We start from the raw sequence: 60,948 nt of genomic DNA, 5'->3' as shown, positions 1-60,948 counted from the left end.
TGTTTTTCGGGGGCTTTGACAAACAGTTTGAGAAGTCGAATGACCCAGAGTACATGCGACACGGGCCTAGTTTGATTTCTTACACACCCGTGGGTGAGAAACCCATGTGAGAAAACTGGTATCAAACATATATGTCAGATCGATTTCTAATCTCCGTGGTGATGACCTAGGGTCCTGATTAAAATTCATTGAAAAGTTCCTCGTGCTTTAATCAAACAGAAACCTCGTGCCAAACACCTTAACACCTTCCTGTTATTTTCCGACTGCAACATAAACAGGTATTTATACAATAAAACACAATTAGAATCAATATAACACGAATCTAATAATAATAATAATGTGTCCATTTATATAGCGCCAAACTCCACACTAGGTATGCTCATAGCGCTAACAATCAAGGCACAGCACATTATTACCCTGGATAACCCAAGCTGCCTGTTAGGCGCTAGAAGGTTATTTTCTAATTCCTGTTATTAAAACTTTTGACTCTAGTCATGAATTCAAATCGCTCGACCAATCAGCGATAACTGTGCAAACAATTATGTAAATATCGCCGTTATAGAGATAAAGACCGAGATTCTATTCGAATATTCAAAATGTACAACAATGATACTTTTACTGGAAAGATGCGATAAGTGTCATGCATCATCATACAAAAATATCCGACAAGAGAACTTAAGTGCTTGTCCATTGTGAGATCGATTTGCCTCGTGGTTTCTTTGATGAATTGACAAAGATGACATTTTTCACTGACAAACATTGTGATAATTTCGATAAAGATCCACTTCCAGCTCCGAGCTACCATGTGATTCCAATGTTATCTGATTCACTCATGACAATCACAACCAAAACACACTCACGGAAACAACGTACAACAGGGAACGTCAGCGAGGGTTCATGAGTGCAAATGGCGACACACGTCCTTTCGATTCAATCCAACACGTACAGGAACGGTTGATCTACACATAAGTTATTGCTTAAGAAATTGCTCCGACGCGGAATAATGCAAATTTCATGTCCCCTTAACATACAGGATGTAATCAACTCACAGTTCATAGTGGCAACACCGTAACATCAGTAACATTCCTAGTGGCAGTTTCTGGCTCGGGAAAACAGGAAGGCTGTGGCGAAGAAGAAGAGTAGATCCCCCATTGACAGTGAACGTAAGCTCAGCAAAGTCACATTCAAGCACACGGGTTACTCCTAATTACACACACTCAATAATTTTGGATCCGGTGGATGGGAGAACATTGAACATAAACTGGTACACTAGTACGGATCCCAATGTGCAGAGATATCCAAAACAATCTTCCGATGACGACAACCACCAAACGATAATGATGGCGTCACACGCTCAAATATGTTATGTTTTGCAAGAATTAAAATCATCCACACGTACATGGTGACGGTTTGTATTATCATGATCGCCTCCATGACGCGAAAAATGGGAAGAAACATTTTTTGTGTGGAGGGTGACCTTGGGGATGAGTAGTGATTAGGAAGCCAGTTGACGTCGTACATTCATAAACGTTGTTTTTTTGTATTATTGCGCAGCTACGATGAGAAAATATGAAAATTTAATCTATTCGACCATAAAATTGGTGCGATTTTATGGTGTGTAAGAAACAGATTACTGTACTCGTGTCTGTCAGATACCATTAATCTTACAACTCGTTGTTTCAAAATGTAACTTTCGCTCGTTAAGTACGTTTAGAAACAACTCGTTGTAAGATAAATGATATCTGACAGACACACTCGTTTAGTAATCTCTTTAGACACACCAGAAATTCCTTGAAATGTGTCACGTGCGTCGCTTGACACGTGACCTTCACCGAGCAAATATCAATTACTGATAGCGTGTGTCGCATGTCACGTTACTACTACGAGTTGACCTGGTGACGAACTGCTCCATGCACGGAAATATCATCTGGTGAATGTAAGTTCGCTTTTATAGTATGTTATTATGTTTCTAAAATGACAGTCTTACAGGTGATGGGCAGCTGGATGGGAACGGTACGCGAAGGTTTGAGCTTCATTTGTCGTTGTATCTAGTAAATATTAACCTGAGCCCCGAAAGTGAGCCAATAATCAGTATACCCCGACGCGCAGCCGAGGGCTCAGGTTAATATTTTACACATACGCCGAGGAATACGGCCAAGTAAATCGTTGAAACAAGGATTTCGCATTTTATATTTTAAAATTATATCGGTGTCTCTAAAGTTTAATACTTCTAAAATATATTCCGATTTTTCGTTTTCAAGAACACCACCCCACCCCACCCCCAAGCACAAATCTCCCTGCGCTTGCGTTTGGGCGACTGATTTTAGCTATTAGCGGAGACATGAAATAATATCAAATACATTTGAATGCCAGGACGTTGGTCTTATTAGATGGACAAAACCCATTCCATTGAGATTTGTAGAGACACGCTAAAGCTGATAACACAAAAATGTAAAACAGGACTAGACGAAGGAACATTGAACATTAAAACCACTTAATCGAAAACATGTGTAATGAATTGCACGAACGCAACTGAAACCGCGGGCTTTCACGGGCTTCTTTTGCAAGCCACTTTTTTGCAAACCAGACTCTGGAAGTTACAGGGGCGGATGCAGCTTTTTTGACAAAGGGTATGCACACTGTTGAGAAAAGGAGGGCTGCACACTTCTGTTTTCACCCGAGTTTCAATGGTCATTTAACAAACTTTCAGCTCAAAAGGGGTGGGGGTGGGGGGTGGGGTTGTGGTGGGGGTATATTTAGAAACACTGACGTCAGCTTAATATTTCAAAATGAATGTTCAGACAGCATTGTTCAGACAGTGCCCTAAAACGCAATTTCATTCCAAAATCTTGATATAATTGTTCTTGTTCTGATTAATAATCAGCATGTGTTGATAACAGGAGCCTGACAAGGGGGTGATAGTAAAACCTGTTGGTGAATATATGATTTGTTTTGTTATTTTTTTTTTCTACAGGCAATAATTCTACAACAGGATTGCAACGAATCTTTTTGAATAGAAAAACACTGCACCAACAATGTCCACCAGGATACTTTTTCCAACGATAAGAAGATGTCACTGGTTGAACAAGGGATTTGCAGCTGTCCCAGTGAGATACTATGGAGATATTCCACATAATATATCCCCCGTATGGAAAGACAGGTGACGGAAATCATGGATCAACACTCGAAAACAAAATGTTGGATACATCGAACCGGTACGAGAACAGATTCTCAGATTGGCCAAAACCATTCCCTTCACAGACAAGGACTCGGTCTTCAACATTACCGACTATGGTGCAGCTGATGGTTCTACTGCCATGGCCATTTTCGGTGAGTTGTTGGCAACTCTGAAAGATCATCATGGCCCCAAGACCCAGTTCCAGCCGATCTATGAAGACTTGAAGTGAATGATTTCAATTCCCTCTTCAAACGTATGTCAGGAATCATCCCTGATCCGCCGTCCTACCTCCTGAAATGGACAATGTCTATGTTCTTGCGTCAGGTACAAACTTCTACAAGCAGTGTGAACCTTCAAACTCTATCCATTTCATGATGTCAATGGCATCTGTCCATTGGCTGTCGAAGGCTCCTATCTTCAAAGACCCAATTTACAAAGATGCCAAGAGTAGTACTGAGGAGACGACTGCACTAAACAAGCTAGCCGAGTTGGACTGGAAGACCTTTTTACTGAGAAGAAGTAGGGAACTGAAACGGGGAGGCTTACTTGTCGTAGGTACCGTTGCTGAGTTTGAGGACAGAAACACTGGCGAAAATAGATACACTCTGTATTCCCTTGTGGGTCTACTGAATGGGGTATGGAAAGAATACAGTGAATCTGGTAAAATCTCCAAAGATGAGTTCGTCAATACAAATATATCCACGTGTTGTCGCACCATGAAGGAGATGAGAAAACCATTCGATGACAAAACGTCACCAGTTTCCAGGTCAGGATTAACCCTCTTGTCAGCTGAAGCTGTTGTGAACCCTGATGTATTTTACAACAATTGGAGAGAGAAGAAAGAGAATGAAGGAATTGATGATAGGGAGGAGTTTGCCAGGTTGTACGTTTCCGCTCACAGGAACTGGAGCAACAGCACCTTCATGAATGGTCTCTTAGACTCCCGATCACTGGAGGAGGAGGAGCAGATAGTTGATGGGCTGTACGACGAACGTATTTCAAAGATGAACCCCGAAATATTCAAGGACGATGTGAAGTTTATATATCTCGTAATCAGAAAGGAATAGTCATCTCAGAAGAAATGACGTGGAGGAAATCTTAACGGGCAGACATACCTTTCTGATAGCAATGAAACATCAACTAATTTGGTGTGACAATAGACTAAGGGAACTTCATGAAATAGACCCCTGAATATCAGTGTTGACATTTTTTTTCACTGAAAGGATAAACATGTCCTGCCTTATCGGTAGCACCCGCGATTCCCACAGTTGGCTTATAAAGTAAGCATTTACAGCGGACGCCGCCCTGGAGTAATGGTGCCATGTGACGGCAGCTCATAAGAAAATCAGACAGTGAAGTGTTCAATTGACCGGATCGAGTATCCAGTTATTAATTTTTAACTGACACATTTCTTTAGAGGTGCAGAGATTCTGCTGTGTAAGGTAAAGAACAAGTCTTGTATTCATTTCATTTGAACTTTAACACACCTATACATGTACCAATAACTTTGACATCTGATCAAGTGCAGTACTTTTCTTCTTGTCGATGTTTACCACCGCACTCAGCAATATACCAGCTATATGGCGGCGGCCTGTAAGTTATCGAGTCCGTACATGTACAAGACAATCAAGTGATCAACTTTATGATCCTTAATCAATGTGTTATGACATGTCTCAACCAAGTAAATGAACCTGACCTCACGACAAGCATGGGTTGATGAAGATCAATTCTAACCTGGATCTTCACGGGTCACAGAAGAATAGTACTTAACCTCATTCTGGCAATGTTTTATGCAGGTAATTGTAGGTAATTTTGCATTTTGCATCTGACCAATTTGATAATATTTGTTGGTGCTGTCGTTGTTTAACTATGTACTCCGCAATATTCCAGCCATATAGCGGTGGACTGTAAATAAATGAGTGTGGGCCAGACAATTCAGTGATCAACATTATGAGCATCAATCAACATAATTGGGATACGATGGCACGCAACCAAACAAAGAGCGTGACAACCCAATCCTGTTGACGCCTCTCACGACAAGCATCGGCAGCTGAAGACCAATTCTATTCCGGATCTTCACGGGTCACAGATGTAAAGCCAGGAGGAGGGGGGAGATGCATTGTCTCTTCCTGCCTTGTCAGGTGTGATGATGGAACTATCCACATGGGAAAAATATCGCAGCACCTGTGTTTTCCAACCCACACAGAGCCTTTTAAATCTGGAATCATAATTATATGATTTATATGATTTCTGTTCTCATAGCTCTCGACCGCCTCCATGGTGTTGTGGTTAGAGCGTCCGCCCGGAGTGCGGAAGGTCGCGGGTTCGATCCCCGACCGCGTCATACCAAAAGACGTTAAAATATGGTACTTGTTGGTCCCTGCCTGACGCTCGGCATTAATGGGTAAAACAAGGACTGGTCGGCTCGGAGTCAGTATAATGTGTCTGAGTGGGGTATTCATGCTTCACTGCAGCATGTTATCTCCGTGGGCTAGCACTATAAAACCAGCTTAAGCCGCACATACACACACACACGCATGCACGTCGTCATATGAGCGAAATATTCTCAAATACGACGTTAAAACCCAATTTCACCTCACCTCACCTCTCACAGCTCGCTAACCTTGATAATCAATTAATAGAGCGTTAACTCACCTGACCCATACTCTCATTGCTAAGAACGTTATCAATTGATAATCCAACCGTCTCCGGAGGTATGGGAGTGCTATTATTGACATAGGCAGTGGTAGTGGAGGTATGACAGTGCTATTATTGTAATAGGCAGTGGTAGTGGAGGTATGACAGTGCCATTATTGTCATAGGCAGTGGTAGTGGAGGTATGACAGTGCTATTATTGTCATAGGCAGTGGTAGTGGAGGTATGACAGTGCTATTATTGTCATAGGCAGTGGTAGTGGAGGTATGGTAGTGGAGGCATGGTAGTGGAGGTATGCTGTTATTGTCATAGGCAGCGGTAGTGGAGGTATGACAGTGCCATTATTGACATAGGACAGTGGTAGTGGAGGTATGACAGTGGTAGTGGAGGTATGACAGTGCTATTATTGTCATAGGCATGCGGTAGTCATAGGCAGTGGTAGTGGAGGTACAGCGGTACTGGAGGTATGGGAGTGCTGACAGTTATTATTGTCATAGGCAGTGGTAGTGGAGGGAGGTATGACAGTGCTGTTATTGTAATAGGCAGTGGTAGTGGAGGTATGACAGTGCTGTTATTGTCATAGGCAGTGGTAGTGGAGGAATGGGAGTGTTATCATTGTGAGGGTATTATTATTATCACAAGGAGTGGTGGTTGGAGGTATGGTAGCGAGTCTGTTATTGTCATTATGAGACTGGACCTGTTTGATGAACTATTGCAACCCTGATGAATTAACGTGGGTTGGCTTGTCTCTGGTACTGAAAAGTACCATGTGAGTATCGTGCTCTCTCCCTTAGTATGAAACTTAACGTACAAAATGGAATAACAATGCAATATAATTTACGATTTAAAGATAATATATTTAATGTTTTAGCAGATAAAGACCATGAGACCTGTGGTGTATTTTCTGGTGTTGGTGGGCGTGCTGACACCTGCCTCAGTCGGAGTGCCCTTCGCAAATGACGCTGACGACAGGCAAGGACGTACGTACTTACGCCTGTTTCACAATACATGCATTGCACTCACTCACTCACTCAAAATTCACTCAAGCTCTCCCACCAGCCCACTAACTCACTCACTCAAATCTCACTCACCACTCACTCACTTACTCACTCACCCACTCACTCAGTCACTCACTTACTCATCCCCTCCCTCCCTCACTCACTCACCCACCCACCGACCCACTCACTCACTCACCCACTCACTCACTCGCTCCCACACTCCCTCACTCACTCACCCACTCACTAGTACATGTTACATACAGAGAAGGAAGGACCCATGAAGAGAATTAGTTTTGAGTAACCCATGCTTGACGTAAGAGGCGACTAATGGTGTCGGGTGGTCAGGTTCGTTGACTTGGTGGACACATGTCATCATGTTGCAATTGCGTTGATCGATGCTCATTCTGTTGATCACTGGATTGTCTCGTCCAGACTCGATTATTTAGAGACCTCTGCCACATAGCTGAAAGATTGCTAAAGATTGCTAAACAGCAAACCAAACCAAATATCAGATCAAAACGTCATGCAATCGATTTCAGATTCATTGTAATATGTATCATATTTGTGTTTTCAGACGCAGAGCACTCCAGACAGAAACGAGCTGTTTTAACTGCTATTAAGGAAGTTGTCTGCGGCGCCTACACGGCTGTTAAGGAATGTACCGGAGATGGTTGGTGTTTGTGACTTTTTGGATATTGTCTGCAGTGCCATCTCACATTCAAGTACCGCTGTGTCGCTGTTGTGTGGCACAAACGTGGACAAATATGAAAGTACCGTTATGGATGATTATCGACACAGCAGTCACTGAACTCAGAGAGATGCTGAAAGATTTATCATGAAACTTAATAATAATAATAGGCCATTTATATAGCGCCTTTCCACGTCGCAGGGATATGCTCAAAGCGCTTCCTGAGCTCAAGTTAAAACTATATACAGTTGGCAGGTACGTATTATTGGAAGTCACTTGTAGCGAAGAAATAGATGAGTCTTTAGTCGTGTTTTGAATGTACTTAGGGAAGGAGATGATTTTAACTCGATAGGGAAAGAGGACTTGGAGAGGACATTGAACATCTGCCCAAATCATTCTGGGAGAAATTGGCCAATTTCTTCAAAAATATCTGGAGAAGAATCTGAGGGTGGTTTTCTGGGTAGTTTTCATGATAAATACCCGATTTTGATGTAACCTTGAATTTTGTTAGTTTGCATCTCGATGTAGAACACTGTTGTTATGTTTGAGTGATTGAGTGAGATTGGTTTTACGCCGCTTTTAGCAATCACGGTGGGAGACTACCAGTAATGGGCTTTACATATTGTGCCAATGTGGGGAATCGAATACGGGTCTTCATCGTGACGAGTGAACGCTTTAACCACTTGAATGCCCTACTGACCCTGTTGCGCTTGTGTTGATGGAGCTATTTTGGTGTAGTTTTATTTTCAAATTAAAGTGGTATGTTAGAATGATATTCTTACGATTGAAAAATCAAAGGGAACGTCCAGATTTGTAAACTATATATTTTAATAACTTTTGAAAATAATTCGTATCATTCTTCCTACATCTCGTGGTGGCAGATACCTGTGTGTTGGTGGTTTTATGTACCATGTGAATAAGAGAAAGAGAGATTGGATATCTTGGAAGTGCACAGAAAAGAACTGTAACTCCACTGCGTCAACCGTCAATGACATAGTGACGAAGGTGAAAGGCGTCCATAGTCATCCCAATGTCGAAGTAGACATGAAGGTAAGCATTTTCTCAATGCCGAATATCAATTTGTTACAAAGAAAAATATAAATGTAAAATAAATATATCTGTTCCGAAACATGTTTTGCATAATTTACATTTGATATTTGTTCACAGGTGAAGGAAACCCTTGATAACTTGAAAGTGAAAGCAGCATCCACTCTCGCCCCGATGCCTTCCTTTTATGAAGAAGAAATAGGCAGTTTAAGAAAAGGTTCCTGGACTGATGACACCAAAGCCCTAGTTTCATGAATGCCAACATTTGATAGTAGCAGGAACCTCCTCTACCGTGCCAGAAGAGCCGTCCTGCCTCGACTTCCCAGCAGACGAGACGACCATGTCATCCCAGAAGATTTCCAGAAGACCGAATCTGGTGAGGATTTCCTCCTGGTAGACGATGGAACTGCCAAGCGCATCCTCGGCTTTACCACATCCGACAACCTTCATCATCTAAGTGCGGCTGAGACGATCTTTTGCGATGGAACATTCTACGTGACACCTGGCATTTTTCACCAACTGTACACGATCCATGCCATGATTGATGGACACATGTTTCCCCTGGTGTTTTTCTTTTACCAGATAAGAGAGAGGAAACATACACGAGAATGTTTAGACTTTTGTGCGATGCCTGCGCGACGAGGGGCTATTTGATGGAACCGCAAAAGATTCCGGTAATCCTATCCTATAATAGATTTGTGAAAAATTCTAACAATTTCTACATAGCAGTTGAGTGTTGTAAAGTGCTTATTTATAAAATGAGGGTGACCTCCATAGACCACAGTGGAACCACCATGATTCTGATGGCCCGCGCACCAACAACCATTCAGAAGATTGGTGGGGAAGGCGCACCCCAATATCTTTGAAATGATTAAGTTTCTTGCAAAGGAGCAGCACACTGGAAGTCCGCCTGTTGCAGTTCGGCGGTGGACAAAACGTCCCTTCAAGAAAAAGAAGAACAGGGATTTGGAACGTCGCCTGGACGTCCTAAAACATGATCTTAGGAATGGCCTCATCAACACCAGAGATTTTGCAGATGCTGCATCTCACCTGCTTCATGTGGGATGATTTCGAATCAGAAATGAAATGGACGAAATATAATACTTTTCTCCTGTTGTCTGTGCTTTCAACTGCATAATCCGGATTATCACCTTGTGTAAACACTGGATTATCTCTGTCTTTTTTAAACCCCTGTTGATTGGTATAATGTCAAATGGACAGGACGTCGGCCTTTTTCCTTACCTGAACCATGACATGTCACCCAAAGGTCGACGTCCTTTACAGACCGCCGCCATACAGCTGGAACATTGCTGAGCGTTGCGTCAACCAACCATTATGTCTCGAGATATGTTAACACAGTGCGCCATCTCAAATTTAATTGCGTGACATTTGGCACACTGTTTGCGGCTTAGATTATCAGTGTCCTTGGTATGTAAACCCGACTCTTTTTGGGACACATAACGAAAGTTTGTCAGTGGTGAATGTCTCCTTTCCATCAATTTCGATTCGGGAAAACCCATATTAACGGATGTCAGTGTTCTCACCAATATGTCACAGACTTCGCTGTACACGCAGATGTTCATACACTGATTAAAGGAGAAATTAGACGCACAAGATGGAGTTTCTTTTCGGGAAATCGACAAACAGTTTGACACGTTTAATGCTGGAGTGTACATTCGACACGGGCATATTGTCACAGATAAAGGTGTAACTCGTTGACATGAAAATTGTATATGGCATTCTAAAATCTTTTTATACGTTTAATCCACTTCCTTATGATTTATTTTTTAAGATATTTGATACAAAAATTAGTCCGATTCTTTTAAATGGAGCTGAAATATGAGGAGTTGATAACTTCAAAGAAGTCGAAGTTGTACATATGTTTTGTTGTAAACGGTTTTTAAATGTCAAACAGTCGACTTCGAACCATGTAGTTAGGGGAGACTGTGGCCGTTATCCAATGTATATATGTATATATAAAAAGTTGTTAAATATTGGTGTAAAATATGTAAAATACACGCTTTCAGATTTGTAAAGAAATGTTATAACATGTTAGTTTTAGACTCTGTAAATGGTAAAACAAACTAGGCATCAACAAATAAGAATATTCTTTACTCTCTTGGATTTGTGGGAAGAGCAGCAAAATTTATGTAATGTCGATAAATTCATATCAGAATTTGTTTTTAGATTAAGAGCAAGTTATGAACAAGAATGGCACACATAGCTTTACAATAGTCCTAAATTTTCACTTTATTCTTGTTTTAAAATCTCATTTAATGTTGAATTTTACATAAAAGATTTATCAATTTCAAAATTCAGATCGGCCTTGCTAAATTCAGATGTTCTTCACACTGCCTGCAAATTGAAACCGGTCGATATATTAATCAACCCAGATCAAATAGATTATGTTTTGTATGTAAAGATAACTTTATTGAAAATGAATTTAATTTTATTTTGGTATGTAATTGTTATCAAAATCTGAGATGTTTGTATTTACCACATAACTTTTATTCGAATCCCACTATTCATAAGTTTAATATGCTCATGTCAACTGGCAATCTATATATTGTAAAAAAACTAGCTATTTATAAACACAATGCAATGAAACTTAGAGATTCACTTCTATGCCAATGATATCATATTTCCTTTTGTATACTTTGTAAATTAACTTATTGTCTTCTGAACTATATTTGCACATATGTACTGCTCTGAAATCCTGAAGTGTAGCCTGGGCCTATGGCCTCCACTACAAAGAAAATAAAGATTGATTGGACATGTGTGTAACGTGACTCAAACTGCGCAGGTATCCATTACTAATAGCATCTGCTGCATATGGCGTAACTTGAGTAGACTTGAGCTGGTGACGAACTGCTACATGCACGGAAATATCGTCTGGTGAATGTAAGTACGCTTTTAATCTATATTATTGATTATGTTTCTAAAACAACAACAATTGCAGCTGGTGTGAATTTGCATGGGAACAGTATGTGAAGGTTTGAGCTTTATTTGCAGTTGTATATGAATGCATACCTGAGACATTCAGTAATTCTTTCTTTTCGCATAGTTACACTGGAATGTTTCATACCAATACCGCGTGTTTTTAATCGTAGAATATGTGTTATTTTAAAGTATGGCTAATTTGGACTATAAACGTAAATGGCCGAAGGGATGGTGTAAACCCAGCAAGGGTCCATGCAGGTTGCAAAGGTATTGTATGTCTCGATGGTCCCTAGTATGGTGATCTACCTTAAGTTGTTGGCGATCTATAGCAACTTTTGGTATTCTATTGTCTTTCATATGTAATCTATTTTAGATGTTCATACCAGTTTTACAATTATATCTGTGATATTCTAGTTATCTTTACTGTCCTTCGCCGACATGTTTTATAATGATTATTATGACATTATAACTTTAATAGTCACAATATGGCTGGAATATTGCCGATGTGTCTTAAAATCTTAACTCGCTCACTCACTCACTCCATAGTTACATTGCCGACAGTGAGTTCAGTTATTGAACATCAAAAACAGATGTTTCCACAATATTTGGTCTAACTGGGGAGCTACGTTTATGAACACACGCACAGTCTATCCATACAATTTTGTTTAGATGAACGCATAGTTCATCAATTCAGAATTTCACTGTTGAGAATAACCACTACTGACAAAGAAAGGCCATATGTACAGCTGTTTATCTGCCTTCTAACAAACAAAGAGCTCCGCGTGTGTTTACACACGGACATATGAACACTGTTGCCACCAGACACTCACCATGTAGTCACAATTGTGTAAGTGTAAACTCGTTACAAAATTGATAACAATGTTATTGTTTTCCAAGTCCAGGAGATATATAAAACAGGTAGAATACAACTCCAAACTGTTTCGTTGAGCTAGAATTGAGGCAGTGTTGAGTCTGAACCATCATGTCAATCACATACTGTGCGGTACCACTGCTGACTGACACCAAACTGTTTGGCTCGTACTGAAATCTTAAGTGCTGATTAAGATAATGAAATTGTGTGACGGAAGCTTTAATGGCATACAGCCATCTCTGTATATTAATATACACAATGGTATTCTGATCACGTGATTGTCATTTTATGCCTTAGCAGCTTGTTCTGATGGTAAATTTGATTGAATTTCAGCTAGGGGTTTAGATGGGTCTTGGATTAACAAAGTTAATTGCGTCATGTGCTGTTAAAATGTTAAATATTGTTTACACAGGTATAACTACTTTGCATTGGTCAGCATACTATTATGGTAAGGATCAGGCGTACACGTGCATGCTCTGCTTAACATCGTTAAAATATGCAAAGAGACAGTATATGGCGCTTTCCAATGGGCAATCGAGCGCGAAAAGTGTGTATGGGTATTGGATTACGTTTCCTCCAGTTGAAATCTTTCTGACACTCGTTTAGAGGTGAGGTGAGGTGAAATTGGGTTTAACGTCGTGCTTGAGAATATTTCGCTCATATGACGACGTGCATGCGAGTGTATGGGTATGTGCGGCTCCTTGTACTAGCCCAGACTGAAGAAGGTTTTATAGTGATAGCTCACTGAGACATCATGCCGCAGTGCATGACATATTATACTGACTCCGAGCCGACCAGTCCTTGTTGTACCCATTAATGCTGAGCGCCAGGCAGGGACCATCAAGTACCATATTTAATGTCTTTTGGTATGACGCGGTCGGGGATCGAACCCGCGACCTTCTGCTCTCTGGGCTGATGCTCTAACCACTACACCACGGAGGCACTTGACTCGGGAACACCAGGTGACTTCACACGAACCTGCTGAGATTGGCAGTTGCCCAACACACGCCAAGGTGCATGGTACATGTACATGTTTCTTGTGTGCACACAGCAGAAACATGAGTTGTGTCCCTTGCGTAAGGGAGTTAGCACTGTAATGAAGTGACATAGAGTGCTCCTTGTTCAGGTGTTATCAGATTGCAATACATATTTGCTTGAGTCGACATAAAGTGTAAACAGTTGACCAAATCTTAGCCGTGCGTTGCAAATGCCTGTATTGTTCAAACTGTTTGTCAATCATAGAAATTCAACTTTGACTGTGATGCTGTTAATCAGTTTAATATTTAAAATGAATGTTTTCATCAATCAGTGCCCCTAAACGCAATTTTGAGGCCCATTTCTAGTGTCCCCCGCCGTGATGTTGCTGGAATAATGCTAAAAGCGGCGTAAATCAAATTCAGTCAAGCAGTCAGTCTTGTTGTTTTTAATCATAATATTCTCATCGACCGCCTCCATGGTGTAGTGGTTAGAGCGTCCGCCCGGAGAGCGGAACGTCGCGGGTTCGATCGCGTCATACCAAAAGACGTTAAAATATGGTACTTGATAGTCCCTGCCTGGCGCTCGGCATTAATGAGTTCAACAAGGACTGGTCCGCTCGGAGTCAGTATAATGTGTCTGAGTGGGGTATTCATGCTTCACTGCGGCATGGTATCTCCGTTGGGCTAGCACTATAAAACCAGCTTCAGTCTGGGCTAGTACAAGGAGCCGCACATACCCATACACACGCATGCACGTCGCCATATGAGCGAAATATTCTCAAGCACGACGGTAAACCTCACCTCACATTAATATACTCATCAATAATCAGAATGGTATAAATGTGTTGATACGTGGAGCTAGAGAGGTGGTGATAGTAAAACCAGTGAGTGAATATATGATTTGTCTTTTCTTCAGGCCACCATTCCACAACAGGATTGCATGCGACCTCTATAATTAGAAAACAAAAACTGCATCAACTGCATGTCCACCAGGATACTCTATTCAGAAATCAGAAGACATCTACGCATTCACAAGGGATTGACAGCTGTACCAGTGAGATACTATGAAGATATTCCTAAAGCATATCGCCCATATGGGAAAACAGGTGACGGAAATTATGGATCAACACTCGGAAAACAAAATGTTCTAAATGTCGAACCAGTGCGAGAAACGATTCTCAGATTAACCAAAACCATTCCCTTCACTGACAAGGACTCGGTCTTCAACATTGCCGACTACGGTGCAGCTGATGGTTCTACTTCCATGGCTTTGTTCCGTGAGTTGTTGGTAACTCTGAAAGATCATCATGGTCCCAACACCCAGTTCCAGGTTATTTATGAAGACTTGGAAATAAATGATTTCAATTCCCTTCAAACGTATGTCAGGAATCATCCCCGATCCGCCGTCCTACCTCCTGAAATGGACAATGTCTATGTTCTTGCTTCAGGGACAAACTTCTACAAGCAGTGTGTACCTACAAACTCAATGCATTTCATGATGTCAATGACGTCTGTCCATTGGTTGTCAAGGACTTCAACCACCTTCAAGGACTCGATTTTCAAAGATGCCAAGAGTAGTACTGAGGAGACGGCTGCACTACACAAGCAAGCGGAGTTGGACTGGAAGACCTTTTTACTGAGAAGAAGTAGAGAACTGAAACGAGGAGGCTTACTTGTCGTAGGTACCTGCGCTGAGTTCGAAGGCAAAAACACTGGAGAAAATAGATACACTCAGTATTCCATGGTTGGACAACTGAATGATGTATGGAAGAAATACAGTGAATCTGGTAAAATCTCCAAAGATGAGTTCGTCAATACAAACATATCCGCTTGTTATCGCACCATGAAGGAGTTGAGAAAACCATTCGATGACAAAACGTCACCAGTTTCCAGGTCTGGATTAACCCTCTTGTCAGCTGAAGCTGTTGTGAACCCTGACGTATTTTACAACAATTGGAGAGAGAAGAAGGACAAAGAAGGAATTGATGAAAGGGAGGAGTTTGCCAGGATGTACGTGTCTGCTCACAGGAACTGGAGCAACAGTACTTTCATGAATGGTCTCTCAGATTCCCGATCACTGGAGGAGAGGGGCAGATAGTTGATGGAGTGTACGACGATGTGAAGAAACGTTTTTCAAGGATGAACCCCGAAATATTCAAGGACGATGGCAAGTTTATATATATCGTGGTCAGGAAGGAATAGTCATCTCAGAAGAAAGGAAAATAGGGAAGACATGGAGTCATCTTAACAGGCAGACATGAATAACTGATAACAATGAAACATCAACTAATTTGGTGTGACTATTGGCTAAGAGAACTGTATGAAATAGGCCATTCCTACAGTTTGCTTAAAACTTAAGCGTTTACATGCCGACGCCGCACAACAGTAATGATTTCATGTGATGGCAGTTTCTGAGCAAACCAGACAGTCAAGTGATCGATTGATCAGGTTATCCAGTAATTAATTTTAATTGTTACTTTTGTCTGCAAGTGTATAGATTCCGCTGTAAAGAAAAACAACATTTTATTCATTGATTTACTCAATGATAACACACAGCCATCAATAACTTTGGCATCTGAGCAATTGTATTATTTGTGTTGTTGACGTCGTTTCTAAACGCCGCACTCAGCAATATTCTAGCTTCATAGCAGCGGTTTGTAAATAATTGAGTCTGGATCGGACAATCCAGTGGTCAACATCTTGAGCATAACTACCTAATCCCGTCAGTAGCATCTCACGTCAAGCAGGTGTTGCTGAAGACCAATTCTAATCCAGATCTACATGGGTCACAGGGGAAAAGCTTGTACGCCCTACCCAATTAGTCACCTCTCACGACTAGCATGGTCGACCACGAGACAACACTTAGGGTAGACACATCCCTTCTCAGAATCATAAGACGAAGTAATGAAAGAAGAGCAGCCTTGGAACCATCCTTAAGATCTTAAATACAATTGACATCAGATAGCCAAAAAACCCACCATTAATTGCTGTTTAAGTAAAAATTAACAGTATACATTGCTTATGAAATATATATTCTACGATACATGTGCTTATAACTCTAACCAATTATCACTTGTAAACAATGTATCACAAACATCATTGGGACTAATATGAAGTAAATTTACAAAGACAAATGTACTTATGTTATTATTTCAATATATTTTACGAATAATAATCTGTATAAAATGAATGAAGGAGCTACTAGTGTATACGGGCAGTACTGACAGCACCATCCCATTTGCACAGTAAGGCTGAGGCTGTCAATCTCACTGAGAGGCATACATCTAGCTACGACATCCCATAATGAAGCCACGTATTGTCCATATCTTTATGTAATGCTAGTATGATTGCTTCATTACCAACGAAGCATCATCGAACAAAAATTAGTTAGCGTCATTTTTCAGATTTTCCTATCCAGGTCGTTAGTGTAGATATGAATAACATGATGCAACTTGCTACTTTAAAGTGATGACTAATATATCATGAACATAAACTTCCCGGAGTCTTCAAAAAATATATTCAGTCATGGCTTTTCAGTTAGTGAAGTGGGTTTTCTAAGAATTAAACACGTTTTCAGGCCCTGACAACTACTACGATATGTTCCATTGTCAAGTATTTCAAAGACTAAAGCAGTAGTTCCAAAATCGTTTATGTTCGATTATGAGAAAATGTGATCGATTGCTTGGTCGTTTGGTCACTGCGACCAATCTTCGATTATTTCAATTAATCGGAACACCACTAAATGCTAGTCGACTGTACGAGTGGTATGCCAACTGGCTGAAATCTGCTTCCATCATTGTGGAATTTGCTGATTAGCATAGATTTAAACGGAAATATTGTTCTATTATATGTCATGATATTTCTCCCGTCACCTATTTCTATGAAATACTCATGTATTCTGCTACTATGCATTCTATTTTCCAAAGTAAAATACATACGCATATTTACACCAGCTACAGTACATTCGTATTAGTCTAGTATGAACTTATCACATACTTCTAATTAAAACTGGTAATACCGTAATGAAAGATCTATGTATCTCAGCACGTCACAGGTTACTATGAAATACTCATTAATCATTATACAAATGATCACTATATGTTGTTTTTAATGAATCGGGTGTAAAATGACGTATTGTAGGTATTTTGGTAACTAATGAAATAGTAGAGGAGTAGTATACACAATGGGGCTACGGGACCAGGTCCCCAAAAGGGCTCAATTTTTACTTTGGATGCAATGCTGAATATCAAGTTAAGTGTATCAAACTGTTTTAAAAATATTTGTCGAGTTCACTGAAAAAGTGATAATATGTATGTCAAATTTATATCCTGGTAATAGAGAACTTATTGAGATATTTATTCTTTACATAAGGCCAACATTTTTAAGAGTAAAACCTGTCTACGATGAACAGTAAAAACTCTAGAGTATCACAGATATGAATATAAAACTAGCATGTAAAACCAAAACATGCAAGAAGACAATACAATATAAACTCAGGCTATAGACCACCGACAACTAAAGGGCGATCGCCATACTAGGGTTCATGGGGACGTACAGTACATTTGCTTCCTGCATGGACCCAAGCTGGATTTACACCATCCTTCAGCCGTTAGCAGCGAAGATTGATCTAGCCAAAGAGTGAAAAAGACACTTATTCTACGATTAAATATAGTGGAGAATTTGAATTTACTTTGAATGTTTGTGGACTTAGGTACCCTCTCAGGAGGGCAATACTTTTACAGTACTTTAAACCTATTTGAGGATACAGCCACTAACAATCTGAGTTACTAATTAACACTTCCAATCATAAAATATTTACCTATTTACAAATCATTTAACAAATCTAATTGTTTTAAAAATGCAATAATTAAATGAGAACTGATGTGGTATGACTTGGTCGATGTAGCAAACCACTGTGATGCCGCCTCCTCTCCCTGGGCCAAGGTTCTGGAACATCACAGGACCCACTCTCTAGTTCAGGCCTATACCACCACATACCATGGTGCTTGCACCTCCCCGTGAGTCTCTTTCCATAACACATTGGTCTGAGTAATGCTGGCCACGTCGTCGCCATATTCTTGTTCTGCCATCTGCAGTTGATACGCACTACCGACTGTCATCTGTGAACAGAACAGTTCTCCATTGCCTGTATCGCCAGCTTTAGTGTTGTAGGGCAAACTGTAGACGTTCACGCCGATGACGAGGGATGAGGATAGGTCCACGGTAAGATCTACGTCAATGGAGGTTCCCGCTGTTAAGACGTCGGCGTACTGTATCAGTACTGATTGGTCTTCCGTGTGTTCCCACTGTCTCCGTGCTGTTTCGGATGCCTGCATGAAGGGATTATGTACATGCTGTCGCACAACATGGCGGTCTTGTCGTTTGGTCAACCTTGGTCTGTCAGTACGGGGGCGATCATTTGTGGTGTTGGTGGCCCGGAAACGTTGCTGCAGCCTGTAGATGGTCCGCACGTTGACCTGGAAGTGATTGGTAACGGCTTGTGCAGAGTGGCCAGCTTTAAGTCTTCCTAGCGCCTGGTTCCCTGAGCTGTCGTGTGAAGGGGCATCCTGCTTACGTTGTAATGTGAATGTTTCAACCAGGTTTGGGGGTACATTTTATAGGGCTGGTCCTTGTGAACAGCACGTGCAGCATGAGTTCCATGAAAAACATGGAGAACACTGTACCATCTCCGAGATCAGGTTGCGTTTTGAAACCATGTCCTGGGTTCCATTCTGAGTTTGGGAAGGAATGTCTTTGCTCAGGTAAAGTTGGAGATGTTTAAAACATTAAATGAGTTTACAGTTATCCGTTTCTGCGAAGGAAAATTCCAAACTTTGCTGCTTAGTATATCACGTATCATTTTGTTATTGTATTGGTGATTGTCTTTCGTTTAGTTGTGTTTATATTGTCTCTTCTCTTGTTTTGCTATATATCCTTTTTCGTGATGCAAATGCAAATTTTGTATTGCTAATTATCAGTTGAAGGCCCAGTCTTTCCAGAGCAGGTTCTATGAACGACAGCTGCATCGTATAAGTTTGTCGACAGCATGTAAAAAGATTAATGGTACATCGTATTCATATATGTTGACAGTTCTTATATAAGATGGACAGTCCATCATAATATGTTGACAGCATCAACAGAAGATGACAGTAGGGGTATACGATAAACGGATACATGAGCATTAACAAGCTATGTTTAGGAATACTCGGAAGTTATATAAAGAAATATGTTTATTAAACCAGCAATAAATGACAGGAATATAAATATATTAGCACAAACATTCAGAGGAAAAGGTAAGCCACTCCTAGCAACGCCTGATGAACAGTTTTGACTGAAAGTAATCAACACACGTTGTCAGGTGGATGCTTTAATCAACCTGTATTGTTACAGACATCTTGCCAGTGTTACTTGGCAGGGAGACAGACCAGTTAGCATAACGTTTCAGAGCGACTTTCCAGATGTGGATGAGGTACAGTATCTAACACATGTATCTACAATTCTATATTCGCATATGTACTGTGGGGCCACAGGCCTAGCATACAAAGCAGAAGCTGGAAACAACGTAATGTACTGTCTAGTGAACACTGCATGATAAACATTGAAAAGTTTCATAGGACATTAAAATAAGATGAACATATTAAGGATACGAATTCTTGGAATGTTTGCTTAAACTAAAAAAGCCTTTTTCAGATATTTTCTTTTTAAATCATTATATTTACAGCAGACAAACAAGTGCTAAGCATATTCAACTGCATTTAAAATACATTGTGCACATGGTTTCCTTTCACAGTGTGATGGTTTCCTAATTCCATCAATAATCTATGTGTACTGTAATGAAGTTGTAATACAGCTACTTTATATGTTCAACGATATACTTCAAAAGGGTATGTCTCTGCACACATGTGAAATTTAAAGTTTATAGTAATTACACTTAACAAGAGAGTCTAAGATAGAAAGGATTCTTTTTGCAAATACATGTCGTTTTGAGTTGGATGGTCAGGAACACAGTGATGCCATGCATATCTGCACATTACTTTGATAAACATTTGTCATTGTAGACTCAATTCTGCGCGCCATGGCTTTCATATAATAACATAATATATAACAACATATAACAAATTGCAATAATTTCTTGGCAAGTTATTACATGTCATCTTTAATATTTCCTTCGGATATTTAAGAATTATTGCATAACGAAAAAATATATAGGGACTCTCCCACATTAACCGTAAATTATGACATTTCAGTGAGTGACTGAGTGAGTTAAGATTTATCGTCACATCGGCAATATTTCAGCCATATCGTGACGAGATAACGTTTTGCAGCAATAAAAAAAATATTAAATATATTTCAAGGTTATAAAATCTGTTTCGTGACAACACAATATAAAAATACGGGCTATAGATAGCCAACAACCGACGGTAGATCACCATACTAGCTATATAGGGACCATGGGGACTTACAGTACCTTTGCTACCCGCATGGACTCGAGACGGATTGATATTATGCCTTCAGCAGCTGCTGATTGTATGACAATTGAGCAAAAATGCTACCTTTTAAAAGGTTAGCAAGTTTAAATGTACTCTGAGTCCCTCTAGACTTACGGGCGTATAACATTTGAAGTATATGGTGAGGTGAGGTGAAACTGGGTTAACGTCGTGCTTGAGAATATTTCGCTCATATGACGACGTGCATGCGTGTGTATGTGTATGTGCGGCTGCTTGTACTAGCCCAGACTAAAGCTGGTTTTATAGTGCTAGCCCACTGAGATACCATGCCGCAGTGAAGCATGAATACCCGACTCAGACACATTATACTGACTCCTAGCGGACCAGTCATTGTTGTACCCATTAATGCCGAGCGCCAGGCAGGGACCAACAAGTACCATATTTTAACGTCTTTTGGTTTGACGTGGGCGGACGCTCTAACCACTACACCACGGAGGCGGTCTTGAAGTATATGGTTTGATATCACTGTTGTTTACAAGCAGATATACATTACAACTTAAACAGCTTTCACTTCATACAGAAACAAGTTGCTAAGTCATGTAATAGACGAGGACAGATTTTAGTATCAAATATTTTGAAAAAAATGCGTTGTGTGAAAGATACGTTATGTGTAAAATTGTGTAAAATTCCAACAAATATTTTAACTTCCTTTGCTGAGTTACTAGTATGTTTATTCAGTGATGATGTCTTTGTAAATGCAAAATTCAATGCATCTGTAAGACGTAACAGTATCCAATATCATTCCTTCAAAAAGCTATTTTTCTTTTCTTGATGGCTTACTTTCCTTGCTAAACACAAACACTCTGGGGTTTCTAACTTAGTTTCCAATTTGCATAATATAATTCTAAACAATAAATCAAATATTGCAAACATTTTATGCTAGTCGACTACATAGAAATACCGTCAGCAAATAGTGAGTTAGATATGATAAAAACGTTTCAGGGTGAAGCTGAACACCACCATCACAGCTGTTTAATTTGTTAAGCTTATTCATGAATGAAAAATAAACAGAATACAATGGAGCGTGGAACACACCCTTGGCGAACACTAGTATGATAAGTACATGCATCAGTATAGTTACAATTCATCTTAACGCATGATTGCATCCTTTCATAAATACTGAACATCAGTTTCCTCATTTCGTTGGCAACACAATGTGAACCAAATAAAAGCCACAGAATCTGAAAAGGAACTGCAAATAACTTTCCTCCTTCCGATTTATAATATAATAATACTATGTATCACAAACATGTCATCATTTGCCGAACGTATAAACCCAACTTGCCTCTGCAGTTTTATCTCGAGACTCATACCAGTACACTAAATGCCCGTTGATGATTGAAATTTGCTAAATATACTAGAAACTTTAATGCCTGTGTGATTGTTTACATCATTTGTAGATCCCTTTTAATGAAGTGGATTAACAAATTCCCAGGCACCAGTTTTGGGAAGAATCTGAAATCGTAACGTAAACTACTTTCATAAATGACACGGTGATAACGAACTAAAGGATAATAACGAACTATTTTATTGGCCCCGGTCAAATTTTAGTCAAATGCGTGTAACAAACTATAGTAGTATACTGTAAATAGGTATTACTGGTATAGTAGGTTTTTTAAAGAAAACATTTTACAAATTCTATAACAGACCAGTCCATATCAGGACGTTAATTCTTTCTCAACTTTATAATAACAGACTTCATCTCGGTTATTGGAAGATCTACAATGTCAGTGACTAAATCATCATCACTATCAAATTACGTATTCCACTGTGTGTCAACAGGAATGTGCTTATTTGTTAAAGGGCGATGCAAATATTCAAACCATTCTTGTATTTCTATGTTGTTACCTCAGACGTTCCAACTTTAGGTTTTAAGTGTATCCCACAAAATATTTCGAGCATCTCTCTGTTTTATCAAAACAATTTGGGAGTGTTCCTAGAAGTATCTTTGTACACTTTTCTTGCTTTAATGCACGCAGGTAGTAATTCATATTCCCAGTCAATTTGCTTTGTATTGTTATAGGATTTTACTTCCCTCTCATGGTTTCTACGAACATTTGAATTAATGATTATACTCTTGTCAAAAAATGATAAAATAATGCGGTAAATCTATCACATAGAAAATGATAACAGGTTTCCTGGAAACGACAAAACCAGTGTTAAATGGAAACTACATAATGCACATCATTTCATTGAGAACTGTTGTAGAAAACGAATGAATAGTAACATGGTATGACTATGTACAGAAGTAACAATGTGTGGATGAACAACTTTATTGCAGTGAGTGCGACGATTCGATGTAGGTAATAAAGAGGTTGATCATATTTTTACATTGTTATCCCTCCTTACTGCTCTAACTTCTAGGCGCCCCTTAACGACAGTATGTACAAGAAAGAACGACAAACGGTGAACAATGATAACAATGTAATGTATGTTATTGCACTAGAAAATGTTGTAGAAAATGCATAAAAACGACCTCAAAACACGTATCGTATTGTGCCGAGGTCAGTGCATTCACTGACATAAGGACATGAGCATATACACGTAAAGAGAGGTAGTCACTTAAGACACAATCTGACAAACTAATACGTCACTGTGAGACGTCCTGTTGGATTTTGGTTTGAACCACCCAGCGTACTTATCTAACTCACTCAGCCATAGCGGTTTCCACGTAAAACTGGTCATGGGCGCCATGCCATTTTACCCTTCTCAGAAGGAAGAGTACACAAAATACGTGATTTTTGTGGAAGCAGCGATGGCTTGGGTGGGTCAGATCGACTCTCAGAGGTTTTCGACGAATCATGTATGGGGCTCAAACGAGTACGATCTGTAATCCCAAATTTATCATATGTTAGAAATGATAAAAGGTGTCTCTCAAATGATAAAGGCGCTGTATGACTACTAGGTAATGAACATCATTACATGTATGCTATTGAAAACTGTTTTATATTTTTGTTTGTATAAAAAATGATGAAAACAGACACGCATTGCTACGTATAAAGATAAGTAATGGACATTTACGACAACAAACATGAATAACATCCTATTTGAGTGTTAAGTTAGCACAATCTTACCCCATGAACACGTGAGAATATAGAGTACATACAGCAGATCAATATAATTTTGGATTATTGGTCAAAGGTAACAACATAATGACGAGCCAATGCGATTGAGAAAGAAACCAAGTACAGTCAAGATGCAGTGCTGGTTGTATTAGCTCATGGGTAATAAGAACAGTAACACATTTACATACTAATGTACACATAAGGCAAGCACTTATCTCAGATGCAGACAGGTGCCCAGGACAGGTGATAACATCGGATCCATTGTTCCCAGAAAGATCAGTTCCTGACGATGGTGTTTTCATAAACATGCTCTGCAAGGGAGAACAGGCGAGAGCTAGTAACAATAGTGAAGTATTAATATGAGAATCACCTTGTCAAACAAACAAATAATCAGTCAGGAAGTCGGATTTGATGTAGAATCCGCCAGTGTGCCAACAAATTAAACCCCAGCTGCCGACCACCCATCAATATAATATCTTTCTCATGTCCATTTACACCAATTACATTTTCAATGCTATTTTGTACAAGACCCGAGGTTTATCTGAACCGTCGAGAAATGCAAAACATGAAACATGGACTTTAAATAATGATCATGTTAGAACCTGCAGCTACCGGTACACACATTAGTCGACAGAAACATCTCACATGTTTACTCGAAAACATCAAAACCTGTAGAACCTGTAGATCGGCAATTAGTGGTTTCTAATATAATTAATCATTTGTGTTTTGCTTTCGGTTATGAAGCCATTCCAGTACAAACCGCAAGTATCCTCGTCAACTTCCCATCATTAAGCTTTTCTCTCTGCGTCTGACTTTGCTTTTTATCCCTTCTGTATAACAGACGAAGACGGACGAGGACGTGATAAAGCTATACCACTGGGCAATATGCCCCTGAGAAGGAGGACCATGTACCTCTGATAAACATGACTTTTGCTTCCAGTTCTGCTTTTACGGTAAAACCCTCCAGCATGATTATCCTCTTACCGTGCTTTTGTCCTCTTGGCGGTCTTACTTTTCTTTCTTTTATTTCTGTATAAAAGATGAAAACAAATGTGGGAGTGTTCAATATTCTGTTATACCACTCCTAAATATGACTATCAACAACTCATCAAACAGTACCCGTAAAGACCCGGGATGGAATTGGTGTTCAGTAGTAAGATGAGGTTGTCAGGCCCGTGTGGTTGACACATGTCATCGTTTTCCAATTGATTAGATCGATGTTCCTGATCACATCAAGAACCGATTATTTACAGACCGACGCCATATAGATGGAAGATAGCTTAATGTGGCGTTACACAGCAAACACAATTAAACAGGACTATGTGCCGCTGGTAAGCAGGACGTCTTACCACTAATAAACATTTCGCAGTCCTGTGATGTACATCATTGAACTCTACACTACTATGGACCAAGGATAACGGCAACTATAGTACTCATGACCCGCGGACCGAGGTAGCTGAGGTCGTTGCATTTCTTCAGACCACTGGGCCACCTTACGATTCATTGTTTATATTGAATGTCTTCCTTGAATGTCTTCCTCGACACATTCAGGACATTGTCTATCTCGGCCACTTCAAATGACAACTGAAAACGCACTTGTTCAACATACCCTTCGCCTTTGAGCAATACGCCTTACAAATATTAACTTGATTATTTATTATTTATTATGTGTATAGTCACTGCGCACACATGAGCGTTGTAGTTTCTTAATCAGCGTCTAAGTACCTCTTTTGGGGCCTACTTTCTTGTTCATTCCAAACTGGATGTTGCTGGAGTATGGACTATAAGCAGTTCCTGGTAACAGAGAGAATTTCAGTAATATCAGAATGTATCCAATGTTTGCACAATATATCTATAATTTTAAGTGTCACCCTCGATACACCGTGTTACCTGACGCCGTGCAGGTCACAGAATTCAGGCAGAAACACATTTAGACAAATGTTTCAGTGTTATTTCAGGTGTTAGTGGCAGGGAACGTTTAATTGGTCATTGGAGATGTGACACTGTGGACATTGTTTGCAAAATGGCATGACGAGATAAGCTTGTCCGGCTGACTCGTCATCGTGATGGTCACCAAAGCCAGGTTCACCACAGGTCTTACTCTATCTTAATCTATGTGGGAATACACCTCGCCCACTCCAACTAATTTAAGTTGAATCCGAATCGTCACCGGGGTCTTTATTAATTACTCTACTTGTTTAGAACTACGATGAGTGAATGGGTTAAGATTTAGAGTCACATCGGCAATACTTGATATCGTGACTAAAACAATACATACATTAATAATGAATAAAGTTATTTCATAAAATCTGTCAACAAAGAACGGTAAAACAACCAGGTTATCACAGGTATAAAGTTAAAACTGGCATATTAGCAATTAAACATTTACTACAATACAGTACAATACAATATACAGAACGGGCTATAGGTCACCAGCCAATGAAATCAGATCACTATACTAGGGACCATGGGGACCTGCGTGGACCGTAGCTGGATTTCGAACTACGGACTAATTGATACATACATGCCTATAATTCTTTATTGTGTCTAATACTAATTTATATTTCTTCTTGTACGGTTATTCTCGAGTAATCATGAAGAAAATAGCACAGAGTGTGCAAATGGAAACATTCTGATGAAAAAATATGTTTGTTTAATGTTGAAAAACGATAGACATATTTTCACATTCATTAAGAAATATCTCCTGCTGTTCGATTCCGAATGTGTTCATGAATCCCGAAAGGAAGTCCTGGGTTAATGTTCATTATCTCCCTCAGCACTTCAAATAGGAAACATGTTACCTTGTTCTTGCCGTGTGATTTCATCATCTTCAAATCCAAGGTTGCCATAGATATGAGCATCTGAAACATTGTGTTACTTCCGAATAAATATCCTATACGACATAACTTGTCAGCTCGATTTGGCAGAATGACCATGCATAGACTATGAACCCAACGAGGACAGGTATGAAGTTCACAAAGTCAGAAACAAAATTACAGGACATCACTGACTTGATCATTGGATCAAACCAGGTTCCTGTCACACGTAAAAGGGACACAACCGTGAACAGAAATGCATTACCTTATACGTCTTGGCATTCAGTACCTTTTTAGGACGAAAACAAATAGTCTTATAAGTCTTCTCTATAGCTTACACATCGACGACGTGAACTCATGCCGAAACAGTTTCAACAGGACAAAGTAGCTTTAACATTTACATCGATAATTGATAGGAGTGGCTATAATGATTGATAATCGGAAATATTGTCGATGGGAAAAATTATTCATGATTATCAATATGAAAATTGTATCATCGATAATATCGTACATCAAGTTTTGAGTGAGTGAGTTAGTTTAAGTTTATAGTCACATCGGCAACATCGGCAATATTTCAGCCATATCGTGGCCTTTAAAAATAAATTAAATTCATAATAAACGCAATTAAATTATATAAACCTGTCGACGAAGGAGAGTAAAATAACTACATTATCACAGATAGTGAGTGAGTGAGTGAGTGAGTGAGTGAGTGAGTGAGTGAGTGAGTGAGTGAGTGAATATTGCTTAACGCTGCATTATCTCAGATAGAGAATTAGATCAAATGTAAACTGTCAAAAAGGTAGATCACCACTCTAAGGACCATTGGGACATACAGTACTTTTACTACCTGGACCCTAGATGGATTTACACCATCCCTTCAGCCAATGGGTATTGAAGATAAATATAGACATAAATTAAAATCACACATATACTACGATTAAAATTGTGGAAAGAAGAAATATACTCTGAATGTACACTCTCAGGAGGACAATATTTGTACAATATTTTAACTCTCTTTGGGATACAGCCACTAACAATCTCGGTTATGAATTTACTCTACCAATTTGGAATGAAATAGATCTATCTACAAGTTATCACAGATTTTTTCAATCAACCTATAATTAACAGTAGCAAAAAGATCCTTAACAGTTTTTACATTGAAGTACGTATACCTTGTGATGGAAAAATCAATACAGTGCAGGACATGCTTGATTGTGATTCTTTCATCACAAGCTATACCAAACAGAGGATCTTCACCTTTCAGCAAATATTCGTGAGTGTATCTGGTATGACCAATGCCAATGACCTCCTCAGATCTGGGTTGACAACCCCAGTAGGTGTAACCGATAGATGGTTTTATTTCATGTAGTTTATTTATACCTAGTTGAGTGTCCCACTTCTTTTGCGCCAGAGCTCGGATATAAGATCTAATGATATCTTTATAATCAGATGCAGAGTATTAAATAAGGTATGGTGTCACAGATTTGTTGAGTGCTGCCTTAGCAGCAAGATCAGCCATTGTGTTACCAGAAATGCCAACGTGGCTGTGTGACCAACAGAGGACGATGTCTCATTGACCAGTAGCCGGATCCTTCTATAATCTAATAATTTCAACTAAGGGTGGATGTTTACAAGACAGAATTGTAATAGCCTGTAGGCAAGAAAGAGGGTCAGAAAAGATTATGCATTGTTTGTGTTTGCGGTAATTATTACATTAACTTTGTGATAAAATTTATTTTTCTATTTTCCCATACAATATGTAAATGTTAGACTTTATTCTGTCTGCTTCTATATCTTGTTCAGAATAAAGAACGTTGTTTTGTCAATAATCCATGCAACACAACTCACCAGTGATGTTAAATATATTCATTTCTTTCAGACATTTTTGGCATTTTGCTCAACATTCTGTCTTCTTTATTTCGATAAATGATCGATCGATTATCGATCGCTATATTCTTTTTTCGATAGCAAGCCCTACTAACTGAAAATCAGTGATGACACCAGGTGTTTATTAACAGGGTACGTCTGTCCTGCCAACCCTGTTAGTACACAGACATGTAAATAACCTTTCCTTTGGGTCATTTCAATTCCGTAATTGGAATTTTCGGCACCTTGAACACATAAAAACCTCATCTGCTAATGCAAAATTGCAAGGCAAAACGTAATATAATATTATTTCCTTGTTTTTGTCACTCAGTATGTGCTATAGATAATATTGGTGCTATACCTTCACATCGCCGTTCACGTCACTTAGTATATACTCTAGATAATATTGGTGCTATACCTCCACTTGGCCGATCCATGGTGACGTAATTCTGTTGTCGTCTTGCTTCATTTGTCCTTGACGCCTGTGCAGTTCTAGTATACATACACAAACACAAAACCATGCTCTAATGAACAATGCAAACATATTCCTGTTTATTAAAATTAGGAGCTTAAAACTCAAAGATATGGTTCTTTACTCTGACAAATTATGTTCAGTACGTTTTATAACCGTGCAGCCAAGAAAGAGCTACAACGAATTTACAAGTGAGCCATCGTGATTGATTTACATATAGACATAAATATCATCATTCATGAGGAAAGTATTCATTTTGTTACATGTTATGTACATTACTCTATAATTGAATACATAGGTATGCACATGTTAGATCGTTATCTACTTTTGCAGGTTAAGTGGATCAGTAAGGTCAAATTTTACTCCGCTTCTTTTCCAGTGAAAAATGAAGAAACATAGTCAGCCACCGACAGTTCCCGTTTTTTACCTTTCCACCAATTGCATGTTTGTCCGACAATAGAAGATTGTTTAAGAACTAAACGACACTGTGTGAATTTTGGCACAAATGTAAATATCGTCTTATATAGAGGAGAGAGGTGAAGGGTGGGAAGCATGTTGGTAAAGACTCAATTTCTGAATTTAGTAGATGATGTTAAGTATCAATTACTGATGAATATTGAATAGCAAACATATACCATTTAGCAGAATCGGTCCCATTTACAGGAAAATGAGCTGATCTTGTGATTGAAAATATATTAAATCATCTCATGAGACAAATGACTAGTTGTGAGAAATTGCAGTATAATAATCACCATAACTGTAAATGGCTTGTTACAAGCTACTTGTTACATACTGGATATGGTTTAAAAAACTCTACCAATACATATATACAGAACACCTACCTCTCTTGGTTCTCCTCTGGTTTATTCTCAGCTAGAAATAGATACGCAGTTGTCAATGTCATGTTTAGAACAATGCTATTCTATTCAACAGAAGTAAATAATAATATGTCCTTAAGCATAGTATTGTTGAAATAAATGTTAACTGTACGTGTTCAACGTCTTTTGTATCTATACTAAGCAGCAAAAGAAACGCCAGTTTGGAATTTTCCTTTGCAGAAACTGATAACAGTGAACTCATTTAATGTTTTGATTGCATATTTTTGAGAACATCTCCAACTTTACCTGAGCAAAGACATTCCTTCCCAAACTCAGAATGGAACACAGGAAATGGTTTCAAAAACGAAACCTGATCTCGGAGATGGCACGGTGTTCTCCATGTTTTTCATGCAACTCATGCTGCACGTGCTGTTCACAACGACCAGCCCTATAACATGCACCCCCAAACATTCACATTACAATGTCAGCAGGATGCCGCGACTCACGACAGCTCAGGGGAACCAGGCGCTAGGAACACTTCAAGCTGGCCACACTGCACAAGCCGTTGTCAATCACTTCCAGGTCAACGTTCGGACTATCTACAGGCTGCAGCAACGCTTCCGGGCCACCAACACCACAAATGATCGCCCCCGTACTGGCAGACCAAGGGTGACCACAAGACGACAAGACTGCTTTGTTGTGCGACAGCATGTACAGAATCCCTTCATGCAGGCATCCGAAACAGCACGCCAGACAGTGGGAACACACGGAAGACCAATCAGTACTGATACAGTACGCCGACGTCTTAACAGCGGGAACCTCCATTGACGTAGACCTTACCGTGGACCTATCCTCAACCCTCGTCATCGGCGTGAACGTCTACAGTTTGCCCTACAACACTAAAACTGGCGATACAGGCAATGGAGAATTGTCCTGCTCACAGATAACAGTCGGTACTGCTTATCAACTGCAGATGGCAGAACAAGAATACGGCGACGTCGTGGCCAGCGTTACTCAGACCAATGTGTTATGGAAAGAGACTCATGGGGAGGTGCAATCATCACGGTATGGGGTGGAATAGGCCTGAACCAGAGAGTGGGTCCTGTGGTGTTCCAGAACCTAGGTCCAGGAAGAGGAGGCAGCATCACAGCGGTGCGCTACATCGACCAAGCTATCAGACCCCACGTTATACCACATTTCGCACGTCACCGGAAAACATTTTCCAGCATGATAACGCCCGGGCCCATACTGCCAGAGCTACAAAGGACTTCCTACAGCAGAACGGTGTCAACATTATGCAGTGGCCACCCCTTAGTCATGATTAAACCCAACTGAACATCTTTGGGATGAAATTCAGAGGAGACTGAATAATGTCATACCAAGGCCGAACACAGCCGATTTATTGCGCCAGGCCTTTCTCAGACGGTGGTACCAGGTGCCAATGGCCTTCATCAATCGATTGAGGCACTCCATGCATAGACGCTGTGCTGCAGTTATTGCCGCTCGTGGTGGTCACACTAGATACTGAAGTCAAGAGTCTGAATGGACTGCAAACATTCACGTAATGTCTTGAAATTGTGCTGAGTTATTCATTGATGTGTCAGGATATTGTACACAAAAACTTGTTTTGATCAGCTTATCATGTCCATTTCTGTAATGATTTGATTACAGTGCCCATCTAATTTTGAATTCATTCTGACGGTTTTTTTGCTGCTGAGTATATGTGTATATTTTATGTCACCCATGCCAGCAAATCATACCACAAAGAGGGTCCGTAAGTAGGTGGCGGCACATTGCGAGACCTTACGTAACGAACATTCCGGTAACAAACAACGTTTCATACATTTTCGAATGATCTCATGGTTGTCAGTTTACCGTAAAGAACCGACAATCCTTGAAGAAATGACACGTTTTTTCTCTAACAATCAACAAATAAGCCAACTATTACGACTCTGAAGAGCTATGACAGCCAAGTATATGCTTGTACACTTGGTCCGGTAGAGCAGAGTCATATTTGGCGGTCGCGCAATTTAGAACCACAAGCGGTTCTTGAATATACGCTTCTCACCAGAAATCTAGTCCTTCCTTGAAGTAGTATAATGGCATTACATTGTTCCCATCACTCAGTATATGCCATATATAACATTGGTGCTATACCTCCACTTGGCCGCTCCATGGTGACGTAATTCTGTTGTCGTCTTACTTCATTTGTCCTTGACGCCTGTGCAGTTCTAGTATACATACACAAACACAAAATCAATGTGCTCCAATGAACAATGCAAACATATTCTTGTTTATCAAACATTAGGAGATAAGACCTCAAAGATATGGTTCTTTACTCTGACAAGTAACGTTCAGTACGTTTTGTGACCGTGCAGCCAACAAAGGGCTACAACGAATTGACAAGTGTGCCATCGTGATTGATTAACATGTAGACATAAATATCAGCATTCATGAGGAAAGTATTCATTTTGTTACATGCTATGTACATTACTCTATAATCGAATACATAGGTAATCCTTGCACATGTTAGATCGTTATTTACTTTTGCAGGTTAAGTGGATCAGTAAGGTCCAAATTTACTCCGCTTCTTTCCAGTGAAATATGAAGAAACCTTGCCAGCTACCGACAGTTCTCGATTTTGACTTTCCACCAATTGTATATGTTAATTCGAGAATGGAAGACTTTTTAAGAATTCTAGGAGACTGTGAATTTTAACACAAGTGTAATATCGTCTTATATAGAGGAGAGATGTGAATGGCGTGATACATGTTGGTGAAACATTCAATTTCTCAAATTAGTAGATGATATCAAGTATCAATTACTGATGAATATTGAATAGCATATATATATATATATATATATATATATATATATATATATATATAATTTAGCAGAATTGGTCCCATTTTGAGTAAAATGAGCTGATTTTGTGATTGAAAGAATACATGTCGTGAGAAAAATGACTAGCTGCCATTTTGCTGTGAGAAATTGCGGTATAACAATCACCATGACTGTCAATGGCTTCTTACCAGCTACGTATACTTGTTACATACTGGATAAAACAACTCTATCAATACACACTGGATTAAACAACTCTATGAATACATATATACATACATGCAGAACACCTACCTCTCTTGGTTCTCCTCTGGTTTATTTTCAGCTAGAAATAGATACGCAATTGCCAATGTCATGTTTAGCACAATGCTATTCTATTCAACTGAGGTCAATATTACATGTGATATGTCCTTATGCATAGTAATGTTGAAATAGATGTTAACTGGTGAACGTCTTTTGTAGCTATGTGCATATTTTATGTCAGCCATGTTTTAAAGTCTACCAAAAATACACTTACGTTTTGCAGCATGTACTCTCCTCCTAAAATAGATAATAATGATGATGAGGATAACAATGATGACTAGGCCAGCAGACCCCGTTCCTATGGCAATCACGGTGTTTGTGCTTGTAGTGTCATCGCTCCCAATCCCAAAAAGAAGCTTGCGCTGCGACAGAACAGATCAAAAAGAAGAATTGCAAATAGACAGATGTAGGATTGACATGTCATCTATGAGAATTTTAGTACATGTGACGATGTCTGGGAAGTTTTGCCTCAGGCTTTTTTTCCGACATCTTATACAAGAGTCGGTATCCTCCAGTCCACAATGTACACGTAAGCCTACACTGATTTCTCAGGCAGATCTGGAGTACAATTATTTTACACATTTTCCAATTCCACGTTACATCCTCTCCAGAAAAGTATGCTTGAGATCGTAGTTGTGTTAAGATCTCTGACAGGTTTAGCCAAAACATTAACATTGAAACGTGTTTTACTCAATGTCTAAGCTGATAATGTGTCACCGAGAAAAGGGTTACTTACATACTTCGATGCCACTACCTACAACTCGAATTCTCATATCAGTTCATCTAGTAACTAGAACTTGTGAATGTGTTTGCTTCTCCTTCTACACTTTACGTTAGGAAGGTTCATCTGGTTGTGGCGGTGCGCACTATTTTACGAATAAGTTTAAGATGCGGGTTAGAATATGTTTTCAGCAAACCATGCTTGTCGTAAAAAGGCGTCTAACAGACGTGTGGTTAACATATAGCATTGGATCCTTGTTGCATTGATTGGTGCTCATTATGTTGAGCACTGGATTGTATGGTCCACACTAGATTATTCACAGACCGCCGCCATATTGCTGGAACATTGCTGATTGCGGCGTGTAACAATAAACAATCTAAATTATTAATGTATCAAATAAGTTTCATTTCTATGCATTTCTATACATAATCAACACCACAGTTATGTCAGCTGATTGTTACTGAAACTTATTTCATTGATAGTTGAAACTACATTACATCAGCAAAGATTATATATATATATATATATATATATGTGTGTGCGTGTGTGTGTGCGCGTGTGTGTCTGTGTTCGTGGGTGTGTGTACTTACATGTATTTACGATTATCTTTGTCATTACGAGTGATGTCCCCTGTCCATTTGTAGCAGAGCAGGAGAGGTTCCCGGCATCAGACGTTGATAGATCACCCTTTGTGAACAGTTGACCATGGCTAATGTTGTTGTTATGTAACCACATGTAGGAGGTAGCGGAGGGATTGGCGTCGTCAACGACACAAACAACAGTGACATCGCCACCCTGTTTGACATTGATGACCGGTTGGTTCGGCTCGAGGTGTAGTTTTGGTGGATCTATTTCGAATAGAGGTAAAACACAACATATGTTACAAGGAGAAATTATACATAAGTGGGTGAGTTTAGTTTTACGCCGCAGTCAGCAATATTCCAGCTATATGGCGGCGGTCTGTAAATAATCTAACCCAGACCTTCTCGATACTACAGGAAATACATGAAAAAGGTCCATGGCATAGCTTACATCTGACATTAACAGTTGTATCTGCCCGTCCAGGCGTCATCATGTGTCCGTTGTCAGCAGAACAGGTCAGTTGCCCTTGGTCAGACTTGGTTACGTTACGTTTGAGGAAGGTCGACCCAGCACTTGTTCGTCCGTTGTGTGACCACCTGAATGTGTGGACACTAGGGTTGGCATCATCCACGACACACTGAACCCGGAGGTCTTCACCGACAGCAACATTGATGGTGTCATTGCTCGGTTCCAGATGTACCTCTGGCGGGTCTGGAGACATATATGATCTTTGGTATCTTTGAGATATGGTACATTATCATTGCTGCAGTTAAGCGAAGTAAACATGTTACTACGATATGAATTGAAAAACGATAGTAATACCGAAGGGACAAGCATTTTCGACTTTGACAGTGTGCTAACGATAATCTTTAAATGTTAATTATGGAACTCCAAATCAATTTCGTGATGTCAATTAATCGTTTTACAAAATATTTCCACATTACAACATTTTGAAATGAATAAATGGTTCACAATGTCCCCCCAACATATTCGCTCAGTCCCTTGAATGTACATTTGCATATGTCTGCTTTTGTTACATATTTTCGATAATATTCAACATACATTCAAAGTAAATACAGTGTAATGGAGCATATGACGTGTCTTGAATGCATGACCCCACAGGTAGTCAGGTGGTCCTTGGCGCTTTAAACCTGCAAGAGCAAACCTATGGTCGTGGTGTGAATTCAGTACCATATCCATGTTCATGGACTTGCACTCTTCGGGATTTCATCCCACATTAAGCAGACACACTGTTTAAAGTGGTCTTAAAACAAGCTCACTTATACGTAAATGCATGTGAGAATATCCTGCATTACCCTGTATCCTTATGATCATTTTACATCTTATAACTCGCATGACTTAATGCCGTGGAACACTTACACCACACGCTTATTTCAGTGCAGGCCATCGCATTCACAACCTGGCATCTCAATGTGCCTGAATCGTTCTTGGACGTTATTCTTTCACTGAAAGTTTGTCCACTGTAAGAACGTCCACTGTGTGTCCACCTGAACGAAGTGGCCGGATAGTTGAAGTCATCGCCGACACACACCACACTGATCACCTGACCAAGGGTGACATTGAGGACACTTCCTGGTGGCTCCAGGTGGATAGCTGAAAGGTATGTACAAATAGACAAAAAGCAGTAAGTACACATTTTTCATTCTGGTTTGGAGTCACTCTCTTTACCTCAACATGTCCCCATCCAAAAGAAACCCTATTAAAACTGCCCATTGTACGAGTTCTGCCATACCATAACCATGTTCTGATGATTCATCACGATAATACATTTTATTCCATAAAATATGTCCATTAGCTATAAAAACAATTTATTTGAGAATAATACGAATAGGTTTCCGTGAATAAATAATGCGTGCATCCTACCGTAGCATCCTAATTGTGCCCCTGATCAGACAATCCAGTGATCGGTATAATGAGTAATGATCCAAACCATACCTTCAGGAAATGAAAAACACTCGACACCAACAGCATCAGATGCGCCACAATTATGCGTCCCCCATGGTCTGTGCTTGCAGTCCTTTAGATCTGTGTCCAACATCGTGCACTGGACGTCATCTAGCCACATTTTATTGGAACTGCTTACATCGATTACGTTTCCAAGCCTGTAAAGACAAGATGAATAGGCACATTTTCAAAACTATACCGTGTTATCTTAGTGACATATTATGGCTGGATAGTCAGATTGGTTTGACGCTGCTCTGAAATGTCTAGTCATTTCAGCTTGATGTGTGATGCGTGAAACACAAAAACGCGGGTCTGCTGCTGGCAAGCGTATAAAATCGGGATTCGAAACCCCTATCAGTGAAACAGCATGCAGCAGAAATCATCACCCATCCAGCTAGCCAACATTTTACAACACGAGTCAGTTTGATGTGTTAGAAAGTCTGAAGTGATGTAGATACTGGATGTGTATAAAAGGGAGGTTATGAAACCAAGGAGGACGGGTCTAACTTAGAAAATACAACGTGCCAGCATTTCACAACACTATTCCAACCTGTTCCATCTTCATTTTCATAAATTGCGTGCACTAGTGTTTAGAGATAATCCATTTGAAATAATTTTCAAATAATTTGCTTGTTACTCTTGAACTTTTACAAAGTTAATAATCCAAGGTTGATATCATTCAATGAAAGATTGGCTTTTAATTAATTGTTTCAATCAAAGAAGAATCAAACAATGAACTACCACTTACCCGTACCCCAGAGCCCTGCACACAACAGCAGCTTCTACTGGTCCAAAGCCATCATCACACACGGTTCCCCAGCTACCGGAGTGGAATACCTGCAGGAGTCCTCTTTTGTAGCTTGGTGTCAGCTTCATCGTTATGTCACCTAGTGTAGCAGCATTACTATTAAATGTTTCCTTATACATTGTTCAAAAATGAAAGCCAGAGTCTGACTTTCAAACATTTTTTCTGTGAAAAATTAAATGTATATATTTCACTCAACTTGAGCGATACGAAGATGAAACTTAGCACGATGACATCAACATGTTGACATTAATTCAATACAGAGGGTTGTTAAGATCGGTTCCTGATGTGACCACACGCTGAACAAGTCTACGGATCTCTTGTGGGATTCTCTCCTTTAATCCACCCGTAACGCGTTAGCTAGTCGAGCGTCTACTTGGCCGAAAAGGTCATCACACAGCTACCAAGGTAGAATACCTGCAGTAGTCCTCTGTTGTACGACTGTGTCAGTGTCAACGTTTTCTCACTTAGTAAGGCGGTATAACGAGAATCGTTCGCTCTTCCCTTGTAAACTCTTCAAAACAGGAACCTCCCAGGCATAATGAGAAACATGTAATCTTCCTTTGTACATTTTTTTTAAAAAGGGTCGCAATAGACTAACTTTAAAACATTTCCGTGCGTATATTTCATTTTATTTGATTAAGACGAGGATGAGACGAAGGGGTGTGGTGTGGTGTAGTGGGTGGTGTTTTGGAAGATTGCTATTTGTTTGTTTCGATTTCACTGTTATGTATTTCTAATCATGATCGAGAAAAGACAGTGACCATTGACGAGCTGCACAATAGCTATAGCTAGATTTATTCAAGTAAATTCTTGTCAAGATGATTACTCACTTGGATCACATATGATGCCAACATCTTCACTGTGACTACAACCGTTGGCGCCCCATGGATTGTGTGAACAGCTGGCCAAAGATGATTCGGTACCGGAGCAACTAACGTCATCCAACCAAATCCTCCCGACTCCAAATCCGAAACTTTGAATCGCCCTTGGTGTAACTCCGCTTTTACTAAGCGCACAAATTGTTAAATTCAAGAAATTGTCGTTTGCATCCCCAAATTGCCCACAAACTATGGGTCACAATTATAGGTCGGTAATACATGTACCTTACTACCTTAAATTTGTGTCCTACTATTGTCAAACAGACCTCACCTACCTCAAAATAAAGACATTATTACTGTACTCAGATGCAAAACTTCTTGTGACACACAAACAACATAAAAAATCAGTTTATAACTTTGGAGCCACGAGTGAACTATTATTCCATGCAAAGACCAAAGTTTCAAGGTATAGTAACGATCAACGATCCTGGCATATGTACATCAGAGGTACACAGGCAAGTTCACGCGGCCAGTAGCGAGTTTGTCCAGCTAGTGCATTGATGCAGACTTGGACCTTCGCCTCATGAAGAAAATCAGTCCATATGGAAGGAAGAATTCGTGCAGCGTTGCTAAAAGGTTCGTATGGAGTCATAAAGGTCGGATCATTTCATCCCAGACGCGTTTCAGTGGGTGACCAATCCGGGGATCTTGCGAGATCACTTCACCCCTCATCGAACCCTTCTCACTGATACACCTCTGTTGTCAGGTATGATACTGGGTGTGCGGGTTGCTGACTGAAACTTGTGTCGGCGGTGCGAGGTTCGAATCCATCAGACTTTTACTTGTGGTCGTTATTGTTCAGCTGTCACTACTGGAATAGTCAATAACGTGATTGTGTTGCAGGCAAGGTCAACATAAGCGCCAAACAGTGTTTCTATGGGCGTTCAATTGATGTTTTTTCTTCCTTCTACACTTCTAAAAACGGCATTGAGTGACATAATGATACGTGTCTTCATGCCTGGCATTTTGAAGTGAACATTACCGGACATATTTAATGCTTCTTTGAAATTTCGTACAATTCGAATAACAGCTAGTTTCCGTTTCTTTGATCACTGTAGTACACTCATTATCTGATGAAATGCATCCTATAAAACGTTATGTAAATAATTAATTTATGAACTCCCCAAAGATACGTCAGTTCTGTTTGTCTCTCTGCAAGCAGTTGTTTAACGTCAGCATTCTAGCTATAAGACATAGAGATATATTTTACACATGACTTCTTACGATCGTCCTAGTTGTCTGCAGGCCACTTTAGCTTCCTCTACACCAAAGCCATCGTCACACACAGTGCCCCACATGCCGTTATAGTACACCTCAAGTCTCCCAACTCCGTTGTCCAGTGGGGACACCAGTCGGATTGTCTGGCCAAACACTGAAAATATAAGATGATTTGTCATTATGAAACAGCATTGACAGAAACACTTCCTTACAGCCATAATGACAGAACAATATGTACAAATAAATTCTAGCGAAGTTAATACAAATAGAAACATTTGCCTGAAACCTACCACAGCAAGAAAATATGGTAAGAAGAAGTATATAAGCTGCACCCGCTTCGTCATTTTGAATGCAACTTAAAGTGTTTCTGGCTATGGTCGATGGATGAATATCGTACACCCTCAAGCGTGAGATAGGCTAGCTACGTAATTATGTAGTGGTGTTTTGTGTGTGCGTGCACACTTTCCTGGTTGATTACACCAAAACAATCCAGGTGATTGGGACATGCAGAGTACAACTTGGAAATGACTTGCAATTTTGTGAATTCACTGGCGTATTTACCTTGATAGAATGAGTGAAAAAATGTATTAAGGTTGGAGCCTTTTTGGATCAATATATGGACAGGGTGTATGACAAAATTCACGCGACTTGGTCTCCACTGACAGCGGCACAACAACTTACTGAAACACGGGAAGAAACAATAGCAACATCAAATGAAGCTTGGTTCAATTAAATATCTGAAGGTCTAAGTGTTGTCTGCTGGGCTTAATATTGATTGTAGTGTCCTGTGAGATTTGGAGCACTTTTCCTTGTTGGTTGTAGGTGTTTCCGGGTGCAACGCAGAGAGAGCATTTGCTCGTTTATCATTTTGTTTATTTGTGAAGGTGCGAGTTTAACTTACTGTGTGTCCAGTCTACAGGTTAGTTATCACCCTTTCTATGGTTTTTGTATCTGTGGTAGGTGCTTTGTATTTGGACTGGCTCTCGCAGGAGGTAATGTTACAGGGCTTGAAATAGGGTTACTAATTGGCGAATTTTTGTTTTACTATACTTTTCATTTCGGATCTACTAAGGGTCATGTTTAGGCGTATTTCCGGAAATAGAGCTGTTTTGCCGGCCTGGTCGGCGTGTACGTTTCCAGACACTCCAACGTGAGCAGGGATCTAACTTGTTTCATGCATGATATATAGTTGGTTCTAAACGTTTGCTTTATTATTTTAAGTTATTTTTGGGCATTTTCGTTTTGAATAGCTGAGTAGTATTTTATTGTGTTGCTTGACTAGCGGGTTGTGCGGCGCTGTAACTCCGTAAATACTGACTGTATGTCGGGGAATCTTTATGATTTGGTCTGTTTGATGGGTTGGGATAGGTGGATACCGAAGCCTGAGTAAACGGTGCTAAAACACTGTGTCTTTTATGCATCAAACAACTGGGTTTGCACGAAAAAGACTTGTGGTCATCCATATCAGCAGCTTTGCATTGCTGCGTTTGGCGAAACTGATCCACGTGTGGTTACATGATATGGCTTCAAACCCGTCTGACAATGATTGCAGTCATAGTTCCATGTACCACTGTATTCCGGTTGTATTTTCTTTAGTATTTCCAGATTAAGTGGAATTTCTTTATTGCGTTTTAAACGTGTTTCAGTATAGAATATGGCTCAATTCCATAAATGGGTCTATGGGTCTCTACAGCGAGTTTAATTGTATGCCGCACTCATCAATATTCCAGGTACATGGTGGTGGTCTGAAAATAGACCAGACAATCCAGTGATCAACAGCATGAGCATCGATCTACGCAATTGGGATATGATGACATGTGTTAATGAAGTCAGCGAGCTTGACCACCCGATCCCGTTAGTTGTCCGTTACGACAAGCACCGTTACTGAAGATCAGTTCTAACCCGGATCTTCACGGGTCGGTGTCTCTACAGCGAGTCATATCCTAATCGACTGTAAATGAAATAATGATAAAAGAACAAAACTGACACCTACCACTGATAACCAGTGAAGCAAGAAACATCAAAGGAATCTCCAGCCTCTTGTCCATGATGCCACTCCGAAGCATCAGATCACCAAGTTGTACAAGTGGGTCATATGATCCTGACTTGTCCTTCCCCTGAGTACCTCCGGCCCACAGTTCGGCCAGCAGGGGCTTGATTGTCTGTGTGTATTTAAGTATTGAACTTCCTGGACGACCCACACACCTTGCCAACAGGTGTATTTGTGATTCAGCTTGTAATAATGCCTTGTGGAACAGTAAACTTTATCTTGCCTCACACATAAATGTCGTTTTCTGATTGGCCCTCGAGACCGGTGAACAACGTACATTATATGTTTTCATTCTTCCCCATTGCAAAGTGTTTGCCTTTATGGATATTTCACACAACATGAATATTTTCAAATGTCAAAGGAACGGTAACCATATATTTTGTTTTGTTTTGTTTTGTTTGTTTTTTTTTTTTGTTGATGAGAGTTTTGGTTGTTGTTTTCTTCTTGTTTTTTCTTGATTCGTATCGGTTTGTTGTTGCGTATTTTAGGAGGCTGGTTGCAAGTTATAACTGACAGTGATCTAAGCCTCAATATGTCCGCCCTCTGTCTTCTGTCGGTAGCTTATCCTTATCATTGAGCGGCTAAATCATTGGGCCGTACCGTGTTTAAAGGGAATCCAATGTATGTGAATATGCCTAACAGTTCGTACATGGTCCTTAAATAAAGATAACAGCAAATCCTGAAAATGGTTTCAAAGTGGCCAAGTTGTTGAGCAGCTTGATATCACATATGACTGATAGGCGACTCTTCAGAACTCAGCTGTTCGTAGTGTGAAAAGAATACAGAGATGCGACCACTTCAGTAATTGTATCTAAACACAGGCACTTCTGTTTTCGCACATGGATCGCACATGTAGACAGTGGTATAGCGTAACGACTAAATAACCATGGGCTTGGCGGTTTCAGTTAGACTTCATCTCCAGACCGACTGAAGCTAGACTTTACCCGGAGACCACGTTGGGCAATATTCCAGTTATAAATGAGAGTGGCAGCTTGATGCTGGAGGTAAGACGGAGATGATGCAGATATAAGATATTTACCGCATTGGTGGAATCCAGGAACAGGGGTGAAGGGCTGGTAAATCTAGAAACATACCTGGGACGAACCGGGATTCGAACCACAGTCACAGATCTAAAGGGAGGCAACTTTGTACTGCGAGTCGCCTTGCATTGTAGACTGGGCCGACGTTCCCACTGGGAAGCACCTAGACGACGTGGGAAGGTTTGTTTAATCAACGACTACAAATATATCCGAAATGAATTTTAGACAAGAACATGTGTCCCGTGATCGACTCTTACAGAAACAGTCACACAAATTAGTCCGGTGCTTGAAGAAGAAGTATATTACAACACAGGCGTTGCATGTGAAGGCGACATACCATTGTAACCAGGATACGGTGCATAGTGTGCTGGGTGTTGCCTGTGCTATAATTTCCTTCACTTTATCAGTCGTTATCAACCTGCTCTTAGAGCAATGCATATCAAACAATTTGCTTTATCGATTTTCTTTTTAACGTTTATGTTCACCTAAACCATTTCTCCTGGTGACTTAAGTGTTGTTCGATTTGGGACAGATAACGCCAGTGGGCGATGGGGAAGTCTAATGGTTAAAGCGGTCGCCCGTCACCGGGGTACCATGTGTTAAGTTCGTTTCTGGTGTCAGTTGCTGTGATATTACTGGAATATTGCTAAATTTGGCGTGAAACTGAACTCACTCACTAACGCACGCACGCACGCGCGCACTCATTCACTCAACCACTCAGTTGTAGTAACACACATCTTTGATATAGAAAGCGTTCAAATATACCAAAAGTTAAATACGGGCTGAATTTCATCTAACACCAACTCTTTACACGTTGGCGAAAGGGGAAAGCATATGCTACCTTATCTGTAACACCCTCTATTTACACGTTGGTGAAAAGGGTAAGCGTGTGCTCCCCTATCGGTAACACCCTCTATTCACACGTTGGTAAAAAGGGAAAGCATGTTCTCCCTATCGGTAACACCCTTTATTTATTTACACTTTAGTAAAAGGAAAGCATGTTCTCCCCTATCGTTAACACCCTCGTTTAACACCATGTTCTCTATTTAACACCCTTATTGAAAAAAGGAAAGCGTGTGCTCCCCTATCGGTAACACCCTCTATTTACACGTTGGTGAAAAGATAAAGCATGTCATGATCTATCGGTAACACCCTCTATTTACACGTTGTTGAAAAGGAAAGCATGAAACACCCTCTATTTACACGTTGCTTGGCATGCATGTTCTCCCCTATCGGTAACACCCTCTATTTACACATTGGTGAAAGGGAAAGCGTGTTCTCCCCTATCGGTAACACCCTCTATTTACACGTTGGTGAAAAGGAAAGCGTGTTCTCCCCTATCGGTAACACCCTCTATTTACACGTTGGTGAAAAGGAAAGCGTGTTCTCCCTATCGGTAACACCCTCTATTTACACGTTGGTGAAAAGGGAAAGCGTGTTCTCCCCTATCGGTAACACCCTCTATTTACACGTTGGTGAAAGGGAAAGCGTGTGCTCCCCTATCGGTAACACCCTCTATTTACACGTTGGTGAAAAGGGTGAAAGCGTGTGCTCCCTATCGGTAACACCCTATCGAAAGTAACACCCTCTATCGGTACACCCTTGGTGAAAGGGAAAGCGTGTGCTGCCCTATCGGTAACACCCTCTATTTACACGTTGGTGAAAAGGGTAAGCGTGTGCTGCCCTATCGGTAACACCATCTATTTACACGTTGGTGAAAAGGAAAAGCTTGGCATGCCCTATCGGTAACACCCTCTAGTTACAGGTTGCTGAAACAGGAAAGCGTGTGCTGCCCTATCGGTAACATCCTCTATTTACACGTTGGTGAAAAGGGAAGGCGTGTTCTCCCCTATCGGTAACACCCTCTATTTACACGTTGGTAAAGGGAAAGCGTGTTCTGCCCTATCGGTAACACCCTCTATTTACACGTTGGTGAAAAGGGTAAGCGTGTGCTCCCCTATCGGTAACACCCTCTATTTACACGTTGGTGAAAAGGGTAAGCGTGTGCTGCCCTATCGGTAACACCCTCTATTTACACGTTGGTGAAAAGGGAAAGCGTGTGCTGCCCTATCGGTAACAACCTCTTGATATTTATATTTCATATTAATTATTTTAATCTTTAAAAAAGTATGCTTAAAAATATGGGAAAGTAGGGCGGGGGTCATAACTTTTGTACATGGCATGCATGAGGGGTCACTTACTTCATACACATTAGGGGGCATTCACATTGTACATACGTCTCCATAACTATCAGTTACACCACCCTAGCCATAAATTATGAACGGTTCCTTACAAGAGAAGGAACACGTTCTTGAAACTGATTTGTCTCACAGTACCTAACATCTATTTTCCTTTTTGTCTAAATGGGCTTTCGAGAGAAACACAAAAGTCGATTGAAATGTCTTCTTCATTCGTAGCAGAGAAAGTATATGACCAAAGCATCTATGTTTAATGATGTGGGTGTCAATGTATACTTGTCAGGGATTGATAAGAGCATGATATAAGAGGTAATGAGATGCGACTGAAGTGGTGCACAAGCTTCACTCACAGAAATAACTACCACAATGTCAATAAATTTCTCCACGTGAGATAAATGAATCATAACTCAAGCAGAGGTAGACCAACACAATGATGACCTGAGTTTGATAGCAATACTGGAAATCGAATGTTCCGAAACAGAGCTTGATAAGGTTGTATTTACACACAGTTGCCTGAAAATCAATTTTGGCCGCTTTTAGCAATATTCTAGCAAGATCACAGATGGGGAGCACCTGAAATGCGCTCCACACATTGTACCACTCTGGGAAATTGAACACGGATATTCGGCGTGACGAGCGAACGCTTTAACCACTAGGCTACCTCACAGCTCCCGTGAAAGTAGTACATAGTATTCAAGCATATTCAATTTTAAATGGACATTGAATTCCTTGTGGGAGTATGGGCTTTAGGGGTATATGGATTGGGGCTGCAGGCTCAATGTCATTATAACCCATGATATCAGCTAGTGGTTTGTCTTGTCAGGAGAAGGTTATTTGCACGCCGCCGTCGCAAAGCTGGAGTAATGTTGCGTGCATCGTCAACAACAAACAAAACTGAATTTGATTACTATGCTAAATGTCGCCTTCACCACCTCCATCAACATGTGCCCCAATCTCATGAAATCTTGTCTCTGTTTGTTTGTTGTAATATGACAAGACAATCCGGTGACTGACAACTCACCACCTGATCCCGTTGTCGCCTCTTACAGCAAACACGTGTGGCTGAAGACCAGTTCTTAGCCGGATGTTTCATAACATCTTAATGGTCATACTTAAGGTTATTCGAATTCAAGAAACATGTTACTCTGTTCTGTGGATGCCAGGGAAGACAGCATGTCGTTCATTCCATATTTGAAGTGATTCAGTAAGTTTTGGTTTAACGCCGTCATTTCCAGTTTTTCAGTTATCTCACGACAGAATGTAAGAGGAAAATCATATTAATGTCTTCCCGCTTTGGTAAACACTGTTAGACATGCAAGTATCTCAACCTGATGTTCATGTTTTGAAAAATGGCTTAATTGCATCCAAGTTTTATTCTGCCTTGGATGGGGCTTCAGAAATATCGATGGTGTATGTAAATTGATAATTTAAATATTTAATGAGTGCATGTATTTCTTCAGTACAGAACTGATTTCACCTGAGGTATTATTCAATATTTCTACATCCCGACTACTGATATATAGTCTTGCTTCTCCAAGAACATGGCCGTCGTACCTTTCCTTTGCTCAGCCCTCCTGGCGATGGCGGGCTACTCAGGTGCCAGGTGTTTCGGAGATAAAGGCCCGTTGATGAAAACGGCTAATATTGGAATACACATGTGCGAACAGTTATGTATTTCTACTCCAGGCTGTAAAAGCTTCACATACAACGTGGGCTACCTTGCATGCGTGCTGTATGACAGACCGTCATTTCTCCTGGACAAGAGGATGAGGGTGTTGCCTGGAAACACCACACTTCATGACGTAAAGGAACCTAATGTAAGTGCTTACTCTTGTATAACGGATCTACTGGACAAACTGCAGTGAGTGAGTTTAGTTTTACGCCGCACTCAGCACTATTCCAGCTATATGACGGTGGTCTGTAAATAATCGAGACTGGACCAGATAGTCCAGTGATTAACAACAAGAGCATCGATCTACGCAATTGAGACACGATGATTTGTGTCGAGCAAGTCAGCGAACCTGACCACCCGATCCCGTTAGTTGCCCTATACGACAAGAAGATCAATTCTAACCCGGAACTTCACGGGTCGTACTATAGCTCAATCGAGGGTGACGGTAGCTGGTCATGATCTTTGCACACAAACGTATCCAGACAGAATGGGGTTGGGAGGCAGGGAGTCAGGGGGTCGGGTGCACAAAAATCCCCAGCCATGGTAGTAATATTTGATATTAAACGTAATTTATTTTGTGGCATCTCTCGACAGGTAATCGCCGGTGCTATGACAATGTTAAAACCAAGTCCATACAACACAATCTAAACCTGAAAAAAACTGAGCTAAGAGTTGAAGTTTGAGGGGAGACTCGAACCCGTCTTTAGATTCAGTTCCTGACCCGTGAAGGCAATGCAGTAGACAGAAGCTGGCAAACTACAGTTTCACTAGAGGAGTGGACGTTCTTGAGAATACACAATCCCCTTTTGAAGCCTCCTTATAGTGTTAAACCCATTAATTCCCAACTTTTTCAATATTATCTATTTTCAAATATAGTTTTCCCTTTGGGTTATAATGAAAATAATTGAGTGTTGTTTTTAACGTGTTTGTATGTTTTTTCTAGAAATTGCAAAATATATTTCTGTAGCCTAATAGGGTGCATGGGGCGAAGGTTCCCAAGTTTTATCGGGTATATTGTTTTAACAAAACTGACATTTTCCTTGTAAATTCTTGTCAATTCCCTCCATTTTGATTTAGACATTTTTATGAATTCAGCTTTAAGATTTTATCAATTCATTTGAGCATTAAAAATCAACTTGTCATTGTGTCAAAAGTTCACCCATCATCTTCACCACTGTCTTAGTCAGACTGTACGTGGAGTGATAAATATAGAAGCATCAGCGAGTCTTCCTCAATGATTCGCTGAAGAATCATTTCTAAAATCATACAATTTAGTTATTCTTGCACAAATGAAGTATTTTTCAAGTAAATTACACAAAAGAGGATGGTTATATGGAAAACGTAGACATTCAAGGTGTAAAGGCTTTTAAAATTTAACATTGATTTTGCTGAACGTCTCAAACAGGCCGCCATTTTCTTTTTTCACACATGTCCAAATCTCCTGACACCGACTCAGGTGGAATAACTCCCAAACAACTACTACATCCTTGCATTCCACTATCTCTCAAGCAGCTCAGCAATAATTGTCGAAAAAGTATTAGTTAGTTTTCTTTTCAGGATAACACTAAAATGCATGTCTGTTAATGGGTTTGTATAGAGCCACCTAAATGAGTCATTTCCCTCATTCGTTAGCTTGTCTCGCCGAAGACCCGGGGACAATGTGTGAACCCTTTTCTGGTGTAAGCCGCCGACATATTGCTGGAATATTGCTAAAAGCGGCGTGAAACCATACTCACTCACCCATTTCAAATGTCATATTTAACACCATTTACATTTATTCAGATGCCTTGTCCGACGAGAGGATGCGGAAGGTCTGACAGATGTCTCAGGACAAAACGGAGAGGTCCAGTATGCGTTTCTTGTAGGTATTGCTTGCTCGTGCTACATTTCTCAGCCACTATCTCTCGCTTGTACATGGTGATATTGACAAAAAGGGTCAGATGAATAACGTAATATTGCTTCCAAAGTATTCAAACCACGCTACCTGTATATCTTAAATATATTCTTAACAATCGCGTTAACAGTAGGTGAGAGTTGCGACAATAATCATCATATACATATCTGTGAGGCAGTCTATTTTGCAAACCATGGTCCCTAGTATGGTGATCTACGTTCTGTTGTTGGCGATCTATAGCCTGTTGTCATAATGTATTGTCCAAATAATGCTATTAGTTTAAACTTCCCATACTAGTTTTAATTCTAATTGTGATATTCTAGTTGTTTTACTGTCCTTTGACGACGGGTTTTTATAATGTCAAGTATGTTCTCGTCACAATATGGCTAAAATATTACCGATGTGACGTTAAATATTAACTCAATCACTCACTATTTTGTAAATACGCAGAAATCAACAAGAGCAAAGGTCAAACATTGAGGTGCAATCAGGTACACTGATACAGGTGCAATCAGGTACACTGACACAGGTGCAATCAGGTACACTGACACAGGTGCAATCAGGTACACAGATACAGGTGCAATCAGGTACACTGATACAGGTGCAATCAGGTACACTGATACAGGTGCAATCAGGTACACAAATCAGGTACACTGATACAGGTGCGATCAGGTACACTGATACAGGTGGAATCAGGTACACTGATACAGGTGCAATCAGGTACACTGATACAGGTGCAATCAGGTACACTGATACAGGTGCAATCAGGTACACTGATACAGGTGCAATCAGGTACACTGATACAGGTGCAATCAGATACAGGTGCAATCAGGTACACTGACACAGGTGCAATCAGGTACACTGACACAGGTGCAATCAGGTACACTGATACAGGTGCAATCAGGTACACTGATACAGGTGCAATCAGGTACACTGATACAGGTGCAATCAGGTACATTGATACAGGTGCAATCAGGTACACTGATACAGGTGCAATCAGGTACACTGATACAGGTGCAATCAGGTACTCTGACACAGGTGCAATCAGGTACACTGATACAGGTGCAATCAGGTACACTGATACAGGTGCAATCAGGTACACAGATACAGGTGCAATCAGGTACACTGCTACAGGTGCAATCAGGTACACTGATACAGGTGCAATCAGGTAACCTGATACAGGTGCAATCAGGTACTCTGGAAAAGGTGCAGTCAGGTAGACTGATGCAGGTGCAATCAGGTACTCTGATACAAGTGCAATCAAGTACTCTGATACAGGTGCAATAAGGTACACTCATACAGGTGCAATCAGGTACTCTGATACAGGTGCAATCAGGTACTCTGATACAGGTGCAATCAGGTACACTGATACAGGTGCAATCAGGTACTCTGATACAGGTGCAATCAGGTACACTGATACATGTCAATAAGATACATAGGAAAGAGACACAAATTGGAAACACCATGACAGAGACACAAGTGCAAACTCACTCAATACTAGGAACATGAACACAGATTTATGTTTCCACCAACCATACAGGCACAGGCAAGTACAATGGCACGTGACACACAGACACAGATGTACTGACACGTGTAGACAGACAGACAGACATAGGTATACTGACACGTGTAGACAGAGGTGTACTGACACGTGGAGACATATGTATACTCGACACATATACTGATACATACTGGGGAGAGACACCAGACACGTGTAGACAGAGACACAGGTACAATTTGTATACTGACACGTGGGAGGAATGTTGCAACTGGGAGCACCACAGACCCATGTTGCAAGAACATTGAACTGGTTCCGGCATACCGTATGTAACCTGGTCCAGTTATTCGGAATAACAGATCCGACAACAGACAGACTAAGAACAGGCAGGCAAAGGGTGACCAATCCCCTTGAAGATCGCTGCCTTGGTACCTTGCTTCTGCGTAACAGATTCTTGCCTGTGACGTGATCGGCGTCGAATGTTTGGGTCGTGTGGTCAGCAGACAGACAGTAGCGAGACCAGTCGGTATTACAGCCTACAGACCCTACTAAAGCCCGTTGTTAAAGACTGTCGTCGAAGATTGTGATGGACAAGTACAGTCCATCTTTGCAACTTCATAATTGACAGCGCGTCCTCAGCACCGACGAGAGCAGGTTCTGTTCCATTCTGATATCAGACAGCCTGTTTATTGTCGTAGTGTGAAACGTTCTGTCCGTTGTTGCGTTCAAGATATCATACCCTTTTGAGATAGGAAGGCCATGGTATGGGTTTGTGGTGACGAGAAGACGCCATTGGTCATCATTGATAGTAACGTGAATGCTGCACGCTATAGAGATGAGGCCCTACGCCCTGTCGTGCTTCTATTCCTTCGTTAACAGCCACAGGGTATCATGTTCCAACACTACGATGCCAGACCTCATACTGTTAGCGTCGTGCAAAACTTCAGAAACATAAAGAACACCATGTTAGCCTGGCCATCCCGCTCTACAGACGTTAATCCCACAGAGTATTGTTGGGATACCATGGAAAGACGAATTCAACAGCGACAACTACCTCCTAACACTCGGCATGAGCACATTTTGGTCCTCCACGAAGAATGGCGACGCACCCAATGTGACGGTACCAGGCGACTGACGAATGAAGTGAGTGAGAAAGTGTTTGCCTGCATTAAGCCAATGGAGGTCACACACGCTACCAGGGTGACACATAATACCACCCGTGGTCATGTTGTGCCGAGCTGACCATTTGGACATGTATTGAACAACTGTTTTGTGTAACACACATCGACATTACCAGACATATTTAATTGACTGGTCATTATATTGCTTCGACTGTCTGCACAATGTTTCAGAACAAATTGATGTTTGCTATGTATGTTTTGCTGCTTTTTGTTCACTATCGAGCTTCAAAACGGCTGCCAAGCTTCTTTTGGGCGTTAATTTACGTAGGTTCTGAGTAAGGTCGATAGACGTGGGTTCTGAGCAAGGTTGATAGACGTAGGTTCTGAGTAAGGTTGATAGACGTAGGTTCTGACTAAGGTTGATAGACGTAGGTTCTGAGTAAGGTCGATAGACGTAGGTTCTGAGTAAGGTTGATAGACGTAGGTTCTGAGTAAGGTTGATAGACGTAGGTTCTGAGTAAGGTTGATAGACGTAGGTTCTGAGTAAGGTTGATAGACAAAGGTTCTGAGTAAGGTTGATAGACGTAGGTTCTGAGTAAGGTCGATAGACGTACGTTCTGAGTAAGGTTGATAGACGTACGTTCTGAGTAAGGGTGATACACGTAGGTTCTGAGTAAGGTTGATAGACGTAGATTCACACCGACAAAAGTAGAGAGATTTTGGTTCACAAGCACAGGCTATTAGAATACGGTAGTTGGAATTAAAATGAAAACAATGCCTGTTATGACAATGTATCTTAAATATGATCAATTATTGCCTGCTTTCAGATACCAGAGTTAGATTCAAACAACCAAGAAGACCGAAGGCATCATTAAAGCTTTTCGCTAATAGGTTTCTAACTAAGAGTTGGACTGTCGACAAATTTTACCTTCTTGAAAACGTCCAGCCTCGAATCAAAGTTGTTATGTTTACGCCAAATGGCATATCAAGGCATCTACAGTTGGAAGCGCTCAAATATGACAGAGCTGAAGTCATCAGCCTCTGTTCCGGCTTGTGCACAGGGAACACACATGGATGTGTGTACAGCATTGTCAGATTTAAATACACACAGAACCGAGCCGTAAGAAACATCAGATACCTGCTATCCTTTCCAGAACCACGAGGTCGAAACATCAACAAACTGAGACCCAGCTTACGCAAGCTTAACGAGCACAAAAGGTAAACATTTAAGTTCCAAACAAACTGTCTCCAACATACATTGTGTATCTCAGTCACGCGTCGTGTGTACCATGCCTAGATTTACGGAGCGTACGAAGATACTTTAAGCAATAGCTTCCGTTATCATAGTCAGGAGCATTATTATTACATTATTGGCAGATCAATATATACGAATGTAGATAAGAGGATTCGGTTGATCCTGGCCAAATCTGCTTTGTTTGGCTCATTATAAGCTCAGGCCCTTGCCCCCTTTTCACGCAACGTTGACAGCCAAATCCGTCTGGTATACCCCTAAACTGTACCGACTGCTGAATTACACGGAGTGTGACAAAGGCTGCGTTCCTGACAGCAAATCCGGGTACTCTCGAAGCGTCAGTCACGAGATTGGGAGGAACCAAATCTAAGGCTCAAAGGACGATAGGGAGTTCGACGGTTTGATCTTAGAATGCAAGTGTGACCTTTCATAAACGAGTATTTCGGAATTTCCTTTGTTTCAGCAGATCGTAGATGACAAGTTCAGGTCTGGAGGCTCGGATAGGCCTTAGGCTATAAACGACCACGAGCATAGCAAAACCATCATGTCGCTTGGTAACTCACAGTCTCATTTAATTCATTACATAATCTACATATATACAGTGACATTTTGACTTGGGAGTGTCTGCTCCGGTTCAGCGAACAAAAATCCTTCTCTTTCACTTTTCAGTCTAGCCAATTTCAACTAAGTTAACGACTCCTTGAGATCCTCGTATTCTCAACACAATCTAATTAAACGCGATGTATAGCCTTGAAGAGAGTCTGTGACAGAATCAGCACTTTCTTTCGTCGAGACTCATTCATGTACCTTCCAGCCGTACATTGACACTGAGTTTCTGTCCAACACCCTTGTCTCTTCTAAGCAACTGTTGGGTGCCTTTCATCGTGAGCCTTGTAATGGATGGTTCACGGGTTCGATACACCACGTGTTTTGGTGAAGCGAAGCGCATGCGCATTATGAAATCCTAACATCAAACTGTGACGTCATGCAAATTTCATACAAATCGGAGTTCTACTAGCGTAACAATAGGGCCCGTAAATCTCGCGAGGCGCTACTTCCGCTGCTAGATTTCCAGTGACAAGCGAATACTCAAGAACCAGTTCTGGTGCCAAATTGCGCGATCGCCAAATATGACCTCACTAGACCGGACCAAGTGTACTACCATACTTGGCTGTCACAGCTGGTGACAGTCGTAATAAATGGATCATTTGGGGACGATAAGATCGAAAAAGTATTTTTCCTTCAAGGATTATCGGTTCCTTACTGACAACCGACAACCATGAGTCAATTCGAAAACATATGAGTACCTTTATTTAGCTATAATATATTTTTGACAGTGCAGTTCTATCGCTAAACGTGTTTCTTTTCAGTATCGCGGACAGTGTTTGTCAGAAAATATATTTCGGGAATCAGTGACATGGTTAACGTAAAATGCATTTGAGTAAAATGTATTTACTGAATTAATAAAACTGTTAATTAATATCCTGCTATTCATGAAATGGTCATGTGAAACCAACTTGATCAAGTTGATGCTCTGTTTATTTGGCCACATTGACTCTGTTATTTCTATTTTCAATTAAAGTATGTAATTTCAAAATTAGAATATTTTTGTTTGTTTAATTTATTATTTATTTTCTAAATACATTTGTTATGCTGCAGCAATATTTTCAGTAACTATTCCAAATTTAAATATAAACATTTTTTACATATCAATATTTATATTTGTTAGGAATTATTTAATAGATATAATCAATGGGGACAATTGACTTTATGCAATGTAAAATGCATGTGTATAAATACTTGAGGTACTAATATAAATACTTTGTAAACTATATAGTTGGTAGGCTTAACATATAATTTTACTCTCTTCCCAAGTCTAAGGGATGGCTGTATGCAAGTTCAGGTGACAGAATGACTCAAAGATACAAGAAATATGTTGTTTGTTGCTTTGCAAATGTGAAATAAAATGCATTATAAATTTTACTTTGGATAGATGATAGGGATCTGCATATGTCAAAGTGTTTCTTTGCCATGCTGTAAACAGATAAAATAATGATATATTGAATAAATAGCAGTTCTCGTAACATTATAAATAAAAAAATCAATATATGAACTTTCCCATTTATGGTGACGTTTTTAATCACACAGGAAGTCATAGTGTCACAAACCAATCAACAGCTCGACAAAAAAACCTTGATGGCATGGTTACAATTATTTCGGTTACTACTGTCAGATATTCAAAACAAAAATGTGAAAACCTTCAGCCATAAGAATATTCATCATGAAACAATTATTTATCAAATTAAGTAAACATAATTTTAGTGGGGTGATATGTAAAAAAAGCTGCTTGTTGGACAATATTAATTACACTATGTACCATGATCTACAGCTCATGCGTGTTACTTACTTCTTGGTTATGCAGGGGTGAGGTTCTGCTATGCTGTAAGCAAAATATGAAGCAGCACACAGCACCTTCAAGTCACAATTGGGAAAAATGCAAGACCAAATATACTCAAATATGGAGTAATCACTCAAAGACATTTGTTGTATTGTAAAATATACTGATCAATACATGGGGGAAACTAAATGTGCATATATACTATGGCATTACTGTAGATACTGCAGACACTGGCTGATAGCAGCATGGGTATGATTACTTGTCATGAAATATAGTTTTTTCACCTATTTTTCGTAAATATATATTCCAAATATTCTGCCAATAAGGCAAAGGTTGGTAACTGGCATTCCATATTTGCCACTATACAGCTAGACCAATATGGTTTAAAATAACGGAGAGGAATAATGTGTACTGGTTATTGTGCTATGAACCAGTGTTGTAATCTTACAGCAAATAAAAACAAAGAATTTCAAATTTCAACAAAAATTCTATGTCATGTAGAAATACATGCCTATGCCATTGATTAAGTTTAATTTTCCTTGGTAAGCATGTTTTTTCATGGAAACTGGGGTAGTAGGGTAACCTAGTGGTTATACTGTTGACACTTGTCAACCTGAAGGCCTGGGTTCAATTCCCCACATGGGTGCAAAGTGTGAAGCCCAGTTCTGCTCTTCCCAGCATGATGTTGCTGGAATATTGCTTAAAGCGGCATGAAATCCATTTCTCTCACTTGGAAACTTTTGCTATATTCACTGAAAATCTAATCCTACACATTTATCGTTATATATTTAATGTCAAATCAATATCACGGCTAAAAGCAGAAATCTTCCAAACCATTCAATTTGTGCTTGCTTTATCCACACTTAAAAAAACAATAAACAAGTTTTAGAGCTATTTTATTCCAAAGACATAATCACTCATAACATATCAAACATTCTTTGCATTTAACAGATGTTAAACCTGAAAAAATACTGTAACAGTATGAACTGGAATATTTGCATGGTAACTCATCTGAATTCTCACTGTATTATCTGAGAGTCCCAAGATGTCACAAGATGTTCCACAACACCTTGCTGGTGACAAGCATTTCCTGTTCAAGCAAGTGTCCAAAGGATGATGTGTAGGGCTTTAATATTTTTATAACTGTATATACAACACTTCAATGACTTGCTGTTTCTTCTTTGGCAGTGTTTTGCTTGAACCACCAGATGTTCAAAGAAATCTGAAGATCTGTTTCAGTTTGTGTTGCTCTTGATGTCAATAGTAATTGTGGTAATAAAGAAATCTATTCCTCCTTCTTTCTCCTCTCAAAGATGTGCATCTGTTCCAACTGAAAAATTACACAACACATGTGATACCAAGTATGATAGAAAGTACGTAGAAAATGTAAACAGTTCCTTACAATGTTGACATCAAGATATTATTGCATGTGGGTGTTATGTTTACCTGAACATGCTGCACCATAAACAAATGCTAAATGGGTTTATAATTAATCAAGCTAATATTACATAATACATTTGTGAGAGACATCCATTCAGAGGTAATGGCATCGATCAAAGTGTGGATATAATCATCATTGTTTACGCGCTATTAAATTATTATTTAATTCATTACATTCGTTTTTTTAGAATTACACCTGGAATTTCTGGATAATTCCAACTGCACGATACTTTATTTATTAACACAGTATCCGATAAAATGTTTTAGGCACACCTTTACAAATATTAACCCCAAAATGATAATTTTGTGAGGTTCCAAAATAACTTTACATTGTTATGGATAAACTTAATTGATATTTGCCATGATGAATGACGTAAGTGATAATAAATGTAATAGCTGCAAAATCCAACTGTAGTGAGTAGGTGAGTTAATATTTATCGTCGCTTTGGCAATATTTCAGCTATATCATGACGAGAACAATTTATTATTATAGATCAATACAATTAGAGAAAAAAAGTCTGTTGTAGAAGAACAGTAAAAAAACTCATTTTATATCACATGTATTAAAGTAAAATTAGCCGGCTGTCATAAAACGATGTTATTAAATATAACAATACAATATAAAAATGGGCTATAGGTTGCCAAAAATTTGAAGGTAGAAGGGGACGGGAACTTACAGTACTTTTGCTACCCGCATGGACCCTAGCGCTGGATTTACATCATCCCCTCAGCTGTTGACAGTTTAGACAAAGTTAGCCATTAATTTATACGAACATATACTATGATTAAAAATGTGGTGAGATTAAACATGCTTTGAAAGACGTGGTCTTACATACCCTCTCGGAGGGACAATAAAATCCCAGTGTAAGATATCAAATACAATCAAACGATTCACTAATCTTGCACACATGTCAACTCCACCCTTATTGTGCTTGCCATGCTTAAACTATACCAGCCTTTAAATCCATCCAACAAATAACTTACTAATGAATCGGCGACCCTAAAGACGACGCTGTGACAACCCTGCATCTGTTTGGCAGGTATCTACGTGCTATTCATGCAACATTGCCTTAATGCCTTTATAGTCTGTTACATGTCACACAAGCGAGTGTCGAGTATGATTATGCATGGCATGCCCCATGTAACAGTGTTATCGCCATTGCTGAAAAACGTTGTTTGTCACCGGAAGTACTAAACAACGTAATGTCTCGAGAAGTGCCGTGACCTACTTACGGGCCCTATGTGTTGACTGTTCGCAGCTGAAATGGAAGCCGCTGAAGAATGAAACATTGCTGAGAGTAGGAATAATGCACTTCTGTTCTTCTTTTTCAGAAAAATGATTATTTCCATGGCCGTTGATAGTGATAGAAGTATGTATCTTCTCTTAGCGGCTTTTGGAACTATGAGGGTATGTCTTTATGAGATACGGAATGATGAAGTCAAAGACTCCTCCACGTGTTTAAGGGTGTACGGAAGGGCGGTATCAGTCCACGTGATGAGGATAACGACGGGTCTGTTGCTGGTGACGGAAAGAAATCTTCAGCATGTGATGTTCAATACAGGTCAACCGATTCGAGGTTTCAAGATCATAGACATAGACAATGATAAGATGATGACGTGTTGGAGCTACAATGACAGACGCGTTCTTGCATTCAGTAGAATCTCCCCATGCTACATCATAAAAGAATATATTGTAGAGACCATGGTAGGTTACAGCGCTTAGTTGACATGATACGCCTGCGGAAGTGTCACTGTCTTAAAAACGTCTACGATCTACGCATAACATACCTACATCTACGTAGAAGGTACTTTCAAATCAGTTCAAGATAGTTTCATATATGTACCCCCTCAAGGAGTGTACACAAGTACACCCATATAAAGTACCTTGCTTAGCGCGGCCAGAGGATTGACCTATGTTTAACAAATGGAGACCAATGTGTTGTTAGAGAAATTACATAATGAAAGCACCCAAACCCAAATAAACATCTTAAACATCACGAGAAATTGTAAACCAAAAGTCACTGTGTTCTCCGATCTGATTGGTTGAAAAACGTGATCAAATGGTATTCGATTCCCGGTAATTGCAAGACTTTTCACTGCGTATTAATATGTTCAGATAATCAGTACTTTTTTCGCTTCGACCATTTTCAATGAAATTTGGACTTTCCAAATTTCAATGTTGGCACCATAGAAGATGTGTTTGGAGAAGTAGATGAGAACATCTTGAAATTACTAATGCAGGATGAATGTAAGTTTTTAAAATAAAAAAACCCCAACATCAATAGATCAAGAAATAGATGATCACATTTTTGGAAGAACTAATGCCGGATGTTCCCTGCCACCCACATATCAACAATATTGAACAATGTTGAACACACCTGGAGACCTGAACATCGCGTTTTGTTTGTTCACTGATCAAAGTATACTGAAAACGTGTAATAATTTACTTTCCTAATTGTGAAACAAATGAACACAACAAATAAACGAGAACATATTAGTGACTTTATCAGTCATTGTGACATTTCTGCCATTCTTTCCACGTTACGCTTACTATTAGATCATCTACTGTTAGAAAAACAAAATGTAATTATTTATACTCACCCGATTCAAATAGAGGCAATGTGATTTTTCAGAATGGCTGGATTTCCGTGTATACGGGAGAGAATTTGAGTTCCTGACAAGTTCCGAGCTGAATGAGAGATTGAGGCTGTTCTATGCCGAAGTTTGGAACGTCAATGGCAAGATGTATTCCAAGTCCACCTTTGTCGGTCTCAGGGCTGCTATTCACAGGCACATAAGGGTGTCTCCTTATGAACGCAACATAAATATCCTCCAAGATTAAGATTTTCACACAGCAAACAATATATTTTTGTCCATGGTCAGAAAGCTAAAACAAGAAGGACTTGACAACACAAAACATCAAAATAACACATTCCGAAATCACAAAAAATCACCGTGGTGACCTGAAAGGTGAAGTTGAGCCTAACAAGAGAATATATGCCACAAACACACGGTTCTGTCCAGTATCTTCATTCGAAAAATATATTTCGTACATGAATCCAAATAACAATGCTTTCTTCCAGCAGCCAAAACGCCTCTGTCTGAAACTGTCTGGTACAACACTCGTCCCGTTGGCAAAAATTATCTTGCATTGTTCATGAAAGACATCAGTAAAGATGCAGGTCTTGACAAAACATACACAAACCACTGCCTTCGTGCAACCGCCGTGACCTTGTCGTCTCACGCGGGCGTTGAAAACCGTGAAATTTGTAAGATCACCGGTCATCGTAATGACGAATCTTTGAAATCCTACTCTGTCGAATCGAGCTCGGATCAAAAGCGAGCATATTCAGAGATTCATCAGGGTGAGCGACGTGATGTTGGGGTTCCATAGCACTGCGAAATGAATTGTCAAATGTCACAAACTTCTAGTTGAATCGTTCTTTTGAAACTGTTGCTAGAGGCTAGACATGCCAAACTCAAACGTAACTATCAACAACTACTTCCAGTAGTCTGGGTCAGTTGACCAGTCCATGATATTTTAAGGGGTGCTCATTAGATATTAAGTTTTTCTCACCATACAAAACATGTTTACTGTTAAAAACTGCCCAAGGTGCTACTACCACTTAGTATAAAAATGGAAATTAAAAGAACCTCCAACCTCCAATCTAATAAACAAAATCAACGGCAATGCTTTTGAATGTGGAAGGTTCCACTTTCATTGTTTGGAGGGGATATAGGTTGTTCAAACTTTTATATTGTGCACAAAGCCGATAAGATATTTTATTTTGTTAATATGTTGATCTAATACGATGCTCTTGTGATTTGAGGAACATAATAAGGCCCATATTACTTGCCATGATGGCAAAAAATAACCAAATTGAGAAACTCACCAATTGTAGCAATGAACAGGTCCAGATGCTACCATGGGAACCAGCTGAAACGGCGGGCTGATGACACTTAGCTGCTGTACCCCTACACGAGCTCAAAGAGTGCAGACACAAAAACGTGTGTGGACCTCTTGGTTTACTTTTGTGTTTACAATGTCGATAAACATCATGTGTTGGCCAATTTCCGGTTGTTATTGAGTATTTGCTGACGCCGTCGGTTCCAAATGAATTCCCGTGCTTTAATTACTCAATAACACCTGGAAATTGGCCAACACATGATGTTTATCTCCTAAGAGGCATCCAGTAAAAGAGAGTCAGTGATTGTGCCGAACACGCCATAGTAGGTTTAAGCATGAAATGAAAGGGAATGAACCAGAACGTAAAGACCGAGCATTGGCAGGGCAAACCTCACCGACCTATGAAGATCCGTGTTGGAATTCGTCTTCATAAACCATGCATGTCGTAAGACTTGACTGGATCGGGTGGTCAGGCTCGCTGACTTGCTTCATCCTATTATGTCGTCGTATCCAGTTTGCGTAGATCGATGCTCATGCTGTTGATCACTGAATTGTCCGGTCCAGACTGATTATTTACAGGCCGACGATTGCAGCGTTAAACAACAAACAAACCACCCAAAGAAATTGGGTTTTCTGGGATGATTGAAACAAATACATTGTATTTAAGGGTAGATGTCATATGCCACATCACATATGAAATTTCCAGAGAAATTGACAGTGTTAAGCTACGATAGATTTACAAACAATATCTGTCAACATAAACACATCACACAGTGCAAACAAATGATTTATTTTTTTTCAACAAATGATGATACGGCACACAGAAGTGAGGATACACAGAGAAGTACCAGCACAGTCTTCGATAGTCACTGAAGCGTACGTAAGCTGTCTTGCATTGACCAAAGAATGTACAGCTATCCTCAAATCTTAGTCATCAGCCACCAGCGCATCACATTACTTCTGATCGATTATGTACGCTGTAAGTGTTTTTTTTTCATTTACAGCGCCATATCGCCTTTAATGCATTGCTAGTATGGTTAAAATGTTTTTTGTCAAACTATTCTTATTGCGATGCATGTCTTGGGACATTACATTCTGTTGCATCAGCAAAGTGAAAATGAAAATGAAACGTTGCTAGTATGTCTTTGTATACTTTTGTCCATAAAAAGGTTAAAGCATTGAATGAGTATTCGCAGCAACAGAAACGACTAAACCTCTCCACTTTCATACGAAATATCTTACTTACAGCGGAATGAATTGTAC

At 40.0% G+C, this 60,948-nt stretch overlaps 2 protein-coding genes and 1 long non-coding RNA gene across 3 annotated transcripts; 1 reads left to right on the top strand and 2 right to left on the bottom strand.

Moving 5' to 3' along the window:
• The first annotated feature begins 3,474 nt into the window (after positions 1-3,474).
• On the top strand, positions 3,475-15,690 carry LOC124268028 (anthranilate O-methyltransferase 3-like). Its single transcript, XM_046703032.1, has 3 exons — positions 3,475-4,142; positions 14,185-14,188; positions 15,449-15,690. The coding sequence occupies exons 1-3, from the start codon at positions 3,475-3,477 to the stop codon at positions 15,554-15,556; spliced, it is 780 nt and encodes a 259-aa protein (XP_046558988.1). The 3' UTR covers positions 15,557-15,690.
• Positions 15,691-29,038: 13,348 nt separating this feature from the next.
• On the bottom strand, positions 29,039-33,065 carry LOC124268024. The gene is made up of 4 exons (XR_006896181.1): positions 33,035-33,065; positions 32,057-32,130; positions 29,924-29,954; positions 29,039-29,101 (listed from the first exon to the last, which is right to left on the bottom strand). It is a non-coding gene; the product is annotated as an uncharacterized LOC124268024 (long non-coding RNA).
• Positions 33,066-33,253: 188 nt separating this feature from the next.
• On the bottom strand, positions 33,254-52,823 carry LOC124268027 (scavenger receptor cysteine-rich type 1 protein M130-like). Its single transcript, XM_046703031.1, has 10 exons — positions 52,748-52,823; positions 41,209-41,403; positions 39,222-39,369; positions 37,950-38,125; positions 37,060-37,198; positions 36,303-36,469; positions 35,727-35,960; positions 34,797-35,057; positions 34,383-34,612; positions 33,254-33,280 (listed from the first exon to the last, which is right to left on the bottom strand). The coding sequence occupies exons 1-10, from the start codon at positions 52,821-52,823 to the stop codon at positions 33,254-33,256; spliced, it is 1,653 nt and encodes a 550-aa protein (XP_046558987.1).
• Positions 52,824-60,948: the final 8,125 nt, after the last annotated feature.

The sequence above is a fragment of the Haliotis rubra genome, unplaced genomic scaffold (genome assembly GCF_003918875.1).
Source record: "Haliotis rubra isolate DU_JTF1 unplaced genomic scaffold, ASM391887v1 Scf1356, whole genome shotgun sequence".
NCBI classification, from domain to species: domain Eukaryota; kingdom Metazoa; phylum Mollusca; class Gastropoda; order Lepetellida; family Haliotidae; genus Haliotis; species Haliotis rubra.
The sequence above is the reverse complement of the archived record's forward strand: the minus strand, read 5'-3'. Positions and strand labels throughout refer to the sequence as shown.

Bases quoted from the DNA above. Each gene is read 5' to 3' on its own strand.
- LOC124268028 (XM_046703032.1), top strand. From the start codon at position 3,475: ATGGACAATGTCTATGTTCTTGCGTCAGGTACAAACTTCTACAAGCAG.
- LOC124268027 (XM_046703031.1), bottom strand. From the start codon at position 52,823: ATGAAAGGCACCCAACAGTTGCTTAGAAGAGACAAGGGTGTTGGACAG. The intron at 34,613-34,796 runs GTAAGCTATGCC...TATTCGAAATAG, and splicing joins TACAACTGTTAATGTCAGAT to ATCCACCAAAACTACACCTC. The intron at 33,281-34,382 runs GTAATGACAAAG...TATCTATTTTAG, and splicing joins ATGGACAGGGGACATCACTC to GAGGAGAGTACATGCTGCAA.